We start from the raw sequence: 72089 nt of genomic DNA, 5'->3' as shown, positions 1-72089 counted from the left end.
TCCAAACCGTCATCGAACCCATCGTTCTACCATTCCTAGACCGGCAAGGGAACTTGCTGTTCCAACAGGACAATGCACGTCCGCATGTATCCCGTGCCACCCAACGTGCTCTAGAAGGTGTAAGTCAACTACCCTGGCCAGCAAGATCTCCGGATCTGTCCCCCATTGAGCATGTTTGGGACTGGATGAAGCGTCGTCTCACGCGGTCTGCACGTCCAGCACGAACGCTGGTCCAACTGAGGCGCCAGGTGGAAATGGCATGGCAAGCCGTTCCACAGGACTACATCCAGCATCTCTACGATCGTCTCCATGGGAGAATAGCAGCCTGCATTGCTGCGAAAGGTGGATATACACTGTACTAGTGCCGACATTGTGCATGCTCTGTTGCCTGTGTCTATGTGCCTGTGGTTCTGTCAGTGTGATCATGTGATGTATCTGACCCCAGGAATGTGTCAATAAAGTTTCCCCTTCCTGGGACAATGAATTCACGGTGTTCTTATTTCAATTTCCAGGAGTGTATTTTAATTACGTAAAGATAAGACTCGCGAGTTATTTAAATGTTATTGTATGTCTTGACGATATTTGCTGTGACCAATTTCAAACTTAAAAGGAATTCCCTATTTGGTTACCTACACATCCAATATTTTACTCTGGTTAAGACTGATGTTTACGCATTGGTGTAACTAGGTAGTTTGTACGTGATGCAGACTTAATTTCCTCCCTCGCCAAGCCCCCCTTCTCCAAAATTGCCACCTTCACGAAAGTATAAAGTGCAACAATCGTGTGTAAGAGGTTTTTACTATGCAGGATTAAGCAGTCAATGCACAATGCCAATTACTCCGCAAACAGCTTTTTATGGATGAAAACAAATAAGTAAAACACATGAAAAACACACAACACACAGTTAATTGATTATTAAGAAAGCAGAACAACTAACTGAAGAGTTCCTTAGTGACAGGTGACAAGCGCGTAGCTTAGAATTTCTTCATTTTCTTTCGGCTGAGTATTTGAAACTGCCTCATCAATATCGATATCTTTAGCTACCGCATTCTTTATTCACTAACTGATAAATTAGACTGTCGAGCCTGACTCATAGGAGGTCCAAAATAATTCTTAATTAATTTAACTTAAAAAAAAAGAATTTTCTTACATAACACTATCGAAACACACAAAGTTAAGAAAAATCGTAGCGCTAATGTTAAGAACGGTTTCAGAAAAAATCTTCTTAGTCGCAAATTTGTGCAAGGGATCTCATGATAATTGTAAACTGATTTTTATATATTCGTGAGAAGTTTCGTTTCTGAAGTTTTAATCAAATGGCTAGAATCTGAAACAGCATCTGATTTACTTTCCATGGTTTTGCAACGTGTATCGATTTCTTGTGCACTCTTAACTTTGACCTCAGTTCGCAGCGTTCTGTATAGTATGGCTTGAAAATGCGATCCCGGAAACCACCAAATAGCGTCCTTCAACTCTTCAACTTGCCGGGTAAGGGGATTAGTGGACCCTTCCTCGACCCTTTCTGCGTGAAAATTTCACTGGTCGCAAATTCCTGTGGCCGTTGTTTTCAGTAAACCGTCTCTGCTCAGGCAGACGGCATGCCTTTGGCCTGCGTTTTGATATGACGTCGCTATAAAAACATTGTTGCTTATTACGTCTGAATACTGCAAGGTCGTTTGGAAAACCGTCATGATACAACACACAGAAACGTCATCATCTTAGGACAAGTCGACACAACTCTCCTAGTCAATAAACAAATCCACAATCATACAAGACGAGTGAGTGTAACGCTCGTCACCCTTACCGAATATTAAGTATCTGCTCGTTGAGTGAAAACAACACCACCACAGTGAGAACAACAAAATTAGATCCACAACAGTTTTTATTTATTAGTGGTCGCCTAAGCACGCAACATTTGTAGGAAAATTAAAGGATCTTGAAATTTAAGTCAAGTCTGCTTTAACAGATTTTTGTTTGCACTGATTGACGGCCACAGTACACAAGAAGCTGAAAGAGAGCAAAGCTCTCTAAAATCTCGATGAAGTTCGGAAAAAATGGCGTTAACTCTGTGGGGAGGTACCAGTTTATATGGAAGATTGCATGGAGAATATGCAACAAGATATTCTTACCCGGACAACTAGTGAATTCGAGGTAAATGAAGCATAATCATAAATTAAAAGTCAAATCGGCAACTACTGCGTACCCGAAGAAATGAGTAGCGAGCTGCTCGGAATATCAACCAAGCTACCGCGGATTGTGACCCTTACATTTTCTAAAAGTCAACAGCGTGTAAGCTCATCATTACAAGATAGTGACACGGAGGCGGAAAGCCAAGGATTTTAATTCTTCCTTCTCAATCTTCCACATTCCAAACAATCTACACGGAGGGGATTACTCAACGTTGTTGCCAATTTCACAGAGGAGAATATCACTTACATCACGAAATAACACAGCATCGCAGCAGAAATTTCCTGCACGTGGCGTAAAAAATACACATAAGTTTGGTATTGGCCAGGAGCAGCGTCTGCTCGATTGGTTGGCTTCTTCGTACCAAGCACTATGGCGGAGGCGACGCATTTGACAGGTTACACCAAAATATTTGGAATTAAAGCAATAGAATTTTGCACGCTGGTTGGACAGTTCCATATCACCTACTCCTTTGACGCTTATGTGGAAAAGGCGACAGTTTCATGCTCGTTGTAGTGGTAGTGAGAACAGGCACCGACTCTGCCCACAAAACCACAGAGCATGAAAGCAGCCCACTCCTGCAAAAACTGCCCATTTCCCCAGGAAGGTTCCCCTCTCCTAATGAGATCTGCTGACTGCCTTCTGCCAACAAACAGAAACCTGAGATCACACTGGGAGTGCATTTTACAGCGATTAAAACACAAATCTTTCCTCCCTAACAAATATGCCGAGCACTCACAATTAATTAATTTTGAAACAGTGGCAGGAAAATGAAACAATATAGCATAACAATATCTGACAATCATTTCATGAAGACAATAAGTGAATTGGCAGCAAATGAAATAAATAGAAGAGGAAAAACCTCCCTGGAATGGTTTTGGTGAAGTAAACAAGGTTTTCAAAGCTAAGCCTCAAATGAGCTGAAAATGGAAATTTAAATTTACAATGGGACTCATGTCGGGTGATATAGGTGACCAAATCATTCACTCGAATCGTCCACATTGTTCTTCAAACCTATTGCCAACAGTTGTGGCCCGATGACAGCGCTCATTATCACCCATAAAAATTCCATTGTCGTTTGGGAACTTGAAGTTCATGAAAGCTATAAATGGGCTCCATATAGGCGAACATACACAGGACCCAGCCCATCCCATATAAACACAACCCGCACCAATATGGAGCCACCGTATTGGGGTCGGCGTTTGTAACCGAGCGGTTCTAGGCGCTACAGTCTGGAAACGCGCTACCGCTACGGTCGCAGGTTCGAATCCTGCCTCGGGCATGGGTGTGTGTGATGTCCTTAGGTTACTTAGGTTTAAGTAGTTCTAAGTTCTAGGGGACTGATGACCTTAGAAGTTTAGTCCCATAGTGCTCAGAGCCATTTGAACCATATTGGGTCCATGGCTTCGTGGGTTCTGCGCCACACTCGAAACTTACCGTCAGCTCTTAGTATGTGAAATCGGGACACATCTCACCAGGCCACGATTTTCCAGTCGCCAAGGGTAAAATCGATATGTTCAAGTGCCCAGGAGTGGCACTGCAGACGATGTAGCGCTGTTAGCAAAGGCACTCGCATCAGTCGTCGGCTGCCATGGCCCATTAACGCCAGGTTTCGTCGCAATGTGCTAATGGATACGTTTGTCGTACGCCTCACATTGTTGCTGCGGTTATTTCACGAAGTGTTGCTTGACTGTTAGCACTGACAAACTCTACGCATACGCGGCAGCTCTCGGTCCGTAACCCTGCACAGGTCTCGTCAGTAGGAGGAACACTGGAGGTCGCGTTGTATCTGCAAGATACAGGACCAACGTTGCGTGGTATCTCTGCGATACAAAACGGCTTCACACCAATAAAACTGAAGCGGACAAGGTCACCGCACGACTATCACTCGTCCCGCAACTAGGTAGAGCAATAGGAGATGGGGGAACTTGGTCCGCACACGCGCGGGGAGCCTTGTACGAGAATACGTAGATTTGTATCTGAGAGATCACACGCGACCACTGCGTTGGCCTTGGTGAGAGGTAATGCCTGAGATGTTTTATTCTCGGCACACTATTGACACTGTGGATCCTGGAATGTTGAATTCTCTAACGATTTCCAGAAAAGAATGTCCCGTGCTTCTAGCTCCAACTACCATTCCGCGTTCGATGTCTGTTAATTTCCGTCGTGCGGCCATAATCACATCGGACATCTTTCCACATGAATCACCTCAGTACAAATGACAGCTTCGCCAATGCACTGCCATTTTATATCTTGTGTACGCAATACTATTGCCATCTGTATACGAGCATATCGCTATTCCATGGCTTTAGTCAACTCAGTGTATTAACCAGCGGGCAAGTTACCTATTATTTTCTGAATGAAAGTCAACTGTACAGATCAACACATAGCTCTCCCACTTACTCTTACGCTCATTTTTAGGACAGAAATGGGACATTACCAAAGCTACCAGCCCATAACTGAATAGAACTAACACAGGTAGTGGCCCTGTGGAATTTGCGCGACACACCTTTCTTTTATAGATTGAGCCGAAAGCTGAGCTTCGCATAACAATCAATTTTCAAATCAGTTGAAGAACTGATGCTGATAGTCTGTATAATTGCAGAAAATGTCCAGTTAGTCGCTTTGGATGTAGGACCAATTTAAATTCATACGTGTCTCCATTCGGCCCTTTCCGTGCTAGAAACATTTCTGCGGGTTGTTTACCTGAGGTTCAGTAGATGCCTCGCCGTTTATGCCTTCTGGAGAAGCATTAGGACACGTACGTATTTAACTACTCGCTCTCGCCAACTTAATTTATCGATTTTGATAAAATTGTTCACATAATAAGAGCGTTATGACACAGTTCAACGTTGAGAAACCGTTGCGCTTTAACATACTTTTATGTAATGAAAACAGTCTCCCTAATTTCCAGTGTATATATGGTGACATTTGTTTCCGGTAGGATTTAACGTTATGGATCGTGTGAGAGGCCACATTACTTGAGAGGTAGGTCTAGTTTGTAGGGGCGGCACATCTCAAACCCCCACGCAGCTGTCTGGATTTAAGTCAAATCGGAAATTATTTCACTAATGAGGTAAGACTGGTTCTTTCTTACATCTTGGTCCAAGTGAACTAATGAGCCATTTCGAATGACTTAGATGTTAGATGTTCAACACAAACAATATAATTCATCCATGAAAGAGCCTAGGACATGTTTTGATTTGACTCTTACGACTGGTGTTGGCCGGATTAGGATATTTTAAGATTTAAAAGTGACAGGCAGGACTGCTGCTACAGCTGACGTCAGCTGGTTTGCGTCGTTAGAGCTCGTCGTTGTAAAGGCGCACACTGTAAGTAGGCTGTTTAGGTTTTTTTTATTGGTAACGCCACCTCTGTATGAAAATCACTGGCTGTGCTGTGTGCAGCCTGTGGCTGCTTTGCATTGTTGTAATACTCGCCATTGTAGTGTTAGGCAGCTGGCTGTGAACAGCGCGTAGCGTTGAGCAGTTGGAGGTGAGCCGCCAGCAGTGGTGGATGTGGGGAGTGAGATGGCGGAGTTTTGAAATTTGTCATAAACTGCTATATATATATATATATATATATATATATATATATATATATATATATATATATATGATATCAAGGTAAATACATTGTTTGTTCTCTATTAATATCTTTCATTTGCTAACTATCCCTATCAGTAGTTAGTGCCTTCCATAGTTTGAATCTTTTATTTAGCTGGCAGTAGTGGCGCTTGCTGTATTGCAGTAGTGGGAGTAACCAAGATTTTTGTGAGGTAAGTGATTTGTGAAAAGTACAGGTTAATGTTAGGGCCATTCTCTTGTAGAAATTATTTAAAGTCAGACTGCGTTGCGCTAAAAAAAAAAAATATTGTGTGTCAGGTTAAGGACAGTCTCGCGTAAAATTGTTTTAAGGGGACGTTTCAACACCAGCTGACGGCCGTGGTGGCAACAGTCTCATATTTTAGTTTTAAATCTTAACACTGACTAAAGTGGCCAAAACTATTGACAAAAATTTTAATATACGTGAACTAGGCTCTTTTGTTCATAAAATAATAAAATAAAAGCAATGAGTTTTCCTGCGACACAACGACGCATCTGCACAAAGTACAGGGTTATTACAAATGATTGAAGCGATTTCACAGCTCTACAATAACTTTATTATTTGAGATATTTTCACAATGCTTTGCACACACATACAAAAACTCAAAAAGTTTTTTTAGGCATTCACAAATGTTCGATATGTGCCCCTTTAGTGATTCGGCAGACATCAAGCCGATAATCAAGTTCCTCCCACACTCGGCGCAGCATGTCCCCATTAATGAGTTGGAAAGCATCGTTCATGCGAGATCGCAGTTCTGACACGTTTCTTGGTAGAGGAGGTTTAAACACTGAATCTTTCACATAACCCCACAGAAAGAAATCGCATGGGGTTAAGTCGGGAGAGCGTAGAGGCCATGACATGAATTGCTGATCATCATCTCCACCGCGCCGAAAATTCAAAGCGTTTGACTTTGTCATCGGATGTCAGGGCTTGTAGCAATTGTAAACGGTAAGGCTTCTGCTTTAGCCTTTTCCGTAAGATTTTCCAAACCGTCGGCTGTGGTACGTTTAGCTCTCTGCTTGCTTTATTCGTCGACTTCCGCGGGCTACGCGTGAAACTTGCCCGCACGCGTTCAACCGTTCTTCGCTCACTGCAGGCCGACCCGTTGATTTCCCCTTACAGAGGCATCCAGAAGCTTTAAACTGCGCATACCATCGCCGAATGGAGTTAGCAGTTGGTGGATCTTTGTTGAACTTCGTCCTGAAGTGTAGTTGCACTGTTATGACTGACTGATGTGAGTGCATTTCAAGCACGACATACGCTTTATCGGCTCCTGTTCCCGTTTTGTCTCACTGCGCTCTCGAGCGCTCTGGCGGCAGAAACCTGAAGTGCGGCTTCAGCCGAACAAAACTTTATGAGTTTTTCTACGTATCTGTAGTGTGCTGTGACCATATGTCAATGAATGGAGCTACAGTGAATTTATGAAATCGCTTCAATCATTTGTAATAGCCCTGTACTTAAAATACGATAATCTCTCGAAAAGTGATTTGCATCAAACGCGTCTGCGAAGACACCGGTATAATGATAGGAGATGGCACTGTGTAACCATTGTTGCCTAACAGCATCGGAGTCAGTTACATAGTAGGTATTAAATACGAACAGAAAGCACAGATTTACACGTTGATTTTTTAAAAACTGTATATCCATGAAAATACAGTAAACACTTAACTATCCTCTTGCGAATTAACCGGTTTGAGGATTGTCCGTCATAGTTTATCGATTTTTTAAAACATAGAAAACGAAGCCTACATTATTCTGTTTTCATTTAGAATAAACTATTATGAATGTGAGTCATGTTTTACACCCGGAAGACGACATGGGCCGCAGTCCTGTATTTCTGACAAATTTCCCGTTGTTTCCCATTTCATCTTCGGGTACATATGGAGACTCTATGCATGTAATACGTGTTGGATTGATTTCCTTTCCATATGTTTGCCTAGCCCTTTCTCTAGGAAATGCATGTCGGTTGTTTTGACCCTTTTTTCCGGTGAGTGACGCGAAAGTGCTTTCAAAATATGACATGTAGCTTTTTCTGAAAAATAGAAAATAGCAGTTTCCGGATTTTCGTGTTTCGGTTATGCGTGCAGTCTAGGGTCCGCACCGCCCATACCTACAGGGAGCTTGCTTTGACTAGGAACGCAAACCTCAGTGCTGGGACAGTGTGTTGCCGAAGAAGAAAAAAATATTGAAATGGCTAAATTTAGTAAACAATTTATTTTTTTATGAAGGTTAACACTCGAAATAATTAGAGACGAATACTGGCTGCTGGCTGTCAGTCATAGTATAAAGACTGGTCCTTATTTAATAAATTATACCAGCGTTCACCTAGAATGAATTATGGAAACCACGTATGAGTTAGTCGTGAGTCAAACCACGGCTTTATTGGTCACGCATTCAGAGTTTTATAGCTGTGACACGTCACTCATTGTTACAATATATATGCACTCCTCTTGCCAGCAAGGAGTTGCAACTGCACGACAAGATGTAGATATTTTACTGCCGCTCTATTTGAAATACTTGGTGCACGAAATGGTTGCACAAACAATGATGACATTAAGAGCAATAAAACCGATGCGTGTTAACGTCTTCCACTGCAAACACTACTTCTTGACTTCTTTCCTCTTCTCTCCCATGCTTCCCATTTTGCAGCAGGACGAATCTACACCGACATTACCTGTTAGCTATTATATTCTCTGCGCACTTTTCCAGTTTCTTCCAAGTTCCGTTTATTGTACAGTCTGTTATCACTGAATGCACTAATCAGCTTCTTTTCCTAATGCTGATTGTCCTTGTTAACTGACTTACGTCGTCCACCCTTTTGCTTTTGTTGTCTTTCTTCAAATGGCTCTGAGCACTATGGGACTTAACTTCTACGTTCATCAGTCCCCTAGAGCTTAGAACTATTTAAACCTAACTAACCCAAGGACATCACACACATACAAGCCCGAGGCAGGATTTGAACCTGCGACCGTAGCGGTCGCGCGGTTTCAGACTGAATCGCTTAGAACCGCTCGGCCACTCCGGCCGGCTGTTGTATTTCTAGCTGACCCTTTCTGCCATCCACCATACCCCTATTTCGATGGTTTCTAAACGCTGATCTTGTTTTGGTAATGTCTATGTTTCAGCACCATATAGCGCAAAGCAACACAAAACACGGCACCAACCTTCGCCTTACCAAATCATCGAACGGACCACTGAATGTTTTTTTTCTGTAAATTGTTTCTTTTACATTATTCTCCTTGTTTTTACTTCTCCTTAGAATTTAATGTTCAGGCTTACTCTACAACAAAGAATGACTGTCTTTCTGCTTCACAATTTCCCTTCCCATTCTCTCATTCCTCTAACCTCTGGTTTCACCTACTGACTTCCTCGTTTGAGCAATTATCTTCATTAATTTATCTACGATAATGCTGGATGTGCTTCGTGGGATCACTACAGTCAAATTTCGGACGCTTAATAGTTCCTGATGAGCCTACATCATAACCATGTCCATCATGGTGCTTCATCTTTGTTAATGCTATCGGCGCTGTTGATGTTCCGTGTAGAAGTTCTCAGATTGGAATCACGCCTAGTGTCGCAACCCCTCGTTAGCCGAAAACCGCATTCCTTTCCTTCCATCGGTGTTTTTAAATACAGTATTGAGGCGACAAAAGTCATGGGATACCTCCTAACACCGTGTCGGACCTCCTATTTCCCGGCTTAGTGCAGCAGCTCGACGTCGCATGGACTCAAGTCGTTAGAGGTTCACTGCAAAAATACTGAGCCATGCTGCGTCTATAGCTTCTCATAATTACGAAAGTGTTACCGGAGCAGGATTTTTTATACGAACTGACATACCGATTATGGCCCATGAAATTTCGATGGAATTTGTGTCGGGCGATCTGGGTTCCCAAATTATTTGCTCGAATTGTCCAGAATGTTCTTCAAACCAGTCGCGAAAAATTGTTGCCCGGTGACATGAAGTCGCTGCTTAGGATCGTGCTGTTCATGAATGACTGCAAATAGTCTCCAGGTAGCCTAACATAACCAATTCAAGTCAATGATCCATTCAGTTGGACCAGAGGACCCATCTATTCCACGTAAACACAGCCTACACCATTATGGAGCCACCACCAGCTTGCACAGAGCCTTATCGTCAACTTGAATCCATGGCTTCGTGGGGTCTGCACCACACTCGAATCCTGTTACCCGAACGGTTCACCGATAGAACTCTGCGAGGAATAAAAAAATGATGTCTTTTAAACCTTGCGGAAGAAAGTCCCTGTCGAAAAACACAATGGAAATGTCTGTCAGTTCTATGTTTTAGCACTAGACCATGACTCCCTAATGCTGAGCAGGTTTGTCGAAGAAAGTCTTGCTATTACTATCTATTCATACTAAAAACTGATGCATCCGAATATCTGATGACTCAACAATAGGATCTCTAATGTAATGTAAACTCTACAGAATATCTGGTATTGACATTTAACATCCAGATTTTTTTTAGTTCCATTAAAGTTTTGCATTACATACACATTCATAAGTGGTAGTCGTCTCCCAAGCACTTCGTACATTAGAACACGCATTTAATGTTGAACTATGACACAGCCGTAGGCTGTGTTTGTGTTTTTATAACAGGATAAAATCATTTCGTCGAACGTTATTACATCCGTCTGTTACATAAATACGTTCTGGATCTAAGATTTGATAGCTGCAATTGATCAGTATTCACAACATGATTTCCATCTCGAATCTTTATAGTATATACTAAGCACTGATTGCCCTAGCTTGCCTGTATTCTGTGTTGCTAAAATTCGGGAAGTATAAACGAATGTCATCGTTGTTATTCCGTCATAGACTGATATGTTATAAGAACCAGAAGGCAAAAAGGAAAAATGTATTTAATATATGGCTAAAGTCAACCTGCACTCCAACTGCACAGCAATCCATAAAGGATGGCTTTAGCAGTTAGTAGATGTTCTGTCTGGCGGAAAATCTGTGTTAAAGTCGAATAGTAAAAACAGCAACCAACACCAAGTAAGGTTAGAAAAAGAACAGGAAAAATTCTCCTATCTGAGCACAAAAAGGTGAATATGCTCATGTTTAAAGGGCACTGCCCAAAAACTGAGGTGCATGCGAAGGTACGCGGACGCTTTTTAAAGTGCAATTCACCTGTGACTTGCAGAAGATGCCGTAACTGCATCTCGTTCACGCCCACTAGTCCATCGGCGCAAGGTGCTCATACCCACTCACTCCGTCTGCCATTTTCACTCACTCATTCACCGTAACTCATTGTCAGTATCACTTCGTCTCTCTGTGCTACTGTCTGGGGTCTCACATCCACAGTCTTCTTCGTTCTGTCCTACTGCTACTTCCTCCTCTCACTGACACTATTATCCTCTTTGTCTCTCTTACTGCTACTGTCTCATCCATTCATTCCCTTTGCTGCTGTCTCTTACCACGGTCACTACCGCTCTCTTCCACTTTGTCATTGTCATAGACTCTGTCTCTCATTATCACTGGCCCTAACCAACTCGCACTTTCTCCTTCTCATTATTCCTCTGTCTAATATCTTACATTAAGTATTACTTTCCCGTCTCTTTCCCACTGTCACTATCTCCTTGTCTCTCAGCATGAAATGGCACGAATATGTTTCCACGCCATAATTTTCTGGAAAATTTCTGAAGGCAGAGAGGAAGGTAGAATAAGGCAGCTAAAATCCCACTTTTCGGGTAGAGTCTTTGAAACGGGAGCATATTCGCCTTTTTTCTACTCCGATAGTTTCCATTCTTCTCCATGCTACATCAGTGCATGTAACTTACATGAAAAGAACTTAATGGATCAGTAAAATTTTGATAGTTTTTTTATGTGGAACTGGAATAATGGAAAACTTATTTAACACCTCAGACTCGATTTTACGTGTGTGCTACATTACTACAACATGGGATTCCCAGAACCCGTGCCGGCCGCGGTGGTCTAGCGGTTCTAGGCGGTCAGTCCGGAACCGCGCGACTGCTACGGTCGCAGGCTCGAATCATGCCTCGGACGTGGATGTGTGTGATGTCCTTAGGTTAGTTAGGTTGAAATAGTTCAAAGTTCTAGGGGACTAATGACCACAGATGTTAAGTCCCATAGTGCTCAGAGCCATTTGAACCATTTTGAACCAGAACCCTTCTGATGAAAACCGAGACTCTTTAAAGTATATTTCTACATGTTACGTTACAAACTAGGTATTCATCATACACAGGATTTCACGTGCGTGTATTACGTCTACAACTAGAGTAACTTTGGACTTCTGTATTCCAGAAACAGATAAATATAGCAAAAAAATTTCAAATTTGTTCGAGATTGGTGTCTTAGGAACACACTACAAAAATTTCAGCCATTTGATGTGCATAGCAGTCTTAAAATATGCGGCTCGCTTTCAGTATACAGAAAGCATGTTTTTGGGGTGTTTTTCGAAAACGAATAAAGGGTTTCTAATAAACGGGTAGACGGTGATTCTGGATAAATGCCTAGAGAATATACCTTTCAAATATGGGCAATTTGCTGCTGTTAGATATGTAGATATCCGCAGCTGATGGGGGAAAATGGTGTAAAACGCTTTTTTCGTGTTTTCTCAGGAGCCGCCCACGAACTAAATGGTACCGCCGTTATGCCCATTAATGCTCACTGTAGACCACAACATCGAATGCAAAAAGAACCAACCAAACAGCTCCATTTGCATAAGCTGGAGGTAGTGTGTAATATTCAAAGTTTGGCTCTGTACTGTAGGATAGTTACTGTAAGAAGGTCCTTCTGTTGTGTATACAAATGGTCGGTAGTCCCAGAGCTATCCAAAACACTTGACTGTACTTCTCTGTCACCAATAGAACTTGAGGTATGAGTCCAGAAAGATCCCATTTTAAAGCGTTGTGTTTTGGAACACAATGGAAGAGCATGCTCCTGCATACATACAGAAAATGTAAAAATAAATATGGAAAGAACGTAGAATAAACGGTAAAATGAAAAACATTTGGAAAATATGGAGAAGAATGGAAAAGTAGAGAAAAGGAAAAAATGTGGAAAACATTGAAAAATTCTGAAAAATCAGGTTACGGTGTAGTATTTATACAGGGGGAATTGTTGAAAATTCGGCATGAGCACTAGATCGAAGAGCTGAAGGCGCGACGTGCTCCATTTTGTACCTATATGACAACTGGAATTGATCGCTATTCCGAACATTACTTCCTTCTTGTATCTTTAGAACATATGCTAAGCTTTGCCAGCTGTAGTTGCAGTGCATTCTGTGTTATTAACATACGAGCAGCTGTGGGTGTCTTTCTTTACTATCTAACTGCGATATACATTGTGTAATCAAAAGTATCCGGACACCCTCAAAAACATACATTTTCTATATTAGGTGTATTGTGCTCCCCTTCTGCCAGGTAATCCATATCAGCGACCTCAGTAGTCACTAGACATCGTGGGAGAGCAGAATGGGGCGCTCCACGGAACTCACGGACTTCGAACGTGGTCAGGTGATTGGGTGTCACTTGTGTCATACGTCTGTACGCGAGATTTCCACACTCCTAAACATCCCTAGGTCCACTGTTTCCGATGTGGTAGTGAAGTGGAAACGTGAAGGGGCACGTCAGCACAAAAGCGTAAAGGCCGACCTCGTCTGTTGACTGACAGAGGACGCCGACAGTTGAAGAGGGTCGTAATGTGTAATAGGCAGATATCTATCCAGACCATCACACAGGAATTCCAAACTGCATCAGGATCCACTGCAAGTACTATGACAGTTAGACGGGAGGTGAGAAAACTTGGATTTCATGGTCGAGAAGCTGCTCATAAGCCACACATCACGCCCGTAAATGCCAAATGACACCTCACTTGGTGTAAGTAGCATAAACACTGGACGATTAAACAGTTAAAAAACGCTGTGTGGAATGACGAATCACGGTACACAATGTGGCCATCCGATGGCGATACGATGGCGATCAGAATGCCCGGTGAACGTTATCTGCCAGTGTGTGTAGTGCCAACAGTAAAATTCGGGGGCAGTGCTGTTATGTTGTGGTCGTGTTTTTTATGGAGGTGGCTTGGACCCCTTTTTGTTTTGCGTGACACTATCACAGCACAGGTCTACAATGATGTTTTAAGCCCCTTCTTGCTTTCCATTGTTGAAGACCACATTCGGGGATGGCGACTGCATCTCTCAACACTATCGGCCACCTGTTGATAATGCACTGCCTGTGGTGGAGTGATTACACCACAATAACATCCCTGTAATGGACTGGCCTGCAGAGAGTTCTGACCTGAATCTTATAGAGCACCTTTGGTATGTTTTGGAACGCCGACTTCATGCTTGGCCTCACCGACCGTCATCGATATCTCTCCTCAGTGCAGCACTCCGTGAGGAATGGGCTGCCATTCTCCAAGAAACCTTCCAGCGCGTGACTGAACGTATGCGTGCGAGAGTAGAAGCTGTCATCAGGGCTAAGGGTGGGCCAACACCATACCGAATTCCAGCATTACCGATGGAGGGCGCCACGAACTTGTAAGTCATTTTCTGCCAGGCGCGCGGATAATTTTGATCGCATATTGTAGATTCATCGCCTAGTCACAGTATCTCCATATTGAACTTTTTCCAAAATGTCCACCTCGAAAAAAAAAAGAAAAACTCCAGCAATGACGCATTACTAGCTATCAAAAACCATCCACTAGTTATATACCAGAACACATGGGTTGTGTTGGATGTTGGGTGTGTTGTAATGTTAGTCAACGCTTCGTATGTTGACTTTAGCTATCTTAAATACAGGTTTATGGTAACATAAATCTAGCAACGATGACAGTCTGCAGGTATCAAAGCTTAGATTCAATATGTTTCTAACACATGGAAATAATGATAATAATAATAATAATAACGTTCGAGAACTGACTTTATCCTATTGCAAACACACACAGCTCACGAACTCTACTTTGTGTGTCGGTTTCAGAGAGGAACCTGCTAAATTCCGTTACACAAAATTTTACATGGGGAGCACTGGAAATCATTTACAGGAAATATGCAGATCCTATGGCTGTGTCATACGTCAACGTCACATGCATATTCAAAAGCACCAAGTGCCACGGAGGCGAGCATCGCGTTATAGTCTGTATGTAATACAAGACGTAAATTCTAGGTCGCTTATGTTGTAATAGAGATCCTGATGTCGAGTTACCAAATAACACTGTATAATTATAGATTTCACACATGTCAACAGTCTATATAGAGATAGATAACATAGAGTAGTGTCGGTTCTTAAATTGAATACATAGTGATCTAAACACGTCCTTCACGAAACCAGGACAGTATTAGGGAGTCACGATTTTAGTGAAAAAACCTAGAACTGGTAGACCATCCCAGAGTTATTTTCGGCATGGATGTTCTTCCACAAGGTTAAAAAGATGCCATTTTTTTATTCGTCGTAGAGTGTTACTGATGAACCATTCTGGTTTTTACCATATTTTAACATATGTCTGAGGCTAGTGGCGTCTTGATACAGACGTGAGCCTCTATCCCCAGTTAGCACACAATGTGCTCGAGGCTGTAGGTTGAGGAGGAGCGGTTGTGGTTGTTTGGATGAGGAGACCAGACAGCAAAGTCATCGGTCTCATTGGATTAGGAAAAAACGGAGTAGAAAGACAGCCGTGTCCTTCCAAAGGAACCATACCGGCATTTGCCTGGCGCGATTTAGGGAAACACGGAAAACCTAAATCAGGGTGGCCGGATGCGGGATTGAACCGTCGTGCTCCAGAATGAGAGTCCATTTTGCTTGCCACTGCGCCATCTCGCTCGGTCGAGGCTGTAGGTGCGACAGCCGCTGTCCACTACTGCATGCTTGGCAGCTCTAAGATGTTGTCTCGTTGTCGGAGTAAAAAATTATTCTCACCGTTTGCCTCTCGTAGCTGTTATTGTTCGTTGTTAGGCCTTCAAGAAGTGTTGCAAGAAAATATTTTCTCGGCCATTTTCTATCGAAAAAAATGCGGAAGTTTCTGTGGCACTTTGCGAAATATTCCCGCTACAGCCCCTATAGCTTAAGGAATTCCCGATATGTGGCGGCGCTATACGTAGCCTTCAAATGGCTTCTGTAAGGGGGGTGCGTTCCAAGTTTAGATCTGTTATTCAGTTTCTTTTGGCGCAAAACCAGAGCATTGCACTTATTCAAAGGCACTTGTAGAATGTGTTCAGAGACTTGGCAGTGAACAAGGTACGGTGAGTCGTTGGGCAAGGCGTCTGTCATCATTGCAACAAAGTTGCGCAAACTTTTCCGATCTCCCGTGTGACGGCCGGCCGCACACAACTTTGATTCCAGCAATGTTAGAACGTGCGGACATTTTCACTCGAAGACATCGACGGATCGTAATCAAACACCTCGCTCCGCAACTGGACATCTCTGTTGGTGTGCTCACACACACACGCACACACACACACACACACACACACACACACACACGTCCACCAGTTGGGGTACTAAATGTTGTGTATCCGTTGCGCTCGTCGCTGCTTAACAGAATATCATAAAAGCCAACGCAGGACTAAATGGCGGAATTGTTTGTTCGTTACGAGGCTGATCGTGACAACTTTTTGTAGATCATAGTCACAGGCGATGAAACATGGATTCATCACCTCTGACTGCAAATAAAACGGCAGTCCATGAAGTGCACCACACCAGCTTACTTCTGAAGAAAAAATTAAAAGCCGCACACTCAGCCGGTAAAGCCATGTCGCAGGTATTCTGGGACTCTGAAGGGGTTATTCTGTTTTGTGTTCTCCCTCAAGGTGCAACGATCAATTCTGAATTGTATTGTGCTAGCCACAGTACATTGAAGAAACGACGTCAGCGTGTTCGTCCCGACAAAAATGCAAAGGAACGTCTCTTTCTCCCTGACAACGCAAAACCCCCTACAAGTCGGTGCACCTGAGAGGAGTTCACAAAATTTCATTTCTCATCCACGTGATAGCCCAGATCTCGCACCTTCCAACTTCCATCTGTTCTATCCTATGAAGGATGCACTCCACGGGAAGTGGTATGTGGATGATGGGAGGTTATTGATGCAGTAAGATGTTGGTTCCGACGTCGACCAGTGGAGTGGTAACACTCAGGCATACAGGCCTTCCCTGGAGGTGTTGTAAGGTCATGGCATTGAACAGAGGTTATGTTTTGTAGCCATAATATTGGGGAATAATATGGTGTATTGTAATCGCGAATAAAATCAACCTGATTTCAGAAAAAAAATGTTGCATTACTTAGTGAATGACCTTCGTAATCACCAAACTGCACGCAACGTGCTTCATAATGTTATATCACATTCCCATTGTCAATGCACTCGACCAATTAATTCTTCATAATTACTCAGACATTATTCGATACCGCCAGTGACTGCCCAGCTAATTTACTTCTTCTCTTCCCTTTCTGACAAGGGAATGGTCCAATAAGACATGTCGAAAACTACTCTGAAATTTTTTACACAGGAAGAAGACAACGAAGGAAATGCACTGTCAAAATTTTAGCTGCTAAGAGGCACTGCAAGTATTAAAAAAGAAGTTGCTGAGAATTGGCAAATTCGTAGCGCGCCAGGCGCCGGTAGAAATGGACACCACTACTAGCGTTGTAGCAACTGCGCGTGCTCAACTAGGCAAAGCTGAGGTCGGCGGTACATTTGTAAATAGAAAACACGACACAATCCGATCGTAATTTGTAAAGAACATCTCAGGTTACCGTTCGTTGATGGTTTCTCTGACACTACAGTACACAGTTACTATTCGCTCGAATTAGCCAATCAGTTAAAATCTATTACAAAATATTAGTTACTTTTTGCAGTATTGTTAAGTATTGACAGTACAGATAATACTGAATTCATACTTATTGCGCTTTCGTAGGGCATGCCTGCTAACAGTACTTTTTTTTCTTCCAGTTTCACAGTAATGTGGAATCCAATTATCGTTCTCAATTTAGCAATGATGAAATATGAAGAACTTGGTTTCCAGCCAAAATCACCTACATCTCCTGAGGACGTACATATGCCTCATTTATTAGTTTGTTTTCTAGACAGTCGTTCGAATGATATCGACATTTCGTTTGAAATTGTGGATATATTAGAAGAAATAGGAAATAGCTGTGACGATTCCATGAGTTGTCGTTCGGACGACGTCAGTTGTGCCTGTAACAGTTCTGAAGAAGAATAACTTCCAAGCCTTAAAAAAAAAATACTGCAACAGCTTTCAGTCACGAAGAAAAGGCTGTGACATATGGGTTAAACGAAGGAGGGAAAAAACGCTCAAAGTAACGCAGTGTGCAAAGGCGTTTTCGTCTCGTAAAATCGTAGCTTGAACTGTACAAATGGAAGAATGAATTACGTGAAGTAAGAAATATGCCAAGTTCATATGCCAACTAGCTCCGCAGATGACGAAGAGATTGATGAAATGTATGACGAGGTAAAAAAAATTATTCAGGTAGTGAAGGGAGACGAAAATTTAATATTCATGGGTGACTGGAACTCGATAGTAGCAAAAGGAAGAGAAGAAAACGTAATAAGTGAATATGAAATGGGAGTAAGAAATGAAAGAGGAAGCCGCCTGGTAGAATTTTGCACAGAGCATAAATTAATCATTGCTAACACTTGGTTCAAGAATCATGAAGAAGGTTGTATACATGGAAGAAGCCTGGAGATACTGGAAGGTCTCAGATAGATTAATTAATGGTAAGACAGAGATTCAGGAACCAGGTTTTAAGTTGTAAGACATTTCCAGGGGCAGATGTGGACTCTGACCACAATCTATTGGTTATGAACTGTAGATTAAAACTCAAGAAACTGCAGAAAGGTGGGAATTTGAGGAGATGGGACCTGGATAAACTGAAAGAACCCGAGGTTGTAGAGAGCTTCAGGGAGAGCATTATGGAACGATTGACAAGAATGGGGGAAAGAAATACAGTATAGGAAGAATGGGTAGCTTTCAGAGATGAAATAGTGAAGGTAGCAGAGGATCAAGTAGGTAAAAAGACGCGAGCTAGTAGAAATCCTTGGGTAATAGAAGAGATATTGAATTTAATTGATGAAAGGAGAAAATACTGAAATGCAGTAAATGAAGCAGGCAAAAAGCATTACAAACGTCTCAAAAATGAGATCGGCAGGAAGTGGAAAATGGCTAAGCAGAGATGGCTGGAGGAAAAATGTAACGATGTAGAGGCGCATATCACTGAGGGTAAGATTGATACTGCCTACAGGAAAATTAAAGAGACATTTGGAGAAAAGAGAACCACTTGCATGAATATCAAGAATTCTAAGCAAAGAAGCAAAAGCAGAAAGGTGGGAGGAGTATATAGAGGGTCTATACAAGGGCGATGTTCTTGATGACAGTATTATAGAAATGGAAGAGAATGAAGATAAAGATGAAATAGGAGATATGATACTACGTGAAGAGTTTGACAGAGCACTGAAAGATCTAAGTCGAAACAAGGCCCCGGGAGTAGACAACATTCCATTAGAACTACTGATAGCCTTGGGGGAGACAGGCCTAACAAAACTCTACCATCTAGTGAGCAAGATGTATGAGACAGGCGAAATACCCTCAGACATCCAGAACAATATAATACTTCCAATCCCAAAGACAGCAGGTGTTGAAAGATGTGAAAATTACCGAACTATCGGTTTAACAAGCCACGGCTGCAAAATACTAATACCAATTCCATACAGACGAATGGAAAAACTGGTAGAAGCCGACCTCCGGAAAATCAGTTTGGATTCCGTAGAAATGTTGGAACACGTGAGGCAATACTCACCCTACGACTTATATTAGAAAATAGATTAAGGAATGGCAAACCTACGTTTCTGGCATTTGTAGACTTAGAGAAAGCTTTTGATAATGTTACTGGAATACTCTCCTTCAAATTCTAAAGGTGACAGGGGTAAAATGCAGGGAGCGAAAGGCTATTAACAATTTGTACAGAAACCAGATGGCAGTTATAAGAGTCGAGGGGCATGAAAGGGGAGCAGTGGTTGGAAAGGGAGTAAGACAGGGTTGTAGCCCCTCCCCGATGTTATTCAATCTGTATATTGAGCAAGCAGTAAAGGAAACGAAAGGAAAATTCGGAGGAGGAATTAAAATCCATGGAGAAGAAATAAAAACTTTGAGGTTCGCCGATGATAGTGTAAGTCTATCAGATACACCAAAGAACCTAGAAGAGCAGCTCAACGGAATGGACAGTGTCTTGAAAGGAGGATATAAGATGAACATCAACAAATGCAAAACGAGGATAATGGAATGTAGTCGGATTAAATCGGCTGATGCTGCGGGAATTAGATTAAGAAATGAGACGCTTAAAGAAGTAAATAAGGTTTGCTATTTGGGGAGCAAAAAACTGATGACGGTCGAAGTAGAGAGGATATAAAATGTAGACTGGCAATGGCAAGGAAAACGTTTATGAAGCAGAGAAATTTGTTAACATCGAGTATAGTGTCAGGAAGTCGTTTCTGAAAGTATTTGTGTGGAGTGTAGCCATGTATAGAAGTGAAACGTGGACGATAAATACTTTAGACAAGAAGAGAATAGAAGCTTTTGAAATGTGGTGCTACAGAAGAATGCTGAAGATTAGATGGGTAGATCACATAACTAAGGAGGAGGTTGAATATAATTGGAGAGAAGAGAAATTTGTGTCAGAACTTGACAAGAAGAAGGGATCGGTTGGGAGGGCATATTCCGAGGCATCAAGGGACCATCAGTTTAGTATTGGAGGGCAGCTTGGAGGGTAAAAATAGTAGAGGGAGACCAAGAGATGAATACACTAAACAGATTAAAAAGGATGTAGGTTGCAGTAGGTACTTGGAGATGAAGAAGCTTACACAGGATAGAGTAGCATGGAGAGCTGCATCAAACCAGTCTCTGGAATGAAGACCACAACAACAACAAGAAATATTCGTCACAAGGAACCGTGAAACCATCTGAATGAAAAACTGTTCGAAAGATTTAGAACTGCTCGTAAGAAGCTATGCACCGTTTGCGATGGATCCCTACGAGACTGGGCCCTCCGAATTCAATCTGACATGAACATTGCTAATTTACAGGCTTCGTCGACCTGACCACGCAGGTTCAAGAAATCGTACAGAATAGGAAGTCGTAAAATTACCAAGTTTACGTCACGTAAACGTGAAGAGCAACTGCCAGTGACAGACAATGCTATAGAGAAATTCATAGCTGACGTAAAGATGAAAAGTTATCCTCACAACTCAGGTTTAGTGAAAGAACTGCGTGCACACTTCACTTTATCATTTCGGGGTGGAAAAAAGACGGAGTCGGTGCCCCTACCAATGAATGCAATGACATATTCATATACGATAATGCCAGTGATAAGTATGAGTGGTTCACTGTTTCCGCAGCTGTATATCTGTCTTCAAAAACCGCAAAGCTAATTAGGACCAATAATAAAAAAATGGACTGTTTAGTTGCAAAAATCTTGTAATCTACATATCAAAATCTGGAAATATGGGAAAGAATAATTTTCAACATTTCGTTGGAAACGTATTCCTACCAGCTGCAGAAACTAATTGTTGGATTCATGGTGTGGACATAACGACGCCTCTCTTTTTGTGGAGGACGACGAAAAATCTGTAGATGTAATGTGGACTCCGCCAGGAACTACTAGTGCGATATAACCTCTCGATTAAGAATTTTTTCGACAGTTGAAAGCGTTTTTCAGGAAATTATCAGACAACATAATTTCCGACACCTCTCTCTCATTTCAGGTTTATCAGCGTAACAGTGTACTTAAGCACCATTTGTAGGGAAGCAGCGTACTCACGCCATATAAAATTCACATCAGTCTTTCCATTGTGTGCCAGCCAGTCGGCTGTAACTAGCTCTGACGTCATAAATGTTGCGCAATACTTTAAAAATCAAGTAAATAACTTGAAACGTTTCTAGCATGTCAGGAGTAATACTAAATCAATATGTGTTGAATATCAGTTCAATAACTTTAACCATTTTCGAAATGTGGACGTTTTTCTGTAAAAATCATTGGCGCAACAGAAAAGAGTTAGAAACTTAAAATTTTATATTTATATTCCTTTTGCATAATCATTTAATAGAAAGAGTATTCTGGATCTCACAAATTAAAATTTTAGTTGAAATTCATGATTTTCTGGTTTTCGTCTTAACAATTAAGGAAGCAAGATAGATTAAGTAGGCGAATAAATAAGGCTAGGATGTTTAAATTTAAGTAGAAGGGAGATCCGCTATAGTCATAAAGAAGTGAGAAGTTTCAACTGAATAACTATAAAACTATAGCGATTGCGTATCTCCAAAGGGCAAGTTCAGAGCTCGTCTACTCCATGTGGTGTAATTAAATTAATCCTCTTGGCCAAAATATTTGACTTAGCCACGTCAGACCTTTATTATGATTACTTACCTGTGTGCTGATTGCACATTTAAATTGAGAGCTTCATCGGCCATCAGGAAAGGAAGCAATTATTTATTCGATAACTTGAAGTGCTGCATTACTAGCCCAGCGGCTAGTCGGGAGAGCGTATTTCATCAGGCGTTCCCGTAGCCGTCCGCACCGCGGATTTATATATAAGAACGCTGCGTGAAAAGAAAAGGCCCCAGTTCTCTCCAGACGCTGATTAGCGCACCACCTGTGCCGGGAGTCGCGTCGCGTCGGTATCATTGCTATAAACAGCCTTGGATGCCGTAATAAGTTACTCGGGATACGCGTAACCATGAAATCGTTTTCGAGTGAAGTGTTGATTCTGGGATGACTTTAATGATCTATCTTCAGTTTGCGTATGTCGTATTTTTACGTGCCGCCACAGGACAGACATTCTACCTTTATTTAGCGTGGCGTTTGATGAACATTATCATCAAATTATGGCGAGCATTCACTTAAACATTTAATTTGAACAGTTATAGTTGCATGAGCGCATTAGACTCTGAACTGCTCTGGTAATTGGATTGTGTGGATCCTTTTTTGGTCTGTGACTTTCAGAATATAGTGAACATTTTAGAGAGAATCGTTTTTGATTATTAATCCCAGACAATCTCCTAATTCCTCAGTGCTATAAGCTGTAGCTATAAGTGTATTTCTCAGATGAAGTGGGCACTAGGAATTCTAATTATAGGCTTCACGTTTTGCTAATCACAAAATGAAGTGTTGAGAGAATTTTGGAGTGGATAACGCTTCAATGTAGGCAAGGAATCTATTAAAGAGTTTGCCAGGTCATGGATCTCACGTTTGTCACATTTGGCCGAAAAGCTAAAACCTGAAATGATAATACAAGGTCTTGAAGCCAAACTGCCATGGTATTGGCAAACTAGAATTATATCTGCCCCTAGAGACAATCTGGATCGTTTCATTGAATATTTGGAACGTGTAGAGCGTGTTGCTGCCAATGAGGAGCAAGCACGTAATAACAGAAATGGTAATAACACTAGTAGTAATTTTAAGAACGAGCAGAATGGCAATGTAAACATCAGAACAGTAGGTGTTCGCCATCCTAAGAGAGGTAGGAATTGGAGAAATAATTATCAGAACCAACAATGGCATCCAAAGGATAGTAATTTTGTTCCGAACAAAATTATGCAGGTAAACAACAGTGCGGGAAGCAATGCTGTGCCAGTTAACTATAATGGAAATAAAGGAAACAGTAGTAGGCCGAGGCAGGAAAACTAGTTCCCGTCTATGAGGACACTGGCGCTCACCAGGCGGTTACTTTTCCTAAGCCAGTAATTACAGTAATTGATAAGACAGATCAGAATACTCAGACTGAACATGTGGATGAGGGGTCGGTAGCATCTAAGGATACAGCAGAAATATTAGACCACTCACAGTATTTGATAGATACCGTGTTAGAGACGCTTTCTAAGTGGGAAGAGAAAGAGAAGGCGCAGCAGTGTAACGGTAGGGAGGAGCTACAAAATACTGAAGGGTCAGGTGAAGAAGCAGAAGAAATTCATGCTTATATCTACGATGAGGATTATATGCTCTTATCTAAAGTGCCTGTGCAGGATGTTGATACTGTACTAATAGATTTAGGACAGGAGGTAAGTGAGAATGTAGAGGATAGCCTGTTTGGGGTCGATGAACCCAGTAGCTGTGACCAGTTGTCACTTGAGAAGGAAACCGACGATAATAGTGAAAGTGGTTTAGCTGTAACTAGTGTTATGCCCGGTCTGGAAACGCAGAATCGCTCAGACTACAGTAATTTGGGTCATGTTCAGCAAACTAAATGTAATGAAGTCGTGCGGTGTTTCGATTTGAAATTAATAGACCGACTGGAAAAGGCAGCTCAAAATGTAATTCAGGAAACCCCTACACACTTTGACCTAAATGTAATGAAGGCAGATGTCGATCACTTTAGTTGGAGACAAATCCAAAAGGAACCATTGGATGAGTTTGAGGAACCACCTGTACAAACTAGAATAAGCCATCCTATAATAATAGTGAATATGTTGGGTATCAATGTACGTTGTCTCTTAGACAGTGGAAGTGAGGTGAGTGCGATATCTCAGTCCTTCTTTGATGCATTACCTGGTAAAGACAAGCTTACAGTAATGAGGGTATCAGGACTAAGAATAATTGGTGCTACTGGCAAGGTGTCAAAAACGGTAAAACAAGAAGCTTTGCTGCCCTTTAACATTAATGGTAATTTAATTGATCATCCATGCTTGATTGTAAACAATCTCAGTATTGAGGTTTTCATTGGCATAGATTTCTTGTCGAAATATCAGAGTGTTGTTGACTTTGAAAGAAGCCAGTTAAAATTGGTCTTGCCGATAACCGGAGTAATTATGGTACCTTTTATTAATAAACATGTAGTAACTAATGACACATGCCAATGCATATAGGCTAGAGTATCCTACGAGAAAAAAGCTATTAGGTCTCAGGAACGTGATCGACCTAAAGAAGTTCATAGGTAGTGAATGAATTCTGTAGGGAGGAGGCTGTTCTGTAACCTCTACACAGTGTGGCATCTGTGCAGTCCCAGCTGTGTGAGATCTTCTTTCCTTTTCAGGTCTCACTCATTCTTCATCTTTCCTATCCACCAAAATTTTGACCCCTTCTTTCCAATACGAAAATTTTCGGAAACCAATGAATTCTGTAGGGAGGAGGTTGTTCTGTAACCTCTACACAGTGTGGCAGCTGTGCAGTCCCAGCTGTGTGAGATCTTTCCTTTTCAGGTCTGACACATTCTTCATCTTTCCTATCCACCAAAATATTGGCTCTCACTCTCACATACTAAAATCTTCCGGTATAACTATCAAGCCAGCATTAAGTTAACGAATTCTGTAGGGAAGAGGTTGTTCTGTAACCTCTACACAGTGTGGCAGCTGTGCAGTCCCAGCTGTGTGAGATCTTCTTTCCCATTTTAGATCTCAATCATTCTTCATCTTTTCTATCCACCTAAAATTTCGACCTCTTCTCTCAAATACTAAAATCTTCCGGTATGACTATCAAGCCATGAGTTCTGTAACCATTCTATCCACCGATTAGTGAAGAAAATACCTAATGTGGCAAACCTAACAGTGACATAAACAACAGAGAAATATGATGTAATTAAGATACAAATGTATTTGAGTAACAAGTATGTATAGAACCCTGGTAATATTATAAGTACAAATTGCTGTTTTATTGGAAATGGTCCACCAACAGTAATTTAAAAAGAAATACAAATTCGTGTACAAGCAGGATCTGAAGTGGCAGTGAAACGTATCGTATGCTGTAGAGCTAACTAATTAATAGTAAAAGAGAGTGCTTAGTGTTATAAAAAATAGACAGATAAGTTGTAAAAATGAACTCACGTTGTGTAGCAAGGAATGGCAGTGTAATAGAATTGAGTAGTGTTTGTGGTTGAGACGTGAAGGACACGTCCTTGAAATATTTCTAAGGTTGGAGCTGGCCATTATTTGGTGTAGTGTGTGACAGAACAATCCTACACATATTGAGGTTATGAGTTGAAGGCGTGAATGCGACCATAGGTACCCTTACGTTAGATGAGACAGAGCAGCTCATGGTGTCCTATAGATTTAAGGAATTTAGTATTACGCTCAGCCATAAGTACTTAATGCACTTTAGTGGTAGGTCGAGAGAGACTAGCTGTGATTTCAGCGTCCGATCGAGTGGAAATGGATTGCCACGTGATCAAACTGATCAGCTGCATTACACTACAGATATGAAATAAATGTGCTATCCTATGCGTTAAATGTTAATTGAGTGAGTGTTAAATAAGTACATACACTAGCAACATAATTGAGTAACATAATGGCAGACGTGAAACATTATTTATAGCTCATCATAAATACACTTCGATGAAGTAAGTACATAATTGCAGATATGGAACTGACACAGAAGCAGAGGACCAATAAGTGGATTTAGTAGTCAACTAAACGTAGTGTGTTTTGAACACTCAGAATTGTACTATTACCACAAGTTACTCACATGCACAAAGAAGCTGAGAAGACAACTACTAATCAAATATACTCATACTATCTCTAAGAATAAGGTAATCGAAGATAAGTCAGCTAAGTAAATAAAATACAAATGTATCAGGAATGTACCGAGCATTGGTTCAGTGTTCCGGCCCAGAAATAATAAATTGAAATTAAATAGGATTTATGATTGTATGCCTTGAGCAAACATTATCTCTAGTACGTGACTAACGGCGTTTAGAGCCGTTTGTTTATCGATTTTATGACAGTTAAGTAACCGCGAGTATAAAATTGAAAAAGTTCTGTTAACTTTGTTCCAGTAACATATTGAAAGACAAAATGTATATATCCCCATTTCATTGTGATCCACCCTTAGATATTAAGTGAACAGAGTCTGAGGCCATCTTTTTGTTTGTTCTACAGGGAAAACCAGATAATGGCATCCTGGTAGCTGCGTGAAAGCGTGGAGTGACTTGGACACAACTCACAGCGACCCCTCCCCTTCCCCATGTAATTTAGAGTGAACGTGAAGGACGCACTCCATAGCAACTTCCCCTCCTCTACCCTTGTGAATGGAAGTGCAGAACGCCAGCCAAAGCGGCTACAACCACGTGTGTAAAAATGAAATTGTCATGATTTGTGAAATTTTCTTTCAGGTTTAGAAAAGACTGCTAAGATATAATTATCTGTTTATGTATCATGAATAACTGTATTATTTTCTTTGAATTTGTGTATGTAAAATTGTATTTAATGGATTTAAGATTTTCATAATTTTACATATTTTATGTGTTTGTCTGTCTAAGGCAATATGTATGCCAAAGTGTTTCATTGATTTTGCTTAAATTTTGAGTGATAATGTTGCTTATTAAGCAGTAGCATCCCAGCAATTTAAATAATTGAAGTAGGTAATCAGTTTTCTTTTAATATTTCTAGATATTTACATTTCAATTTTAATTTTTCATAGGGAGTTAAGCTGTACTCTTGCTTCCCTTTTTGTGATTAATTTTTTTTCCATTTACATTAAAAAAAATTAAATGGAGGGTGATGTAGGGAAGCAACCTATTCACACTGTATAAAATTCACATCAGTCTTTCCATTGTGTGCCAGCCAGTCCGCTGTAACTAGCTCTGGCGTCATAAATGTTGCGCAATACTTTTATTATGATTACTTACCTGTGTGCTGATTCAACATTTAAATTGAGAGCTTCATCGGCCATCAGCAAAGGAAGCAATGATTTATTCGATAACTTGAAGTGGTGCATTACTAGCCCAGCGGCTAGTCGGGAGAGCGGATTTGATCAGGCGTTCCCTTAGCCGTCCGCACCGCGGCTTTATACGAGGCCTGTTCAGAAAGTAAGCTCCGATTGATTGCCAAATTGAAACCACAGTGAACATCAGAAATGTTTTACTTGTAACAATTAGCTACACCTTTCAGCTACTTCTCTACGTAGTCGCCGTTCTGACTTAGACTTTTGTCATAGCGTTGTACCAACTTTTCAATAGCCTCATCATAGAAGGCAGCCGCCAGTGCTTTCCGCCAATTCTCCACGCTGGCCTACACCTCGTTGTCTGTGTCAAAATGTTGTCTTCAAAGACAGCGGTTCATGTGACCAGAGATGAAACTCAGGGGGAGACAATTGCGGACTGTATTGTGGGTAATCTAACATTTCCATTTGAAAACGATGCAGGAGCATCTTCATTGCTCCTGCAGAATGCGGCTGAGAATTGTCTTGAAGAAGAAACAGCACGACAGTTATGTAATGTTAGCTGCATAGCTTCAGGCGAAATTTCTCACCAGGCCCTCGTACTTGGCGGCAGACACTATTTTCTAGACATCTTTACGCACTCACTGCGAGCTCAGAAATGAGAAGAGCGACGTGATGCTAACTGGGGTTATACTAGAGACACTACCCAACACATCTGTGCAAAGCTTTATCGGATTTTCATAGTCGTTTCCATTTCGCGACCGATCGGAGCTTACTTTCTGAACGCCCCTCGTATATAAGAACGCTGCGCGAGAAAAAAAAGGCCCCAGTTCTCTCCAGACAGTGATAAGCGCACCACCTGTGCCGGGAGTCGCATCGTGTCGGTATCATTGCTATAAACAGCCTTGGATGCCGTAATAAGTTACTCGGGATACGCGTAACCATGAAATCGTTTTCGAGTGAAGTGTTAATTCTGGGATGACTTTAATGATCTATCGTCAGTTTGCGTATGTCGTATTTTCACGTGCCGCCACAGGACAGACATTCTACCTTTATTTAGCGTGGCGTTTGATGAACATTATCATCAAATTATGGCGAGCATTCACTTAAACATTTAATTGGAACAGTTATAGTTGCTTCAGCGCATTAGACTCTGAACTGCTCTGGTAGTTGGAATGTGTGGATCCGTTTTTGGTATGTGACTTTCAGAATATAGTGAACATTTTAGAGAGAATCGTTTTTGATTATGAATCCCAGACAATCTCCTAATTCCTCAGAGCTATAAGCTGTAGCTATAAGTGTATTTCTCAGATGAAGTGGGCACTAGGTATACTAATTACAGGTTTCACGTTTTGCTAATCACTTTCTGGTTGCCGATATTGTAGTTAGAGAGCCGGTGTTGAGAACGGCCAACAACAGCATTAAATAAATAATAGGAACATTTATAATAACAATTAATCCACCCGCCGCCCCACACATTCATTTGTGAATTAGCTGTTTTCTTCGCCACGCTTTACGAATTTGACCAAGTATGCCTGGTATGCAGCGCAATAAGCAGAACGGCTGGGACCATTTCTGACTCCATCCCAGTTCTGTTTCAATAAGACTATTGGTTACTGTGAAGTGACTGACTGCATCAATTGTTCCTTTGTCCTGGGTGTCCAGTGCAAGAAAAATGTTAGTTTTTTTCATTTTATAGACACTTCGCGTTTTTGTGACGACTACAGGGAATAAACAAAGAACTGTTACACTGGTAGTCAAATGTACACATTCAAACATTATTATAAGGAATTGCCTACAGGAATTGTTATAAAATGTAGTATTGCAAGACACATTTCATTTCAACAAATTACAAGTCCTCATTGATGGAAGTAATCTGTGTCATCAAACACTGCCATGATTTTATTTTCTCTTCTAGCCACGTTTATCAGAATTACATGTGCAAGAACTGAACTGTCGATATGAAGTCATTAACAAAATGTTAGTATAGTTTAAGCAGGTTTTCACCGGAGCAAACAAGCTAACAAGCACGAGCAAAAGAGAATTCTGTCTGCTGTACCTGGAAGGCTTCTTGCAGGTCTTTCAACTGGACGCTACTGCAGGTACTTACGTGTCCCTAACCTTCCCCAGTAACGTAATCGGATAATGGAGACCTGCAGTTCGACGTGGGACCTAAACAACATGTTTTTCATGGCCACTTCAATATCTGCGAGAAGTGAATGCTCGTTTAAAAATCATAGTGAAAAAGTTGTGGTCTGAACGGGATTTGATCCCGCACTCTCTTGATCACGAAGCACGCTCTTTGCCAACAGAACATTTTTGTTTTAGGGAAAAAAAGAGAAAGAGGTAAAAAACGAATATGACCATTAGACCTGACATGTGTAGCTGAAACGGTAGCTGTGTCTCCTCTTGAGATAATGCTCGACGTCGGTAATTAGTGTTCTGTTTGTAAATTTCCCCACAATGGCAGCCAATATACAAGGAAAATTTTGGGCCAGTGCTAAGGAGAGATGGAGCTGCAATTCCGTGTGAAGTACACGATCTCCACGCATGTCACGCTTCCATACAAATTGAGACACTTAAATTCTTCCTTCCCAGCCAAATAATCCTCACTGAATAGCATAGTTTCACATTGTGGATCTGACAAGATAGAGTTGTATCCTGTATGCCGAATATTAACTCCAAAAACTAATAACATTGCGTTCATAGGCAATGTTTGCTACTTCATGTTCTCCTCTGTTCCCTCGAATATAAACGATTCTGCCCATCTACTGTACAAGCGAATGGTAGTGAATTGTCTGCAAATTCTCATTCGCATGTGTTCCCTTCCATTCGTTCCATTGTAAACCAGGCTCTAGGTGCTTAAAATTGGTGTCTGTGAACTCCGAATAATTCCGTTACGCGGCGCTGCGTGAGTGATTCGCCGAGTCTCCGGATCGGCTGGCAGGGCTGTACAAATCGCTATTGTAAACTGTTCTTAGCGCTGCAAAAACGTGTAACTTCATTTTTTACAAAATACTTGCTGTGTCTCTTAGCAGCTGAAATTTTGGCAGTGCATTTCTTTCAGTGTCTTCTTCCTGTGTAAACAGTTTCAGGGTAGGTTTCGACGTGTCTTATTGGACCATTCCCTTGTTAGATTACAGTGAGGGACCTGTCGTTTTCCACAGACTTGGATAGTTCTTTCTAGCTGACTTGCAACATGGAAGTTTACTTAAAGGGACCGGGGAGAGTCATAAACTTGTTCAGAGCTGAAAGCTGTCCTTGAGGCTGGTTAGGCAAAACGGAATTTGCTTCTTTCCACCCTCTGAACATCGGGAGGCTTAGGGGCTCGCTGTCTGGTGTAAAACATTATTGTTGAAGTTGCTGGGACGAATCATTTTAGGAAACATAAAATCTAAGGCAGGTGTTGCCTTCAGAAACAGTAGAACGTGAGACCCGCTGGTTTTCTTGGAAGCCACCCCGTCGAAGAACGTTCGTTTAAAATACTAGCAATGGGCTTTCTGACTGGCTCATAATCTTTATTTCTGTAGAATGCCTGCTTCCCCGTGTGTGTCTAGGTGTAACCCTTTGATCTTGCCAGCGTCAAAATTGTGTCATGGAGTTGGAGAGGGTTTCTACCTTCGCCCCTCACACCACAGCATCATTCGTTAATCACGACGAAGTACATACAAATAGGAGTTTATTTAACTTATTTGCAAAATTATTACTGGTTGTTACTCGCAAGGTCTGCTACAACTGGCTGATGAGATTCCTACATTGGCAGAAACAGTCAAGTTTCGGTGAGTTAAGACAGATAACCCTTGCTGCTGGGAGATGGAAGAGTAAAGGCTTGCTGTCACATGACCGATGAGATGAGACTTGCTATTGTACATATGGATGTCTCCAGTTTAGTACTGAGTACAGAGGATGAGCTGGATTCAGAACTGTCAGCTGTAACTCTGCTGTCTTCCACCTTCACGCTGCATAAGAGTGTTAAGGCTGAGCCAGTGATGCAATCACTGAATCGAGGGGGATTTGATGCTAGTTAACTTTCATCAGGGGCTAATCGCACAGTTTTAATGCGAGCAGCCTGTTTGTTCCGCCCATCAAGAACTTTAAAAGTTCTACTGGTATTTATACTTCTTTTTCTGGGTTTTTACTTGAACACAGCAATTATTCTTGCAGTTATTGGTCATATCTACGATTTATTCCCGCGATTATGCTTTTATTGTGTCCACCCACCTGAGTCAATGTTAAATTTCACAACAACAATCCATTGTTCAGTCACGAAATATTCATGAATTTATCTCAGTGGGTAATTCACATGTCAATGCTTTACATCAAAAAACCAAAGTGTTATAGTGATGGCTTGTTTCTCTTTTAGATAGATGACCCCCTTCATTAATATATCCAGGTCTGATGTGGTACGTGTACTTTCATTCGTCATTGAGCTACATTTAATAGTTACCATTCAGTAAGACATATCCACTGTACGACATCGGTATTTCATTAAAATTTGCGTGATCTTACGGGGAGCTTCACTTATCTGCAGGCCACCTGGGACTAGATTTACAGCATCTTAGGGGTATGATAAATAGCCAAAGCACCACTTCACACTGTGAAAGAACTGTACTCCATGCTAATGGACATCTGATGCTTGCATACAATGATGAGCCAAAACATTACGACCACCTGCTGAACAGCTTGTTTGTCCGTCTTTGGAACTAAATACATCAGTGATTCTGCTTATCAAGGAGCCGACAGTTCGTTGGTAGGTTTGTAGAGGTATGTGGCATTAGATGTCTACTCACAGGTCATGTAATTCCCGTAAATATTGGGTCGCTGATTTGCGTACGAAGTGATGGCGCCCGATAGCGACCCGGATGGGTTCCATTGGATTTACATCAAGCTAATTTGGTAGCAGAGACATCAATGTGTGCTCACTATAATGCTCCTCAAATCACTGTAGCACGGTTCTGTCTCCAATACGTCGACAATTATACTGCTGAAAGATGGCATCGCCGTTGGGGAAGACATCAAACATGAAGGGATGCCAGTGGTTCGCAGCTGTCAGAGTGTTCAAAAATGGTTCAGATGGTTCTAAGCACTATGAGACCTAACATCTGAGATCGTCAGAACTACTTCAACCTAACTAACCTAAGGAAATGCCCGAAGCAGGATTAGAACCTGCTGCCGTAGCAGCCGTGTGGGTCCGGACTGAAGCGCCTAGAACAGCTCGACCACAGCGGCTGGCTGTCAAAGTGTCTTTGATTACTACCACAGGTCCCATGCGAGTGCAGGAGAATGCCTCCCATAGCTCCCACCAGCCTGTGTCTGTGGCGCACTGCACATTTCAAGCCACCGGTCACCTTGATGACTGCGTTTGTGAAGGCGACTGTAGACCCTGTGTAAGAAAAACGTAATTTACCCAAAGAACCGAAACGTTTCCATTGATTGAGGATCGAATTCCTATGGTCCCGTGCCCACTGCAGTCGCAATTAACGATGTCATTGGGTCAACATGTGAACACGTAGGGGTGGTCAGCTGCGGAGCTCCATATTCATCAATGTACGATGTATGGTGCACCCCGAAACAGATTTGCATACACCAACATTGTGCTCTTTTGGCAGAGATGCCACAGAGCACCATGTATCCTTCTTAACAGTGCACGCAAGCCTTCGAACACCACGATCTGTGAAGAATCAAGGACGTCCAACCATTTACTGCCTAGTGGTAGTTTCACTGTCCTCCTACCTCTTTCCGTAGATGCTAACGACAATAGCACGCGAACATTCGACCGGCCTCGCCGTTTTCGAAATACTCGTTCACAGGCTCTGAGTAATAATAATCTGCCCTTAGTCAATGGATTTCCACATTTGCAGCACATATCTTCACAAGGGCAATCCAACCTCCATGTTTGCTCTGCTAGCATATTTTTGTTACTGTGTCACGTGGCCGCAATGCCACCAGTTGGAATCCAACGTCACAGTGGACAGTGGTCATAATGTTTAGGCTGTGGCCGAGCGGTTCTAGGCGCTACAGTTTGGAACCGCGCTGCTGCTACGATCGCAGATTCGAATCCTGCCTCGGGCATGGATGTGTGTGACGTCCTTAGGTTAGTTAGGTTTAAGTAGTTCTAAGTTCTAGGGGACTGATGACCTCAGAAGTTAAGTCCCATAGTGCTCAGAGCCATTTGAATCATTTTTGTTTAGGCTGTTCATTGTATGACACTGCTGGTGTTTGACGTGTATGCTCCCATCTTTTTATAGACACGCAGAGTCGCTCACCACAGCGCACGGTAGCCAGTACACATGGGCTCGGGGCGGCTGAGTCGTAGTCAGTACCCCGAAGATAACAGCTACGAAGCAATAGCCAGTGGCGGCCGTACCTCGCATCTGTAGCCTATCCAGGGAGCCGCGAAGTGATGGAAAAATTTCGCCTGTCTTTCATCGACCGCTGTGCTGCCTTAAAACCTAGTGATACAAAAGTGCATATCCCTGGTGATACCAACACCTTCGCAGCCCCCCAACCAACAACCTCAATGCCGACGCCCAAGGAAACCCTCTCATCAACCAACGAGGGCGCCAATCCAGCGCCCCCCGCAGAGGTGCACAGCAACGCCACTACACCATCATGACACGTCACGGCTGCAGAGACGCCAACACACGCCATCTACACCGCTAGTTTTAGTTACGACAAGCTAGATATAAATGTAAAATTAAGTATACTAGAAAAAAGAGACATCTTAGAGACGGCACAGCGGATGCTCATCCGCACCTTACACCCGTACGGCCATTCGGTTTGTTTCAGTACATCGGAGCAAACCGATAGACTGATTCTCAAAACGGAGAATATTCCAACAGATCCAGACAGCCTACTGGACCTGCTCATGCAGGTGTGGCCCGCAGGGAGGAAACATTTGGTATGGACAAGCTTTACAAGGATCACGTAAAGGCTCATGGGCGAAATGGGAGAACATACTTCGATTACAGTCAAACTGGCAGCAAGTGCTAAGCCACCGTTAAACACCCAAACTGCTAATAGCACAGCTTAATGCTATGTGGAGTATACTTGTAAATTCGGAGCTCCCACGGGTCCCACGTGAACTAAAAAGTGACATTCTGTGCATACAGGAGCGCTACACCAGACAAGGGCATATCCCCAACTTTCCTCCAAGTGCGGTGACAGTTGCGGAGGGGACAGGCTGTAAGGCATCTGTCATAATCTTAAACAAAGAAATACATCCAGTCAAAAGCACACAACGCTGTTTCGAACACCTAATTACAGTTGAAGTCACACACAAGGGGGATACTTGGATCATCGCGTCGCTGTACGCCCAATTCTGTCATTGCATCAGACCATACGCAGACCTCATTACAGATGTTGCGCAATACGCTGGCAACTAGAAACTTCTCATCTGTGCAGACATAAATGCCAGATCAACCCTGTGGCATTCAGACAGAACTGACGACAGAGGTAGAATAATAAATGACATTATCCAAGAAAACAGACTACACGTACTCAATAAGGAAGGACATCACCCGACTCACATCGGACACAATGGTCACTCATCATAGAAATCACCCTCGCTAACAATGCCACCATCAACCACGTACGAGACTGGACCGTACATGACCATATCACTGCCAGCGACCACAACATCATCACACTAACCTTAAGTGGAACACTAAACGTCAACACAGAAACAAAACCGAAAAGACTATTATTTGGCGAAACAGACTGGGACAGGGTCAAACTAAAAATACATGAGCACACACCGCAAGACATTACCGGCAGTGTTGATTACATGGCCGTGAAGTTCTAGGCGCTTCAGTCTGGAACCGCGTGACCGCTGCGGTCGCAGGTTCGAATCCTGCCTCGGGCATGGATGTGTGTGATGTCCTTAGGTTAGTTAGGTTTAAGTAGTTCTAAGTTCTAGGGGACTGATGACCACAGATGTTAAGTCCCATAGCGCTCAGAGCCATTTGAACCAAAGTGTTGATTACAGAGCACACATGCTGACAGATATCATCACGCACACACACACAGAACACCTGCATACCCACACAAAGAATGACAAAACACCAAAACATTCCCTGGACTACACAATTAACACGACTGAAACAAGACTCAAAACGTAAAGGTAAGCTTTAGCAACGAGCAATTTCAGATAGAGAAAGACAATTACGACTACACGACTACGGGCTTGCCAAGGACAAATACAAACTTGAACTGAATAAGACCAGGAAAGACCATTGGAATAGCCATGTAGCAGCATAAACACAACTAAACAACAACCAAATCGTGACACAGGAAATTAAGAGCCCAATGGTTCTGGGAACGCTGCGACAGGAGGACGGTGCGATGACTAAGGGCTGGAGACACACAGCGGAGTTCCTGCTGAGCAAACTCCTGCCTGACGACATTGCAAACACAGACACACCACAACATGCTGCACTGAGACGCGAACTAGACACAGTATACACCACATGAACCGTCACCTGTCCATTTGCGCAGGAAGAAGTGGCGACAGCGATCTCAGAACTCAAAAACAAAAAGGCGCCTGGACCGGATGGTATCCACTCTGAGGTACTGAAACAAACTGCACCGCAGATCACCCGGTTTCTCACAACGTTGTTAAACGATGCATTAAGGCTGGGCCGTGTGCCTGCAGTGTGGAAGACCTCGAAGGCGGTTATCATCAAAAAGGCTCCGGAGAAAGACCCATCAGACCCTAAGTCATATAGACCAATTTTCCTTATCAATACACTCGGTAAAGTACAAGAAAAACTACTCTGCAAAAGACTACAAGCACACCGAACACTACGGGGACTGACACCACACCAATACAGCTTCAGGGAAGGGAAATCTATAGACGACGCAATTAACAGAGCGCTCCAAATAGTACACGACACACCCTGCAAATACACACTTGCAATTATGATATACATCTCAGGTGCCTTCGACAACCTCTGGAGGCCGACCTTATTCAAGAGTCTCAGACACCTGCAGGTACCAGAGTCTCTGTATAATAGTTTCATGGACTGTTGCAGAGACAGAACGGTCGTTCGGCAAATGGACAACCAGAAAGTGATTAAACGAATTACAAAAGGCTGTCCACAAGGATCGATCTGCAGCCCCATCTTCTGGGACATAGTTATAGAACCGCTCCTACAGTTACTAGAGGAGCACATCTTGACAGATGGAGTTGTCGCTTATGCTGATGATCTACTCGTCGTAGTTTCAGAAAACAACAGTGCCCAGCTAGAAGAAAGAGTCAATGGAACACTTCGGACAATAACCCAATGGTGCACAGATAATAAAATAAAGATAGCAGGAAACAAAACAACTTATACATTGCTAAAGGGTATCCTGCGCAGGAACCCAATAGTCAAAATCGGGGACACAAACATAAAAAGACTAGCAGTCACACGCTATCTAGGAGTATACATTGACGAATGATTGAACTTCCACGAACACACGCGAATATGCACACACAAAGCAGAAAAAATACTACACAAACTGGCTAGGCTAAATTCGGAACAATTCAGACTACCCCTGTCAGTCACACGAACATACCATTGCGCTCTCTTCGAGTCAGTACTATGCTTTGCTGCCAGTACGTGGGCCCACAGGTTAAATCTCTCAACCAACAGAACCATGGTACGTCGAGGGCGAAGAAGTGTTCTACTTCGACTAACAGGGGCATTCAACACAACGTCAAATGACGCACTATGTGTCGTCATGGGGATCTTCCCCGTAGATATCACCACCAGGTACCGCGCAGCAGTGTACTGGCTTAGGATGGGGAGAATAGACCAGGTTCGGCAGATCACTGGTGTACCGATTGAGACAACACGCCAGCTCAGAGCATGGCGAGTGGGCAGAGCGAGTGGGCCAACAGCGATAAGGGCCGCCGTGTATACAACTTCTTCCCTGACATCCGGGAAAGACTGAAACTAAAACATATCGTTCCCAGCCGCGGTATGGTACATTTCATCACAGGACATGGCCCTTATCCCACGCACCTGTACCGCGTGAGTCTGCAGCAGACTAATAGATGCACATGCGGGGAAGAAGGTTCCCCTGAAAACACTGTCTTCTTCTGCGGACAACGCACGAACACAAAACACACAGTACACATAAATCGCCTGAACACACAGAACGAACTACATGCCATAATACGCGACCCGGAAAGGTGGACTGAACTCAAGAAACTAACTGACGAAATCTCGAAGATCCAACAAACAGAATACTTGCGCAACAGACCCTACCGAAGGGAAGTCGGTCCAAACAGACATCATGATGCCCAGGGGGACACAGACATGATTAGCAACACGAGTGACGAAGAAGAAACAGATACAGAACAGGGCACCAACACAGATATTGAAGCGTCCAGCGCGGATGATCCATAGTGTCAACCAAGTCCACTTCAAACAACAGTCTGGGACAAGAGGTGCACAAATCACACACAATCCTAAAAATAGATGGCACCTTATATGTAAATATGTAAATAGTTAACAGTACCACAATGTTTAATAAGAGCTTAAATCTAGGTACCTCTTCAAGGGACCTACGCCTTCCGTTAAGAGGCAGCGCACAGTCTGGATGGAAGGATCTTAATTGTGGTCCCTCTCTTTTGAGCCCAACCCACGGATACCTATGGTAGATCGGGGAAAACCACCGTTCAGGCTGTGTTGCTGGCGGGGCCGGAAGGTGCTAACTGCCACACCACGTATCATTATAAGTCTCATTGGCACAGCATGAATTGTTTGTACAACCAACCTTCACAGCCTATACCTCAACCTCCACTACACTAATAACTTCTGATCTGAAGCTTGAAGTTAGGAACCTCTTCAAGGGACCCATGCCTCCTGGTAAGAGGCGGCGCACGGCCTGGATGGAAGTATCTTAATTGTGGTTCATCTCTTTTGAGCCCAACCCGACGGATACCTATGGTAGATTGGGGAAACCATCGTTCAGGTCGTGTTGTCTGCGGGGCCTGGAGGTGCTTGCGCCTGATGTACTGTACTAGGAGTCTTGTAGCCTCAACACAAACCGTTAGCGTCATTACCTTTATTACTTTTACCACAAGTACCCTTTCATTAGGAATTTTGAGCCAAGCACAAAATCAGTTACCTCTCTATTGAATATCTTAAATTGTTTAGTAGGCTGGACATGGAGGTCTTAGTATTAGTTTCTAGCTTTAACGTACCCTAATCTCTTCTAGTTAAGTTAGTTTTTAGAATGGTAGATGTTAAAAGCATGGTGAGCGATGGCCAGCGTCTTGAGGCTCATTCCAAGACCCGGCCGCCGCCCACAACCAGGTGACGGGCAATATTATACCTATCTCTTCTCTATTCAGTTCTCTTCCTTCCTTCTTTCTAAATATCTAATTTTGTTTTGTTTATTAATATCTCACTTGATTTTGCATTAGTTATAAGTTTTTCTAATGCTGCACAAAAAAATATCAAATGGATGTAAACAAATAGAGCCCGCCTCGACGTGGCGGGACACGGGCAACGGTGTGAGTGGGGACGGGAGCCAGGGTGGTGTTGCTTTCAGTCACACCGCACCCCGGACCCAGTCCCAGCGGCTAAGTGGCAACATACGACCCACCATAAGAAATTAGACGGTGGGTCATAAAAAATAAGCAGCTAGTGAAAAAAAGTTCCCTCACAGCGCATATGACGGAACAGCTTGCACGCCTGCATCAAAATACAATCCTGTATTAGAAAACACCGGCAGGAGGGAAGGAATGTGGTTTTTGGCTAGAAATACGAGGCATCTAGGCACGAAAATCCTTTCAATCAGAGACCTGCTAGGAGCGACATAAAGAGTGCCGATAGCATTAGTAGAGATGAGGTGCCATAAGGGAAATGGTTTTGGTAATGGTTCATCAGGGCCTAATAAGCTGCCCCATTGTGACTCTCGTAACCATGCAAGTACGTATTTTAGACGATTTTTTTCAATGTTTGTGCGTATTTGCTATAGCTGCCTCCTGACGATTAATTTCTTGCTTTTGAGTTTCAGATGCGAGTGAACCATCACCACTAATGAATGATATCACGATAGATGAATTGGTAGGGTTCACTGATGCTCCAGAGTGTGTCGAATGGCTTCCAGGTGAATGGCGTTACTATGATGAGAGGTACGAAATGCAGTCCATCCCAGTAGCTGTACAGCCTCGCCAGAATCTGTGACCGAAACTGATACTACGCGAAGTCTGTCTGTATCAGAACTCCAAGTAACTGAGCCAACCCCTTTCTCCAGCGTTTGCTCATGGGGCATGTTGCCAGCCATCAAGTGACGAATACGTCAGTGCTATTTGTTCATTTCCCTTACAGTCTATAATAATGTGTTTTTCACATGTACTTGCAAGCATTACTTACGAGATTTTGTTCGCTTAACGGTTGAATCAGATTCCAGTAATTTTATGAGTACGTAACGAAACTAAGAATTATAAGAGAATTCTGCATACATCTTTTCTTTACGCGTGATACTTGTCGATTTTTATTTGCAGATGTGATATACATGCACAGATTTAGGCTTGCATCTGCAACAACAACAGCAACAGCAATACCTGACACGGTGATGCGTTCGTCACCGCTGCCCAGATCGGTGGTGCGCCTGCAACCACCACCACAGCTCAGTCCGTGATTATCAGCATGGTGCAGACTGATGACACCAGCTTGTTTACCAACGCAGGAGTTGTAGACACTTGTGAGAAGCGACACTTGTGAGAAACTGGAATGTGGCGACACTTGTGAGAAATCTGGGATACTGAGGGACCGGCACAGAGGGTGTCGCAAATGCTGCTCCACTACCTGCTCGGCCACTACCTGCTGCCGCTTGGTGTGACTGAGTGCTCGGCTTGTGCCGGTCCGAGCAGCTGCCGAGGGACATTTACACTCCTACAGTGCAGCCAGGTTACCTCATTTCAGAATTTTTTTGGGCAAGGAAGAGTGGCCTTAGTCAAATTAGAAATCGCAGCTGATTTTGCCCTCACGATATCATGTCAACCATTAGTTGTAGCACAGTTATGCGTAAGACCTTTTTCATTGGAATTTTTGTTCTGATTAATCTTACATATGGCATAATTTTCGCTCAACCTCATAATTAACGATGTATTTTACTGAAACTGTGGAAACCGAATTTTTTTTTCCATTTTTCAACCCCTCACCCAAAATTTGATATGATAGGGGTGGCAACCTTTTACCATATATTAAGAGAAGCCAACTAAAGAATTTGGTTCTCGGTAGAAACTTTTTTATTTAATTATTTCGAAATAAACCTAAATTTTCCCATACCATGCAGGGAAGTGTACTGAGGTCTAATGTGAGTCCCGCTAGCAATTAGCGTTAAGGAATGCAACTTATGTATTGAAACAAGATGTATTCATCGTCCACTCAAACAGACATTGTTTCTAAAATTCTCAACCCAAAAATACTGATTGTGATTGTTAGAAAAGCTATGACTTTTCAGACTTCATTAGTGAATCGTTTAAAATTTGCGAGAGACATTTAGCCGACTTTGTCTCGTTTCCAGGGAACACCAAGAGGAGGTAGTCTCTCTTCGTACCCCGTTATATTAATTTACAATATTTACAGGATAATTATTTATTTACAATTTTTACAATAGGACGATCGGCGTGAACTGAACCTCTTTTCAATATTTACAAGCGTTGCTGTAGCTCGAGCCATTTCCTTTTCATTGTAATTTCTGTGCATAGGCCACGCAAGTAAGAAATGATTTTATATTGCCGTCAACTTGGAGTCTTGTAAGGCCCTTAGAAACTATCTTATCTGTCTTAATTGCGGACTTCTTTCTTCTTTTGCCACACTATCTCATCTGTCTTAATTGCGGACTTCTTTCTTCTTTTCCTACCTAGATTTAAAACTAGTCGGTCAAATTGGTGTCCATGATATTCTGCGACCTCTCTGAGAATTTTTACTAAGAAGTAAAAATTTGGATGAACCTTCGAAATTAATGTATTTATGCCCCGATTTCATCCTTCTGAAACACTGTTGGTGCGGTGACGCCTTCCTGCACAGTTCCATATATCCATAAGCATGTCTCCATTATCCAGCCATTGTTCAGCAAAGTAGTCGTAAAAATCCTGCAGTTTTTCATTATCTGGCCTGTTCTCCTGATTGCATAGCCACCCATCATCTAACATCTCCAGGGGAATGTGAGCCAAAGCGGAACACAATCTTATGTGAAAACGAATTTCTTCGGTTTCCTTGTAGGCAGCAGCTAGGCCGCTATTCTGCACTTGCCTCCACAAGCACTAATTGAATTGGTAGTTGCAGCCATTAATCTTTCCATCAGGAAACAAATGTGTTACTGATTGGATGATTGAAGCTTCAAAATCCATCATGATAGCTATAGGATTCCATCCAGGTACGTTGCTCGTAACAGCTGTGAAAAAGCGGTCGTACGTTTCTCGCTTTTTATTGGGTAGCAAGGCGCACACGGTTGGAACTGTGTTTGTGTCCTCCTCAGAACAAGAAATATCGGCATGAACAATAAATAACTGTCCAAACTGCTTGCTGGAGCCTTTGAACATTCCATCAACAAAAAACGAATTGCAGTCTGTTAAACAGGATTTTCCTCTTTCGCTGGCGAACGCCAATATTCTACCATTTGGTCCTCCGTCGTCATATGCAAGTAAAAATTTGCTCCCTTCATTCATTAGCAAATGATGTTCTTGCAGAAATATTCCTGCAGCATCGTTCGGATCTTGTGTAGTTCCCATGCTTTTATGACTGATGCGTTGCAGCGATCGTTTTGCACTCCTGTGTGACGGCAGTGATGTGACGATGTCGTATCCTTGATTGAACAACGGCCCTACATCTTCGGAGTAAACAGAAGAAATTGAAGTGTCCGTTTCTTTTGGCGTTTGCTACGTGTTTTCGCACTTCATTAGCCGCGACGTCCGGAACACATGTTTGGCTACCTTCGCCTAAAACTAAGTTGTTTCTGGTGGATAGTCTTCCTTTACACTTCTTGTTTACGTTTACGCAACGCCAATAACTTAAACCTTCATTGTTGGTTCATTCCACTATATACTGGTAAATGGTGCGCTACCTGTTTGGTGTCCACAGCAGTACTGAACTTCGGTGCGCTAACTGTTTGGTGTCCCTGTAGATCGACCGCTACCTGTTCGCCGGGTCTCCTCACAAATGTCGCTCCTCACAATTGTCGCTCCTCACAACTGTCGCTCCTAGCAAGTGTCCCAAACCCCCAAAGCAGCCACACTTCCCACGCCCTTCACCATCTAGCAATCCTCACCACAGGACATCCCCACGACATCGTCCGGGGCCTAGCAGCAGCAATGCTACAGCGTGCCATGAGGTAAATCACACAGTCGCATTAGACTACTCTTTGGTTACTGGTGCTTTTCGGGACAGCTCACATTGACAAATCTGATGTGGGGTATCGAGATCCTGTCACTTTCCTTAACGCTTATCAAGCTGAAATGGAGCTCCTCGGAATCAACAACCTCAGCATCCCGCCAGTACGTGCAAGGCAGTTCTACGTTACGAACTCACGCATCGCCCGGCAGAGGGCAGAGATGCTGGTGTGGAAACGAGAATCGTTCAAATTTGCGGGTCTAATTGGGTTATATTGTGGTGCGAGCCACTCGGAGGATGGTTTAGAACTTTTACCCAGGGTGTCATACTGTGTCATTTTTCCGAAATCCAGGAAACAGGGTCAGGTAATCTGATCAGGCATTTTCACCGCCTTGACATAAAATGAGGAAAAAAAATCGCACCACCAAGAAGGAGCAGTGTGACATAAAATAAAGTTGGCAGACGCGTTTCTACATCTGAAAGATGATATCTATTCAAAGTTCGTGCCAGGCACATAAAGAGTGCGGCTAGTAGCACCATCATGAGGATGCAAATGAGGTTTGCTTTAAATACACGCTATAACGGTCATGAGCGTTAGCTACGTTTGAGATTAGACGAGATGAGTTGATGTTTGTCAAGAATGACTTTAAGGCTACAAAGACACCATTATCAACACCTCACTGAATTTGAAAGAAGTCGTGTAATAGGGCTACGAGAAGTTCTATGTTCCTTTTGTGGTACTGCAGAAAGACGTGACAGGAACGTAGCCATCGTACATGATGGGTGGTAGCGGTGGACACGAAAATGTACGTTTGCAAGGAGGCTGGACTTCAGACGGCCACAGCGCGCTACCGAGAGGGAAGATCATCGTGTTCGTATAAGGCTACATCGTACTGGATCTGCAGAAGCAGTCTGAACAGCAGCTGGCACCACAGTGACTCGAAGAACAGTTACAAATCGGTTACTTCAAAAATAGCTCTGAGATAGATGCTTCGTAGCGAGCATTCCACGCACCCCAAACCACCGCCGTTTGCGATTTCAATGGTGACAAGGGAGAGTTCATGGGAGGGTAGGGTAGAGGTTTGTTGTGTTTTCTGATGAAATATGGCTCTGTCTCGGTGTCAGTGATGGCAGTGTGATGATTAGGAGGAGGCCAGTTGAGAGGCTGCAACCAACCTGTTTGTGTGCCAAACACAGTGGACCTACACCTGGAGCAATGGTCTGGCGTGCGATTTCGTATGACAGCAGGACCATGCATCCTGACAGAAAACTGCATTCAGTCTGGTGATTCGACCCGTTGTACTACCATTCATGAACAGTATTCCAGGGGTATTTTCCAGTAGGATAACGCTCGTCCACACACTGCTGTTGTAACCCAACATTCTCTACAGGGTGTCGACATGTTGCCTTGGCCTGCTCGATCACCAGTTCTGTCTCCAATCGAGCACATATAGAGCGTCATCGGACGACAACTCCAGCGTCATTCACAAAACAGCATTATCCATCCCTGTACTGACCACCCGAGTGCGACAGTCATTGAACTCTGTCCTACAAACTGACATTTGGCATCTGTACAACACGGTGCATGCACATTTGCATGCTTTCATTATTCATTCTGATAGCTACATCTGTTATTAATGTACCAGCATTTCACATTTGCAACGGCTAATCTCGCACTTATATTAACCTGTGATCTTGCAATGCTACCCACTTAAACATGTTACCTAGACAAATGTATGCTCGAAATTTCGTTACGATTTTTTTCTATCAGCGCATACTAATATGTTTTAAATCCAATTAATGGTTGAGTTCCATCACTCTTCTGAATGATATTGCCGCTAGAAAGGTTTGCATTAATGTCCAGAATACTGCTAAGGAGGATGGTTATTTCTTTGCATTGTCGCTTGTGGCCTACAATGGAAAGTACGCAAGAAATACTATGCTTATAAAATCACATCATATATTCCATGTCTCTGGGCATTATACTTTCAGAGCCATCTCACTCCTTGTAAAACTCCAGGACCTATCAAAATTTTAGAGGCAGAATCTAGATTATTACATTCACATTTATAGCCTAGATGATAATGATAGCAAGGTAGAAGATGACGAGAAGAACACCTTGTTGAAAGAAATTAAGCACAATGTAGTTCATCTCCTCTACTTTTCAAAATTATCTGGCTAGCACCCCAATCACATATGCAGATTTGTTGCTATTCTCCAAGGGTGAGAAGCAATACTACGTCTGTATCAGGAGCCCGTCCAGCCTGTAATTATAAAATCACTGTGGTACACAACGATTTTACCATAGATGCCTCAACGCTTTTACCAAATAACTAGGAAAAAATCTCACTTATTGCTGTAGCAAGGGAACAGTACATGTGGAAATGCCTACTCAGGATAAAGCATTCTTAAAGTTTAAAAAACCCACCACAAGGAGCAATATCACGCCATCATATACGCTGACTTACAATACCTCCTAGCGCCTCTTGCAGGTTGTGAAGTTGACCCAAATGACTCTTATACTACCTTCACAGAATTACATGTACATATGTGGCATAGTACCAAGTTGTATACTCGTATGACTCCAACCTCAACAAATTTGAATCAAACATTGGGATAATTCTGTGAGATGACTGTTCTACGAGCTCGAAAATTTTCTTTGGAATTTCATGAGATTTATCACAACAATGTTACCATGATCGACTCACTGGAGATTGATGCATTATACAAGAAAGTAGTTAACTGTCAGATTTGTGGACTGCTATTCGACAGAAAAGCGGAACCTCCATGCAGAGCCCACTGTCATCTTATAGGGAAGTTCTGCGATGCACCTCACAATGCTGCAACATGAAGTACCATTTGCCACACACCGAGCGAGGTGGCACAGTGGTTAGACACTGGACTCGCATTCGGGAGGACGGCGGTTCAATCCCGCGTCCGGCCATCCTGATTTAGGTTTTCCGTGATTTCCCTAAATCGCTCCAGGCAAATGCCGGGATGGTTCCTCTGAAAGGGCACGGCCGACTTCCTTCCCCATCCTTCCCTACTCCGATGAGACCGATGACCACGCTGTCTGGTCTCCTTCCCCAAACAACCAACCAACCATTTGCCACAGCACATACCCATCTTCTTCCATAGGTTGAGTGGATATGAAGCTCACTTTTTTTGAGCACTTGAGTCATTGCGACTTGAAAGACCATTAAATCAGTGCCATTCCTGACACCGCCGAAAGTACATTTCGTTTTCTATGTGAATCACATCAAAACTACCTCTTTGCATCCTAGATTCACCATGTTTCATGCACACATCTCTTCAGAATCTTGTCAGATGATGCGTCAGGAGGATAGGCATATAACCAGAGCCACGTATCTTATTGGTGCAAAGTTTCAAGAAGGTCATTAGGAAGGTGATCTTTCTATAAAAATATCTAAATCGTTGGAGAAACTGCACAAAACCAGATTGCCTGACAGAACCACATTCTACACTAAACTAACAGGTACTGCCATAATCGATGCACAGTATGAGGGCACAGTGTTTGTTTGGCATGTGTTCAGTATCTCTGATGTGGGGGAATATTCTAGACTAACTGAGGACCTAGCCTCGCCCCACTTTTTACTTATTACAATTCTATTACTCCTCCTCCTTCCCCCTCTATCTGTCTACCTCCTCTGCTCTCCTCTCTCACATCTTATTTTCCCTCTCTCCGTGCCCCCTACCACCCCCCCCCCCGACTCTCTATCCCTTCTCTCCCCTCTCTCTTGCCATCTGCTATTTCCCCTCACTGCCAATATGCTCCTCACCACTATCTGTGTCAATTTGCTCCTCTCCCCACCTTCCCTTCATCCTCCCTCTCTGTCCAGCTCCTCTACCTCTCTTAGAGTCCATCTCCTCCCTGCCTCATATATCTCCTCCTCACTCTCTTTATCCTCTGCTCCCACCCTCGCTGCCCATCTCCTCCTTCCCCTCTCTCTTCATATCTTCTTCCCCTTCTCTGTCCATTTACAGTACCTCGTCTCATTGTCCATCCCATCCTCCTCCCTTTTTCTCTCTATTTCCTCTCGCCCTCTCTAGTGTCCATCTCCTCCCTCATATTGTGTCCATGCTCTCCTTCGCCTATCTATCTACCCATCTCTTCTTCCCCTCTTTTCTCTCTGTATTACCACCCACACCCACATAATATTTCTTTCGACATAGAAAGTAATATGTGTACCAAGATTGGCTGAAGTCGACCCAGGCGTTTACGAGGAATCTTTTTTAATCACGGCTTTGCCCACATAGGCACTTATCGCAGATGTTACACTTATTCTTAATATATTTCACACAAATTTGAATCCATATACTGACGAAAAAATCTCATCACCAAAAAATAACTAATGTAGAGAAAGGAAATTTTGTAGATACTTTTGTCAGTGTAACACTTTTAAATGATTAAAATTGCAAGATCACAGGTGAATGTAAGCGTGAGGTAAGAAACTGCAAGTGGAAATGTTGGTACATTAATAATTGCCAGAATGTTGAACGCAAGCATGCGAACGTGCATGCATTGTGTCGGACAGGTGCTGGAAATCAGTTTCTGGGCTAGAGTTCCATGCCTGTTGCAATTTGTGGATGACACTGGAGTTGTCGTCTCATGATGTCCTATATGTGCTCATTTGAAGTCAGATATGATGATCGAGCAGGCCAAGACAACATGTCAACACTCTTTAGAGCTTCTTTGGTTACAACAGCAGTATGTTTGCCAGCGTTAGCACAACCGGTCGAATCACCAAGATGCGCAGGATAGCCATGAGAGTGCTCCTGCTGTTATATGAAGTCGCACCACAGTCCATTGCTTCAGGAGTAGGTCCAGCGTATCTAGCATGCAGACAGGTTGGTTGCAGGTCCTTAGATAGCTCCTTATAAGCAACTCGTGGCCATCACTGGCATCTAGGCGGAACCAGCTTTCATCAGAAAACACAACAGACCTCCACCCTACCCTCCAATGAACCCTCACTTGTCACCAAAGGAGTCGCAAGTGGCGGTGGTTTGGGGTCAGGGGAAAGCAACTTACAGTGCGACTGACTCGGAGTTGCCCTTGATGTAACCGATTTGTGACAGTTCGTTGTGTCACTGTGGTGCCAGTTACTGCTCAGATTGCTGTTTCAGATGCTGTACGATGCCTCAGAGCCATACGCCGAAGACAATGACTTTCCTGTGGGTAGTGCCACGTGGGAGCATGGAGATCAGTCTTCTTGCGACCATACAATCTCGTGATCACCGCTGCCAGCAGTCATGTGCAGTGGCTACATTCCTGCCAACTCTTTGTGCAGTATCGCAGAAGGAACATCCAGTTTCTCATAGCCATATTACACGACCAAGTCAGACTCAGTGAGGTGTTGATAATGGCTTCTTTGTCGCCTTAAGGGCATTCTTTACTACAATTAAGTCGCCACGTCCAGCCTAAAGGAAAACCAACGCTCAAAACCGTTACAGCGTGTATTTAAACCAAACCTAATTTTCATCTTGATAGTGGTGCTACTAGTGCACTTCCTTAAGGGCCCGGGTTCGATTCCCGGTTCGGTCGGAGATTTTCTCCGCTCAGGGACTGGGTGTTGTGTGTTGTCCTTGTCATCATCATTTCATCCCCATCGACGCGCAAGTCGCCGAAGTGGCGTCAAATCGAAAGACTTGCACCCGGCGAACGGTCTACCCGACGGGAGGCCCTAGTCACACGACATTTTTAGTGCATCTCCTATGTGCCTGGCGCGAAATTAGAATAGACATCATGTTTCAGGTGTAGAAACACGCCTACAAATTTATGTTTATGTTGCACAACTCTTTCTTGGTTCTGCGATTTTCTTCCATCAGTATATTTCACCTGTATCTCTAGCGAATTTCAACCTTGCAATTCTCTTTTTACACAGCTCAGTGTTTACGACGTGAAATCTCCTGAACTATGTGTCGTACACTGATGTAATTTTTCAGGTACATTCAGCGGCATATTTAGATACAGTCAGCGAAATGTGTTGCGAATGTAGTTACTACGTTTTGTGGTGTGTACGAATACTGTCTGCTAAATGTGAGACGCGCGGAATGGCCGCGCGGTTTGAGGCGTGATGTCAGGGACTGAGTGGCCCCTCCCGCCGAAGGTTCGAGTCCTCCCTCTGGCATGGGTGTGTGTGTCGTTCTTAGTATAAGTTAGTTTATATAGTGTGTAAGCAGTTCGGTCCCTTAGTGATTCACACACATTTGAACATTTTGCAAAATGTGACATGAATACTGTTAGTAGTAAAGAAGTAATGAATTAGAAGTCGTGCTTGATGATGCAGTTTTACTGCATTAAATTCGAAAGTAAGCGATGAACTTTTTCCCTTTTGTCATTTTGTGGGGGTCGTCAGCGAGTAAAAGTTTCAAAAGGTTCGAAATTATGTGTAAGGTTTGTTTCAGGTCTCTAGGTGCTCTAATTCTCAAATACTGGATGAATATAAGATGGCTATTCACACATCGTGGTATACATTTATTTTTCACCACCGACCCCACTCCTTTTATGGGCAGGTCAAATTGTAGAGCATATGCCTGGGCACATACGCACTGGTTCCAGCCTCCTGTTATACCACGCTAGGGCTTTCGTGGGATGCAGTGTTAACCGAAAGCATGTCAGCATCGAAATGCTGATAGAAGTTTACATGCTGCTCTGTGTACCCAGGTATACCAAGGCGAATAACCAGCGAATGTACAAGAATCTTTGCCGTTTGGAGGGTTCGGGGTACATCCAAGGAGGATATCGTTAGATTGGAAGATGTGATCCAAAATGTGGTTGATGACTCTGGTGAGGTATATGCTTTAGAGGCAGAACTGTCGTAACCAAAACATTTGCATGACAAGAGCAGTGACTTGATGTTGTCTCCACAGTGCCTAGTCATGAGCAATGGTTACACCCCAAAACTGATGACAATGCTGGGGAGTAAGCTGAGGTATATTCTGCAGTATTAGGACCCTCACCAACGTCTCATCTTGTGGATGGAATTTTTTAGACTCACCTGCTGCATCTCCTTCAACTACCGTCGCTGGTTGAAGAAGTACAGTGATATAAACACAAAACGGAGGGTTCTCGCGATGTTTGAATTTGAAGGAGATTGACGTAAATTAACGAAAAATCATTTTTGGGATACAATGAAAAATGTTAGAGACTACTGAGACATTAATTTCGTTTACTAATGTGAGAGGGGTCTGTATGACGCAAGAGATTACATCACCACGCCCAGTTTCAAGCGGGTCGTAACATTCAGCGAAGGACTAGTCACTGTGGCGATTGCTAAGGTTTCTATGTGGTCCACGAAGACTACATTTATCGGCATGTGTGTTCTGAACTACTCCGAACTCCACATGTACCGATTCCAACATAAGTTTGTGAAGTCAGACTTCACTGATCCCAGATTTCTTTATATAGTAATGAGCGTATGGCATTGGTGGCCGGGAGACCCCTCGCGGGACGGTTCGGCCGCTGCTCCACAAGTTCTTTAACGCCACTACGGCGACTTGCGAGTGAAGATGGATGATCTGATGACGAAAGACACACAACACCCAGTCATATCGAGGCAGAGAAAATCCCTGACCCCGCCGGGAATCGAACCCGGGACCCCGTGCGCGGGAAGCGAGAACGCTACCGCAAGACCACGAGCCGCGGACATTTCTTTATATGCTAGTTTCATTTATTGGATGAAAGGCTGCAATCCATATGAAGTAATTAGGTAAAATCCTGAAGCATTTGACATGTCTCGATATGCGGCCAATAATCTTTATGGAATAACGCTACAAAACAAGAAGGTTATTAGGCTGATGAGAGACGCGGCGAATGGTTCACAGACTGTTGAGTTTATAGGGCTCAAGTCGATAGCGTGCACATACCACCTAGATGCATGTGCCACCCAGAGGCAGGCTAAAGTATGTGCACTGTGCGACCTCAAAGACTCTCACTCGAGCATTACAAGAGATGCCTGCTTGAGAGTGTTGGCTCAGCCCTACATTTCGTGAGCCAAGTAGTGTTTCAGTCACGAGGCTCTGAAGGTGTATATTTCACTGCAGTTGAAAGTAGGGCTGTTGCATCATGACAACAAACGGTTCATCTCTGGGGAAGGGATTGGGACTCTGCCATACTCACACAATTCATTGAGTGATTGGGTACGTAGCTATGTATTTATTTATTTGTAAGCAGTGATTGTGTATGTGGAATAGTTGGATGAACTGATTGTATAGCTGTGTGTGTGAGTGTGGATAAATGACTGCTCAGTAAGAGTACGTGCTAATCATGTACAGTAAGTGTGGATGTAAATATTGCACATATTTGTGCGTATGTGAGTGGTTTTTCTTCACTTGCTGCCGATAGTCCCCAGTTCCAACATATATTGTATACAGAGTGTTTAGAAATTCCAGTTATAAACTTCTTGTACTTGTAGAGGGGAGTGAGTATATAATATCTGGAATAGAAACCCATATCAGAAACGTACCGTTTTCGTGCTACAGCCGTTTGAAAATCTGTTTGATAGGTGGGTATGCAACAGGGTAGTCATGATGGGGATGGTTATGTCGGATCGACTGATGGCATTTCACGTATATACTACATCTCTGCTCTGGTTTGAACCTCATTCACCTGTCTGCAAGCGTTAGAGCAACGTGGTTGAGTGCACGTTTGCAGAATATACCGAAATGATTCTTCTGAATGGTGAAGCTCACGGTTATGGAAGAGCTACTCGTCGCCTTTATTAAGATGTTTCTGCACAATGTCCGACTCCATAGCATCCCGTTTTCGCCACAATTACGCAACGCCTTTGATGAAGGCTACCTTCACTATCAGCAGGCGTGATTGTGATGCTCTGAAGAGATGCCGCACACCTGAACTGGAAGACGCTAAACTGCATCACGTTGAAGAGAACTTGCCAACGAGTACAGGAGTAATTTGTTTGGCTACGAATGAGTAGAATTTTTAAACAAATGATGTACGGGGTCACGCCTAATCAGTTACTTGTAGAAGTGGTCGCATTACCAATATGTTATCAAATGATTGAAATATGGAAATGGTGCGTTTCCGGGCATGGGTTCCATTTCAAAATATAATCTGCTCACTCCTGTCTACAAGTATTAGAAGTTTATAATGGGACTTTCCGAACACCCAGTGTAGAAAAATATAAATACTGTATACAGAGTGATCAAACCAAACAGAAGAAAAATGATTAAATGGAAAACGTAGTATCTATTTTCTTCCATCAGCAAATATTTATTGTACATTACATATGTAAATAAATCCATAAAAGGTAAATATTGTCATAAAAACAAACAAAAATTATATACACTGGATGTATGAATTAAAAAACGCCTTCAGTCACAACTTTTCGTGTTTTATTAAATACACGATGCATTTCGGGTCCTATGGGACCATCATCAGGTGTAATGTGTCTTAATACATGCTTTATTTTTTTTCTTGAATGAAGTGAAATGTATGTCACGAAAAGGTTTAATGATAGGTTATGAATTTCGTAAGTCTAACGCGGAAAATATGTGCAAAATAGTGGAAAAGATGTGCACTGTAAACTTACATCATACTCCAAGAAAAGCGTTTTTAAAGTTTCAGCACCAGCAAACATTCTTTCCTCCGTTGTTTTCGTACATGTCACTTCATCCAAGAGGTACATTTGCACACACATATTTGTAAACACTTCACAGATGCTTTTGTACCTGGTGTTGTCAAAGATGAATTTATTTGTAGTGCTGAAGATATAACTATTAAACTGTTGACATTTGCAGAAAATAACAGTCACGTTTCAAGCTGCAAAATATGGATAAAATTTTTAAAAAAATATTGTGAAAATCTGCATTGAAAAAATTGTTATTAATAAATCATAAGTTAATTTGCTATATTAATGTCCTCATCTCCTCATCCTTCCACAATAGAACTATAGAGAAAAAATTATCGCTAATAAAGTGTTGGGTATAACAAAATTGAACTTATCAGTGCAACTGAACTAGTTGTAACGGATGAGGAGGGGTGGACGGAGAATGAATCTTATTGATCCAAGAGTGAGGGGGATGTGTTTCCTGCCATTTGAATGTGTTCCCAGTAGCTGTGAGAGATAGGGAGAAATGGCGTTTCGTGTCAATTTGATTTCACACAAGTTCCCAACAAGCACGTGACCAGTATCAGGTTATGTCCTATACTATTTCAGACGTATGGATATGACAAGAGTTCCCCTGGGTGACCTTGCTAAATTGCATCAGGTGCTTGGTTAGGCCTGTGGGTCTCCAGGCGGAAGGGAATGGGGGCTGACCTCGTCCAGTCTCATCAGTATGTAAGAGATACCCCTGAAGCCTATTGCAGTGATCTTAAGATAAGTTCACTACCTCGTCCAGAACTGGTGGTTCATATCTACTGCCTATCAATTACAGAGCTATCTTATCAATAAATTACTGTTGGGTATTGTTGGAGTGTTCCTTTATCGAGAACATGCACTCCTGTACCACGGCTCGGATATCTGAACTGAGTATATTTGGAAGAAAGGAAATGTTGTTCTCGGGGAACCACAATGGGTAAACTTAGAGAACCCGTATTGATGGTGGTATGTGCAACAGATCCGCTGTTTCATGTAGGGATTATGACAAGAAGATAGGAGAGATTAGGTCAAGTGTATATACATGTGCTTTTTTCCCCCTTGCTAAACAGTGGATTAGGACATTAAATCTTTAGTATAGGTAAGAAGTAACCTCCGCCATACTTTATACAGCGGCTTTTGAAACCGTCATTGCCTGCATGAGAAGCCGTGTATCATCCCTTGCTGGATATAGGACTCGACAACATTTTTCCAGACAATAAGACCATTAGCTTTTCGTATGCACTTATCACTTGTTTGTCTACGTGAACACTCCACCTAGGTCGACCTCTAAGTCCTTCCTTGTCACGAGACATCCATTACGGAATCTCCTTGCTCCGTCTCCCATCATCTCACCTCACTAAATAAACAATCCATCTTCATTTCATTTCCGGAACAGTCATTAAAGCGGCCTTTATTTCTGTCTTTCTTCTCATACAGCTGATTGCTTTTCTGTCCCTTCCTATTATGCTCAATGTGCAAATTCCATTGCTCGTTGGACAGTCCATAATTTTTGGACAGTTTACGCACTTGATGTTCACATTTCACCTCTACAGTACTAGAGCTGTACATTGGTTATGCACTTTCCCTGAAGGCAAATTGGGAGTTTAGTTCTAAGCAGATCATACGAAACGTGCTGCTCTTCTTTTAGCTTTCTCGATGTACAAATTCGTTCACTGTTTCTGTAACATCATTATACAGTAACTCCATATTGTTTTCCAGCTAGCGAGCTGACTGTGTAGGTTTATTCAAGAAATGAACAAAAATATGAAGACACACAGAAGACAACACGTTACCATGCCTAATACGGAGAAGGAAAACCGTTGATATTCCAAAGACCGTCCAGTTGTCTCGCAGTGGGTAAGTACAGGTCCTGAATGATTTTAGGGAATTTTATACCATTCTTAGTGTAAAATAGTGCCAAGTTCAGGTAACGATGATGGAGGTGGACAGCGATGACGCACTCTTCTCTCCAAAGTAGAACACGAAGGGTCAATAATATTAGGGTCTGGAGATTTTAATGGCCGAGTAGATTCGACAATTTATCCTCGTGTTCACAAAATCGGTCCTGGACGAAGCAAACTGTATCGACAGGGGCCCTGCTGTCTTGGAACACAGCATCACCGTTGGGGAACAAACGTTGTACCATTGGATGGACATCATCAGCCAAAATGGTTACATGATTCTTGGCCGTAATGCGACCATGCAGAAGACCTATGGGGCCCATGGGACTACCACGACAGGACTATCAAAATCATTACCGAATCGCAGTCATTTTTCAGTCCTAGGATGCAAACTCGGCCAGAAATTGGAAACAGTGTGAAACAAGACTCGTCCAACCAAATTACTTTCTTCCATTGCCCCATAGTCTAGGTTTTATGGGTTCGACACCATGTTTTCTTTTTGTGGGAATTTGCATCACTCAGGCTTACTTTTGAAATTTCAGCTTGCCCTGCAATTTCCTGCTTGGAGAACCCTTTCTTGGTGTTCTGAAGGTGACATGTTTCCCAAGTGTGATATTCAGTTCTGCAGTGACTTTTGCAGTTGTCTGTTTCTTACTTTTCGTCACAAAAACCTCCATTGAACTTCAGTCATGATCACTCATCACACACTTTTGTCCGCTTTGTGGCTTAGCCGATAATGTTTCTTCCTATTTTTGATGTATGTGGTACATCTTGAAACACAAACACCTCGGCTATCTTGGTTGCGAAAGCACCCACTATACGAGCGTCAGTAATTTGTCCACTTTCGTGTTCACGTAGCTCCGACATAATGCACTCACAACTACAAAAAACACTGTTCGACCACGACTGGCACTTGCAACATCATGAGAACATTGCACATGTGGCGTCCGCGATCAAATAAAACAGCGCAACCTGCATTATTGACTAGCATCTGCATTTTTGTTCAAGCATGCTTTTCTGGCGGTAATTCCATATTTTATCTAGTCACTGTACCACCTGGATTTCAGAAGATGACTGTACGAATGCTAAAAGACACACAGAAAAGTTTCCACTTATCAGTGAATAGAGAATCGCGACAAGTTTCAAATCGTTTTACGCGTCGTGGCTAGTTGCAGAGCTCACCACTAGGGTGCAGGTGTGTCACAACATGTAGAAAAATCATCTGCTCTGTATTGTGGCATCGAATTAATTCGTGCCTGCAGATAACACAATCCAATGAACTGATTTCCAAAGCGGGCTGCTCTCATGGCAGCAGCAGCGACTTCAACGAACTGTGCGCCTGCGCTCTTCCACCCATGTTGACACTTGTCGCATCACTAACGGTGCCTCTACTGAGCACCTGTAATCTGATTTCAAAATTATGAGAGCTCTCGTCGATACTGTTGAAGAACTAGAGCAGCGAACAGTACAGTTCAGTCAAGCACTACGAGATGATCCGGAGCGTTTGAAAGAATTTGTAACTCTTTGCAGAGACTTGTGCAGTATTGTTTCCACATTCGAGGATGACACGTGAGGTTCCTCCTTTACTAGAAAAGAGTGTAGAGAAAATTATAACTTGTGACGTACAGGGGCAATATTGTACATCTTTTAAGGTAGGACATGAGTGCAATTTGAAGTACGATACACTCAGTACGCATTGTGTCTGACGATGAATGTTAAATACTTTAGGAGGTGATGGGTATAGGCTAATTCGAATAAAAGTTTCATACACTACTGGCCATTAAAATTTCTACACCAAGAATAAATGCAGATGAAAAATGGGGTCCACAGCTCGTTGTCGTGCGGTAGCGTTCTCGCTTCCCGCGCCCGGGTTCCCGGGTTCGATTCCCGGCGGGGTCAGGGATTTTCTCTGCTTCATGATGACTGGGTGTTGTGTGATGTCCTTAGGTTAGTTAGGTTGAAGTAGTTCTAAGTTCTAGGGGACTGATGACCATAGCTGTTAAGTCCCATAGTGCTCAGAGCCATTTGAACCATTTTTTTGAAAAATGGGTATTCATTGGACAAATGTATTACACTAGAACTGACATGTGATTACATTTTCACGCAATTTGGGTGCATAGATCCTGAGAAATGTCCGCAGCTCGTGGTCGTGCGGTAGCGTTCTCACTTCCCACGCCCGGGTTCCCGGGTTCGATTCCCGGCGGGGTCAGGGATTTTCTCTGCCTCGTGATGACTGGGTGTTGTGTGCTGTCCTTAGGTTACTTAGGTTTAAGTAGTTCTAAGTTCTAGGGGACTGATGACCATAGATGTTAAGTCCCATAGTGCTCAGAGCCATTTGAATCCTGAGCATCTCGTGGTCGTGCGGTAGCGTTCTCGCTTCCCACGCCCGGGTTCCCGGGTTCGATTCCCGGCGGGGTCAGGGATTTTCTCTGCCTCGTGATGGCTGGGTGTTGTGTGTTGTCCTTAGGTTAGTTAGGTTTAAGTAGTTCTAAGTTCTAGGGGACTGATGACCATAGATGTTAAGTCCCATAGTGCTCAGAGCCATTTGAACCAATCCTGAGAAATCAGTACCCAGAACAACCACCTCTGGCCGTAATAACGGCCTTGATACGCCTGGGCATTGAGTCAAAGAAAGCTTGGATGGCATGTACAGGTACAGCTGCCCATGCAGCTTCTACACCATACCACAGTTCATTAAGGGTAGTGACTGGCGTATTGTGACGAGCCAGTTGCTCGAACACCATTGACAGCCATGCGGATAAGATGCCTGTCATCTCGACTGCTAGTGATACGAGGCCGTTGGGATCCAGCACGGCGTTCCGTATTACCCTCCTGAACCCACCGATTCCATATTCTGCTAACAGTCATTGGATCTCGACCAACGAGAGCAGCAATGTCGTGACACGATAAACCGCAATCGCGATAGGTTACAATCCGACCTTTATCAAAGTCAGAAACGTGATGCTACGCATTTCTCCACCTTACACGAGGCATCACAACAACGTTTCACCAGGCAATTCCGGTCAACTGCTATTTGTGTATGAAATATCGGTTGTAAACTTTCCTCATGTCGGCACGTTGTAGGTATCGCCACCGGCGCCAACCTTGTGTGAATGTTCTGAAAAGCTAATCATTTGCATATCACAGCATCTTCTTCCTGTCGGTTAAATTTCGCGTCTGTAGCACGTCATCTTCGTGGTTAGCAATTTTAATGGCCAGTAGTGTATAACATGTGTCATATTTTTGCTGATAACACAAATAGGAGCTGATAGAATGTGGGCCTAACACAAACAAATACCAACAAAACGTGTAAGAAAATGCACATGATTAAGTTCAAACTTGATTTTCATAAACTCTACCTCCGATTACACTTTTTAATTCTTTTAACATCACGTGTAGCTGTTCTAAGGTCGCCTTAACCTTCATTTATGAGGACAATCCTATTCATAGTCCTTAAGAGGAATTAATCTCTTACGTTTGTTGTTTCTTTGTAAACTGCACCATTCAACGACCCGTACATGCAAATATTTAAAAGGGAAAGTTCTGCCGGCCTTGGTGGCCAAGAACGTGACTATTTCTGCCGATCGACTTTCCCGGGAATCTCATGTTTAAATTATGTGCCACAGGGCTTGTAGACGTGAAGGGTCACATTACACAGTTACAGAGAAACGCTCTTGAAACTGTGTCTCTTCAGAAGCATGTGGAGTTCCATCGAGCGACCGATATGAATTTCGAATGAATTACTGATAGCGTCACGAGTGATAGTGGCTTCATCAGTAAAAATATTAAAGGAATTACTCGACGATCTGCAACTATTTAGAATTCCTATTGTCTACTTTCATCTCCTTCTCGAAAGTGTTGAATACGCTGAAACTGATAAAGACAGAGGCCATGCATCCGTAATGTCCGCCACATTGTTGTAAGTAGAACACCGATACTTCCTGAAACTCTAGGTATGATTGTGTAAGTACTAGTTTCTACGAAGTGATTACTACCTTCCACTTCTTACAAATTTTATGGTCGTGATCGCAGTAAAAAGTAATAACAGCTAGGTGAAAACTGGTTTCGGTTGAGGAGCAACAATCCTCAGATCTACAGTAACAACAGAAAAACTTTCTCTTAGATAATTCGAAAAGCTCCTAACAATATTTAAAAAGCATTCATTTCTATAAAAGTATTAAACACATTAGAAGAAATAAATAACATCCATATTTACACTATAACTGGTGCCTAAGTACGGTCTTGACGACCATAACACTTTACAGGATTCAGAGGAAGGCCAAAGCATCACAGTTAGGGTACACATCCACTAGGAGACTAACAATGAACTTCTTGAGTGCGGGGACGCAAACGGCCGATGACGTTTACTACATTCGACGTCCCACGTGTTGTCTACTGTGGGGTCCTACCCACCCGTCTCTTATAGGGTGTCTAAAGGATGCTGCTTTCTCCGATAGCTACACAACAATTCAAGCAAATCATATTAATGATTTTTATTACAATAAAGTAGGTTGACAATACTTAACTTTCTATTTACAGCGAGTTGTCGCAAGCGATGGGCAACATGCAAGTAATTACAGTCCGTCTCTAATTACAATGCGCCAGCAAGTTATTCGCACTCGCTCATAGGTCACTGCTATCGGCAATACCACTGCTCTTCTACGCCACTCTGCTAGTGTCCGTCTTCTATTCCCCGGCCGAGGCTGGGAGGATCGGTGCTTGTATTCTCTTCGGGTAGAGGCCGCTCCTGTCGTGGTGGCGTCCTAGTCAGCGTGCTGTTGGCTGACGTCGTCTCACAGCCTTCTCTGTTCTTGCGTTATTCATCTTCGTGCCGGCTCTTGTCGTTGCGCCGGAACATCTACCATGTAACTATAATATTGCGTGCTAATGGCAACAGGGGCGGGACTGATTACATCCAATGGTTAGCACAGCATGAGGCTACGGAGCCTAGTTGAACTACTCAGTAGACGAGTAACTCACAACAGTGGTGAAGTGTTTGTGGTGTTGATGCAAAGCTGAGCAATGGTAACGATAAACAAAGCAAATATTGTGTTATATCTACAGCAACAGTTGCCGAAGATGACTTTTCGTCAGAAAGGTACCCAAGAAATTTCGCAGAGTAGTAAAAAAACTCGCGCGTCTCTGCAAGACGAATTAGCGTCGTACACGCTGGAGTGTTCAGACAACGTACATGAGGACTGCATTGATGACGATGTGTGCTTAAAAAGTGAAAGTGATGCTCAAACATGTGTTGCGCCCTATGGTTCATCGTCTTTGTCGGACGGGGAGCCACAAGTACTTTCTCCAGTTAAACGCATTAAAGGACCATGGTTTTTCAAGGAGCGGATACTGAACATAATTACGTGCATAGGAGATCATCCGCAGCATAGTAAAAAAATTATGAACGGATGTTGTTTAAGTCCGTTGCAATATGACATTCAATGGGGGACAAAGCGCACTTGTTGCAAAAACTGGTGTTTGCAAGTTTCAAGAATTCTCGATACAATTTACAGGGTATGCATGATAGTGATCTACTACGTTATGCATATGAAATTGTGCGCGACATAGATTACAGTTAATTCTAGGGAAGCAGTGGATAGTTGTGTGACTTCAAGCAGTGCGACAGAATGGAGAGACGTCCTGTAACGAAATTTCAAACAAAACGTCAACTTGACGATGCACAGCAAACTACGCAGTCGGTCCGAAAATTTATGTATAAGATGAACAAATTTATCCCATAGTTCACTAAGGAATTTGTTTTCAACTCCGAAAAATCTGGATTCGAAGAAGAAATGCAAAATAAAAGGAGCGCTGGAAATTAGAGGTACCAAGAAAGTTGTATCGCGATCAGTTAACATCAATGCTTTAACATGTAAGTATAGAATTATGCCGACTGTTAATCTGCATTGTAAATTAGCTGGAACGTTTTTACTGTGCTGCGATAAGTTGGAGGTGCTCTACCCCAAACGATTCTTCCTGGTGTGCATGAACTTGCAGAGGAAATATGGAATACTTACGTCACAACAAGTAAGAGTGAGAAAATGGATGTAAAATAATTACTCGAACAATGTTGGTTTGAGCACTGCTTTTATCCAATCACACTCCTTTACAAAAAAATTGTGCCTCCGAAAAGTATGTGAAATTGCAATTCATACCATCTGGAACCATTGGACCAATTCAGTCTCTAGAGGTTTATTTTTCCGTGACTGTGAAACATATTGTCACACTATCTCCAGATACGTCTTAAAGGTGGCCGGTTTCACGATAAGCTCCACAACAGACTTCGCATTCAGCTGCATGCCATCACATTCCACCAGTTCTCATTACCCCGTTATACTAATATGATTCTATATGCATTCTTTAAGAGTGGATTTCTAGCTGAACGTTCTGCACGGTTTGTAACTCCCAAGGATTTCGCCTTCTATCTTAATGGTGCGATTCTTTGCGATCACTGTTGCTCCATTTCACATTCGGTGTTCATGGTGCAAGTTAACGCTTTGGTTTGAACATTCCTTGAATTTCGACGATGTCCATGTCCATGTCCGAACATACAGTCCGTAGAAAGTTTACCTCTGCACCTCCCGGACACATACTTCCTGTCTCCCTACTGATGCACATAGTGAAAAAAGAGGGTTCAAATGTATGTGAAATCTTATGGGACTTAGCTGCTAAGGTCAGCAGTCCCTAAGCTTACACACTACTTAACCTAAATTATCCTACGGACCAATACACACACCCATGCCCAAGGGAGGACTCGAACCTCCGCCGGGACCAGCCGCACAGTCCATGACTGCAGCGCCCAAGACCGCTCGGCTAATCCCGCGCGGCACACATAGTTAATTATTAGCAACTAATATACAGCACAAAGTCTTGCCCTGATTATAACAATTCATTACAGAATAACCGTTTGACATAATAATTTACAATTGATGCCGTTACATAGGTTACTGTTACTAGTTTTTTAAGACCACTTACGTTAGTAAACCTCAACGTCTGCTCCGTTGGTAGCTCGGAGAATGTCGAGGTGGTATTTCAGTTCCCACCAGGTGTTTAGTAACATATGTTCTGTCACAGTACCTACAGCAGCTTGTATCCTAGCTTTCAGTTCGTCGTCGTCAGCAACTGGTGTGACGAAGACTCTGTCCTTGATATAGCCCCAGAAAACATAGTCAAGGGGCGTAATGTCAGGATAGGGAGGTGGCCGGAGTGTTGCACCGTTCCTTCCAATCCACCGATCCGGAAACGTTTCATCCAGGAAATCACGCACTATCAAAGCCCAGTGGGGGGAGGGGGGGGGGGAGGGTGCTCCATCTTGCTGGAACACCAGTTGCTGACGTCGACGAACTGAAGGCTAAGATACAAGCTGCTGTGCGTACTGTGACAGAACACATGTTAAGAAACACCTGGCGGGAACTGGAATACCGGCCCGACATTTTCCGAGCTACCAAGGGAGCACACGTTGAGGTTTACTAACGTAAGTGGTCTTAACAAAAAACTAGTAACACTAACCTATGTAACGGCGTCAAATGTAAATTATTATGTCAAACGGTTATTCTGTTATAAATTTTTATAATCAGGGCAAGACTTTGCGCTCACCCTGTATTTTCTGTCATGATTGTTAACACAACACTTTCAAACAAGTCGTACTAAAAATTGAACTTGCAACCTCGCGCTCAACAGGTTCTTTGTAAGCGTGACAAGGGCCTGCCCCCCATCACCATGGTTCGCATCTTATAACCGACAGGTGACTCTCGAGGACACCAAGTTATACTTTTGAGAAACAAACAGAAAAATGAACTAATTTTACAACGACGTGCATTTGAATGGAATGGAAATCGCTAGGTATCATTTACATGTACAGACAAACAAACGATTACAATTTCAGAAGAATTTGATGATTCATTCAAGAGAAACAGCTTTTCAAACCGAGTACGTCAACAATGCGTTGGTCCACCTCTGTCCGTTATACAAGCTGCTATTCGGCCTGGCACTGACTGACACGGCTGTTGGATGTCCTCCTGAGGGTACAGTGCCCAACTCTGTCCAGTTGGTGCGTTAGATTGTCGAAATCGTGAGATGGTTCAGGGTCCTACCCATAATGCTTCAAACGTTCTCAGTTGTGGTGAGATTCAGCGCTTTGCTGGCCAAGATCGGGTTGTACAAGGACGAAGACAAGCAACAGAAGCTATTGCCGTGTGCGTTCGGCCATTATCTTACTGAAATGTAAACCCACGATGGCATGCCATGAAGGGCAACAGGACGGGGTGTACAATATCGTCGACGTGCCTCTGTGCTGCAAGTATCCCGCGGATGACAACCAATGGGGCCTTGCTCTGACAAAAATGGCACCACAGACCGTACTTCCTGATTGTCGGGTCGTATGGTATGGCGGATGACAGTCAGGTTGGTATCCAACCGTCGTTTGGGGGTTCTCCAGACACGTCTTCGGCCTGCAATCTCATTGACCGGTGAAGAATTGTTCTCAGCAATGAGTCCCACTTCTAATTTTGCTCCGATAACCGGCGAAGACGTGTCTGGAGATGCCCGAGACTGCGGTGGGGTGCCAACATGACTGTCGCTCGCAATACTATCCGACAACTTGGAGTAATGGTCTGAGGTGATCTTTTCTTGCATAGCAGGACTCCTTTGATTGTCATTCGGGACACCCTTACAGTACAGCAATAAGTTGACGATATTGTACGCACCCTTCTGTCGCCCTTCATAGTAAGCCATCCTGGGCATTCGGCGAGAGTTTCTACTGCTCTTTTTTGTGCTTCTCAAATCCTGCCTTGGCCAGCAGGTCGCCGGTTCTCTCCCCAATTGAGAACGTTTGGAGCACTATGAGCAGCGCCCTCCTGTCAGCTTTGGGTTTGGTCGATTTAAAGCGCCAATTGGACAGGATTCGGCACTATATGCCCACGGGGACATCCAGCAACTCCTTCGATCAATGCCAAGCCAAACAGCTGGTCAGTTAAGGATCTGAGGTGAACCAACGCATTATTGAGTTACTCAATTTGTGCAGCTCTTTCTCTTGAATACATCAACAAGTTTTTCTGAAATTGTCATCATTTGTTTGTCTGTACACGTACACCACATCTACCAATTTCCGTCTCATTCGTATAATTCCTCCTAGAGCATCATTTCTTGTCATAGAGTGCATATAAATTATATAAAAAAGTATATATACAAAATTCACAAAAACTGTGTCAAGGTTACATAAGAACAACCGCTGAATATCAAACAGTAGCTGTTTAAAACAATAGACAAATCTAGAATATAATTTATGTAAACTCTCCTGCAAAACTTAATGACAAGATAAATACAACAACATAACATATTAACAGTTCGGTGTAACTGAGTTAATGGGCGCTAGTATGTTGCTACAGGTCTCAAAGTCGTGCACGGAATGCTAGATATCGTGTGGTGTGAGGTCATCATGACTATTGCGCAAAATGCGGCTGGCTCCACAACACGAGGCAGCTGAAGGAGAGGGAAAAGTCAATGTACAGTCGTGCTCAAAAGTATCGGAACGACCTGAATTGCGTTTCACCTGATTCGCATGCAACCCACATAACGCAGCTGTCTAGAAGGTCCTCAAATCGCTCCTTGGTACAGTCGTTTGACTATTCAAAATGGTTCCAACAAGTCACCACTAGAAAACTCTCTACTGTATCGCAATAGCTCAAGATGTTAAGTAATACCACGATACTAAAATATCAGGGAACACCTTATCACAAGATACGACTGTCCTTAACGCTTTAAAGCACACATTTATTGCAATAAATGACATACCTGAAATGTTACCACTCCCATTATTACGTCAGATAGGTAATGCACGTAGTAAGTTCGTCGTATTCATGATTTCCTCTTCAAAGTAACATACCGTACTTGTTATTTAACACAGAATTACATTAAAAATTTAAGTTATTCACGAGCAGCTAATTGAGATTATGTATGAACTTCAAATGACACGACGAACCGTCTCGTTCTGCTTATGGATTCAAACCCAGGTCATGCAGACTTAGCAAAGATTTCGTGACTGACGGAAATTAACAGTCATTCCTCACTAGGCATACAGAGAGTGATATACCTCGATTTAGACAGTATCAGTTAGCAAATATCAACTTTAAACTATATAACGTAAACATTGTTAAAAAATGGTTCAAATGGCTCTGAGCACTATGGGACTCAACATCTGAGGTCATAAGTCCCCTAGAACTTAGAACTACTTAAACCTAACTAACCTAAGGACATCACACACACCCATGCCCGAGGCAGGATTCGAACCTGCGACCGTAGCAAAACATTGTTAACGGACGCGAATTCCTACCCAGCATCTATTTTCCCTGTTACCGAACTACGAGAGATGTTAAATATTGCTTCTTCACAACTAACTTACTTGAAATGCCGTGAGGTAAAGCTTTGTGTTGGACAGTGATTCGAACCCAGAACCTAATCGGATTGTTATCAAAGCACAATATACTGTGACATATCGGATTTTCTCGGCAGTAGCTAGATGTTTTAACTGAAATGACGAGACGAAACATTAATTTTTACTTTCCCATGACTCGAACCAGGCACCTATCGTTGTTATATTCTAGAGAAAACGAACGTTAAATGTGGGTTTGTTACACCAGCAGCGACATGTGAGCATGTTTGAACTAGAAATAATATGGTGAGAGTTCAGTGCTGACTGGGAATCGAACCCCACACATATCATTGATGACTATACACAAACAGTCGTCAGCTACCGAATTTTTCTCCACCAGGAACTCTGAATAACATCCATGAACTTACAGTGATCTCGCAAATAGTTATAAGTCTCACTGGCAGTCAAAAACGTCAGATATCGTAAGTGTTGACAACGAATGAAAATGCATTAAAAATCAAAATTATTATCCACCAGCAGATAGGTGTTCTCATCCTAGAGCAAGATAATACATAATGAAAACCTTAATGCTAGGCCAGGATTCGAAACCACTCATGCTGAATATGTGGAGATGTTGAGGACTCTGCAGTTTTGAACAAACAACAAATTGTAGTCGAGCTGTATTGTCACGAAGGGATCAAATTCCGCGTTAAGGGCGGTCTGAGTTGCATTCCCAGTTCAGAACCAATTTTATCGGCATACAGAAGCTCAAATAAAAGATGGAATAAGTGACCTGTGACCCTACATAGCGTTTGTTTCGTCACTAGAAATATATAACTAGTACACCAGTACACTCCTGAATTTACTGTGGTTCAACCTAATGTGTAATGCCATTATACCTTCTTCACTTGGCGTAGCCAGAAGCGAATAGAATCTGTCTCTCCCTATCAAAAACCATCGGCAGAAGTTGGACTCGAACCTAGACCGTCAGTATTTGAACCTACCATCAATCCAACTTTTTTTTTTCGGCTAGCTTCTGTGCTATGTTTGTTCCATAAGAGATAGTTGACCAAATGAAGTAAATGTGTACAAGTGAACAAAATCCCTTCTTTTGGAGTTGTGGAAAGAAAATAGGTCCGCTACATTCGTCCATCATTGTGCGGGAGCGATTTTTATAGGAGAGCCAGGCGTACTTCAGCCCGCTGGCGTCTCAGGTTTGCGTCAGCAACCTATTAGTGCTTCTACACGAGGGCAAAGGGTAAACGAAATAGCCACCTTGTTGGCGCAAAAGGAATGAGAAACTTAATAGAGAATTTCATTAAAAAAAAAAAGTAATCCTGAGATTGTACAAAATATCGTTGAATCGTTCTTCAGCTCTGTCGGTAGGACAAAGTTCGGTTCAAGAAATTTGCGTAATTTTCTTTGTATTTCTTTTGTCGTTCGAGCTTTTGAAGTTCTGTCATCAGGTACATCCAATAGTCTGCTGCACTCTTCGTCATAGCCGTTGAGATGTAATGGACTGTCAGTCGTTTGAGCCAGTTGGCTGACCTTCTTTTAGTGTTAGGATATGGCACGTCATCAGGCAGAAGGACGTGTGTCGGTGTAATGGTGTTAGGTGACGTGCGGAGCACATGTGCTAGTTTTTGCCTGAAGAGATTCCACACGTCTTTCACATCGTCATAGACGAAACGATGTTCTTCGGTGTCGACGAAATTGCAGCTGGGACAGTTTGGTGTGTGTGCCAGACGTATCGCGTACAGTTTAGAGTTGGTGGGGATTTTTCTATTGACTGCGAGATACCACGTCGATCGCACATTGGATGGTAGATTGGGGTCAGATATGTTTTCCCATATGTTTTTCCAGTTATAATGTCGAAACTTGTTTTCTATTCGATTGCGCAATTTTCCTCCCAGCAAGGTGTTGTAAACCTCCTTAACCTGATATATGTCCTTCTCCGGTATTCTATGGCGTACATAGCTGTATTCCACAAGAAAGTGTTTACAGTGGTACAGCTCGTGGGAGATGTGATGCACATCGATTGGTGGATCTCTGCTGACTGGGGTGATTTCACGTAAGAGATGAGCCACTAAGGTCCGCGGTGATCGTTGCCACTGTTTATGAGTTTTGCTAACGTATAGCGCTTGCGCTTTAAGGTAGATGTCTGCTAGATGTAGCCCTCCATTGCGTGTCGATAGCGTCAAGGTATCATAGGAAACCTTAAATATCTGACCTCTGCTGACAAAATAACCAAGCGCTGCTTGCATTTGGTGTGCTATGGTTCGTGGCAGAGGAAGCACTTGAGCAACATAGTTTACTTTGGAGGTTATATAGGTATTGGCTAGTTGCACTTTTTGTATTGCATTTAAATTACGCAAGCTGTGTTGTTTTATGCTTACTCGTAATGTGGCAAGTAATTTTCTGTAATTGAGAGAGCCGGCCGAAGTGGCCGTGCGGTTAAAGGCGCTGCAGTCTGGAACCGCAAGACCGCTACGGTCGCAGGTTCGAATCCTGCCTCGGGCATGGAAGTTTGTGATGTCCTTAGGTTAGTTAGGTTTAACTAGTTCTAAGTTCTAGGGGACTAATGACCTCAGCAGTTGAGTCCCATAGTGCTCAGAGCCATTTGAACCATTTTTGTAATTGAGAGCGGCTGTGCGGCGGATATTATTCGTATATTCTATTCCAAGGCATTTTAGTTTTTCCACAGTGTTGATACGTCCAGCGGCTCTGATCTCTATGCCCCTACCAAGATTCATAATACCAGATTTATTGCGGTTGAGTTTAGCTCCTGACGCCAGTTCGTAGGTCGCCACAACTTCAAGTACTGTTGCCACCTCGCTTTCGTCAGTCACAAGTACCCCTACATCGTCCGCGTAGGCTTGACATATGATCTTCTGTCCGTGTATATGTAGTCCACGGAGTTGCCGAGTCAGGGATACTAAGAGAGGTTCAAGCGCAATCGCGAAAAGCGTCATGGACATGGGGCAACCTTGTCTTATCGAACTGTGAATATTGATCGGGTGACTGAGTTGTCCGTTGACACTGATTCTTGACGTACTATTCGTCAGTATGTTTTTCACGGAGGCTATAATTTTCTGTGGGAAGTGCATGGATGCCATACACCGGAACAGGTACGAATGATTAACTTTATCAAAAGCTTTTTCAAAGTCAAGCGACATCAGGGCACAGCGAATGATGCAGGCTTCCGATATCGCTATAATGTCTCTGTAGTCGCATAAGGTCTAAAATATCGTTCTATCCTTTCCCACACTTGTCTGGTAAGCTCCTGTCACTGTACGAATAACTGAATTAAACCTTTGCATCATGATACGGGCGAAGATTTTATAATCACTATTGAGAAGTGTTATGGGTCGAAGATTCTCCACGGTTTTGCCTCTTGGTGTTTTGGGGACTAAGACCACTGTACCTTCACAGAATTCCTTCGGAAGGTCAGTGTCGGCATTTAGTATTTCATTGCAGACGAGTGTCAATTTAGCAATTATCTTTTCGCGAAAAGTTTGATAAAATTCAGCGGGTAGCCCATCTGGTCCAGGTGATTTATTCTTTGGACTCCTCGAGATGGCATCTTCGACGTCTTCATCCGTTATTCTTGCTGCGAGCACATCAGCTTCTTCTGGAGTGAGTCGCTCTGTCGTCCTAGCAGTGAGAGCTTGCTGCGCTGTTTCATCTGTCTGTGTATTGGCTAGCAACTCACTAAAGTGTCGATGGATCTCGTCTCGTATTGCAGCTTGATCTGTCAAGAGTCTCCCGTCTGAAGTTTTGAGTTCCGTCAGAATTTTCCGTTTTTGTCTTTTGTTCTCTTGGAGGATGTGGTACATCGATGTTGTTTCTTCTCGTGTACCGTTCTGCAAACGCGTTCGTATTTTACAGCCTTCGAGATGGTGTCTCTGCAGGGTGAGCAATTTTGCTTTTATTCTGTTGATTTGCCCATAGTTTGTTATGATTGTAGCATCCCGAACGCACAAGTCTCTCAGACAGCTGAAGTAAAAGTCTAATGTCCGCTTCCGCCAGGCGACTTTTTCACGGGAGTAAGTTTTCATTGTCTTTATTATTGCGGGCTTCGCGCAGTTTAGCCACCAATTCAGCGCCGTACCATACAAGTGGAACTTCCTTTCACATTCTGCCCAAGTGGTGTGGAAGGCGGCGTGACATCCAGGATCCGAAAGATGAGCAACGTTTAGCTTCCACTGACCTCTCGCCCTGTAAGTTCCTTGTTTCTCTAAATTTATCGTACATATGTACGCGATATGATCAGAGAAAATAGTGGGCCATAGCTCGGACTGTAAAACGTGTCGCCTTAAATTGGACGTTGCGTAAATCCTGTCGATACGACTGGCAGAATGGCTGGTGATATAGGTGAAACCGAGCTGATCACCATGTTTTAGTTCCCAAGTATCTAACAGATGGAATTCTCTGACGATGTTCTCCAGCTCCAGAGATTTGTTAAAATTTGGCGTCTGATCTTTGGGACTCAGCACGCAATTAAAGTCACGCGCAAATATTATTTGTTCAAATCGCACCGCGAAAAGGGGGGCGATGTCCTCCTTGAAAAATTCGGCCCTGCGGCGCTTGTTTCCGGTTCCTGACGGGGCATAGATGTTGATAAGCCTGGTGTTGTTTATCGTGACAGCGAGACCTCTACTGTTCGGCAGTTTCGTCTCGTCTGTAAGTAGGATCCCCTCTTTAGTCATAATCGCTGTGCCGAGGCTATTGTCTTGCCAGGATTGATGACGGCGTTGTAGCCAGTGATGTCATCCAAACGGATAGCCGTTACTTCTTGCAGCTTTAAGATGTCAACATCAGCGGCGTACAGAAAATCTTGGAGATTTCTCAGATTGAGGGTGCTGCTAATTTTATTTATATTCAAGGTCGCAATTCTGTATGCCTGCAAGGACGTCATGTCGACTATACCGCGTCAGGTGGGATACTATTTGCCAGGTGAAGTGGATGTGTGCTCTACCTAGAAGAAATCGGCATCGTCATCTTCTGCACGAGCGTCTTTGATGGTGGTTTGTTGCCGGGTGGACACATCTTGTCGACGGTAGGGTGCCGTCCGTCCTGAACGTTGTGGTATGTCAGCCATCTCTGCGTCATGGTTTTGTTCCTCCATGTCATCCGCCCAATTTTGCGTGCACGTAACTTCCCGCGTGTCCGTTTTTGGTACAGGTGGAGGGTCCTTCCGACTAGCTGTACCGCCTGGAATGTGGATTCCACGGTCGGGTTCAGTGTCCTCGTTTCGCGTCTTCGTTTTTGTTGTTCGATCTTCCGGAGGAGCTGCTTGTGTCGTCTCCGCCAATTCTTGGCCTATCTGTTTCGCCTTCTCACGCAAGATTGGCGCGATTTCTGCTGCTCCCTGACGGGCTATTCGACGTTTCTTCCGTTTCTTTGGTGAAACAGTTGTAGGCTGCTGGTCATTATCCTCCGATGTTGCAACTGTGTCCTCTTTGTGGTGCCCGACTTCTTCGAGTGGTTTGCACATGCCTTCTGCTGCCGTCTTAGCCTGGTCTTGTTCTGCACACCTGTCAGTTTCCTCGTCTTGTGAGTGTGCTGGACCTGTAGCTTCTGTGCTGCTAGTATCCATGGCTACGGTACCATCGGAAACGCCGGCATAAGCAACGACCGCCCTGTCGAAACACATATCTGGGGCGACGTCACTGTGAATTGCGGCGGCGTACGTCACGGGTAGCGTGGCCATCTGACTAGGCGGGTCTCGCTCCCCAGTCGGCAGTTGCGTCACACGCCGTTGAACACACTGCGCGCGGACGTGTTGGGTCGAACCACAACCCGAGCAGGTTCTCGGCTAGCCATCATAAATGATGATCGCTCGATATCCACCAATCCAGAGATACGATGGGATATGTTTCAGCATGTCAATCTTAACTTGCCTGACTCCATTTAATACTGGATACTTGTGCAAGCTAGACCATTTTTCAGCGACATTGCTGATAATGGCGCCATATTCTCTCAGTTTGTTGTTAATCTCCTCGGGCGTTATTTCAAAGGGGAGCTCAAAGAGTCGAACCGTTCTTATTCCCATTCCTGCACGCGAAACCGTGACCTGCCCTATGTGTCCGTCTGAATGTTTGAATTTTGCCACCCCACCACATGTTTCTACAATTTGGTCGCACTTGTCACTGACAATCGACAGGTGAATTCCAATCAATTCATCCACTTTGATCTGAAAAGTTTCTTCGATAAATGCCTCTACTTCGTAAGATTTCGGTCGGGCGTAGTTCGGATCGAAAATCAACTTCAAAGTATCGCGTCGCGTTGTCTGTTCCATTATGTCATTCTAGAATGTGATCGTGGACTACGACAAACGCAAAAAGCGCGCACTCACCACACAGCGCCGGCCGCTCGCAGCGACGATGTAAACACCGCAACAGCCGCTCCGCACGTCCGCACAACACGGCCGCCGGCGGCGGAATGTCCAACAGACCACCAAACCCTCTTCTCTGTGACTCATTTTTCTATCATAACACCAATGCGGCACACTCGATGAGAATTCTGACACACAGGCTCCCTGTAATGGTTTGCAGCATGTTTAGTACATTCATTTACTTGGTTGACCGTATCGCCATGAAGTAGCTGCCTCGGCTATCCAGTGCATACATTCGACTCTATTTTGTAATCACCGAAATAAAATAACGTAACTGCCACCTACACAGAACTGCCAACAGTTTAGGATGCAGGAATTTTAATAGGAAGTGTTCCATTCCATTTGAGCTACTCTATTGTGCTATCTGTTTGTTGAAACCGTCGTGCAGTGCAAAAGAAAAGCTGTAACTGTCTGTCTCTCAGAAGTCTATATCTGGCCATATGCATTATCTCACAGCACTGTGGAATGCGGAAGTTCTGGAGGAACTATTGTTGACTTCTGGAGGTGCTGTAGCTATGTGACAGCTCGTAGCGTAACGGTAAGCCTCAGCACTGTAGATAAGGCGTCGCGAGTTGTGTTACATTCGCTGCTATATTTTTTAAAACGCAATTCTGCTGTCTGCTGAAGTTATCAATTTAATGGAACTTTGAACATAATTCCCTTCACTTCTCAACCCAAAATAGTCACATGTGGAAAAAGGGCTAACTTCTGCGACATTTTGTTCTTTACAGGTTTAATAGGCGGCCAGGCAGCAGATGCATCTCGAAGCTTTTGTATTATGTATGGAGAGAACACATCGTGCCAAAATAGTCAGAAAAGTATTTTCTACATTAGCTGTCATCTGGTAGTGGTATTTTATTCTTCTTCAAACCTCGTTTGACAGCTTTAACTCAGAACACATTTTCTACATGCATGTAACCAATAAACTGCGTGTGCATTGTCGGACTGTGATAGATAACATCAGAGAATTCGCATATATCATTGATGATTAATTTCTCTCTCATGTTTAGTATTGTTTTAACAAAACTAAAAGAAACCT

Source organism: Schistocerca nitens, chromosome 3 (assembly GCF_023898315.1).
Source record: "Schistocerca nitens isolate TAMUIC-IGC-003100 chromosome 3, iqSchNite1.1, whole genome shotgun sequence".
Lineage (NCBI taxonomy): Eukaryota > Metazoa > Arthropoda > Insecta > Orthoptera > Acrididae > Schistocerca > Schistocerca nitens.
The sequence above is the reverse complement of the archived record's forward strand: the minus strand, read 5'-3'. Positions refer to the sequence as shown.